The 71424-nt window shown below is 40.7% G+C and overlaps 3 protein-coding genes across 14 annotated transcripts; all 3 read right to left on the bottom strand.

The window, feature by feature from the left end:
* Nucleotides 1–859: 859 nt before the first annotated feature.
* On the bottom strand, nucleotides 860–14503 carry ZNF684 (zinc finger protein 684). Of its 8 annotated transcripts, none has more exons than XM_012439150.3 (5): nucleotides 14351–14503; nucleotides 13024–13062; nucleotides 7314–7488; nucleotides 6649–6744; nucleotides 860–2464 (listed from the first exon to the last, which is right to left on the bottom strand). In XM_012439150.3, exons 2-5 carry the CDS (start codon nucleotides 13036–13038, stop codon nucleotides 1566–1568), a joined length of 1185 nt encoding a protein of 394 aa, XP_012294573.2. In that variant the 5' UTR covers nucleotides 13039–13062; nucleotides 14351–14503; the 3' UTR covers nucleotides 860–1565. The 8 variants fall into 8 exon arrangements, with proteins under 8 accessions (XP_012294573.2, XP_012294576.1, XP_064228291.1 ...); XM_012439153.3 differs by having other exon boundaries at nucleotides 7314–7440; XM_064372221.1 differs by lacking the exon at nucleotides 7314–7488 and adding an exon at nucleotides 7130–7248.
* A 10377-nt stretch (nucleotides 14504–24880) lies between these two features.
* On the bottom strand, nucleotides 24881–31777 carry EXO5 (exonuclease 5). 3 transcript variants are annotated; one of them, XM_064372223.1, is made up of 3 exons: nucleotides 30940–31777; nucleotides 30778–30835; nucleotides 24881–27016 (listed from the first exon to the last, which is right to left on the bottom strand). In XM_064372223.1, exon 3 carries the CDS (start codon nucleotides 26412–26414, stop codon nucleotides 25257–25259), a length of 1158 nt encoding a protein of 385 aa, XP_064228293.1. In that variant the 5' UTR covers nucleotides 26415–27016; nucleotides 30778–30835; nucleotides 30940–31777; the 3' UTR covers nucleotides 24881–25256. The 3 variants fall into 3 exon arrangements, with proteins under 3 accessions (XP_064228293.1, XP_012294583.2, XP_012294580.2); XM_012439160.2 differs by having other exon boundaries at nucleotides 24881–26408; XM_012439157.3 differs by having other exon boundaries at nucleotides 30778–31777.
* Nucleotides 31778–43923: 12146 nt separating this feature from the next.
* Nucleotides 43924–62370, bottom strand: ZFP69 (ZFP69 zinc finger protein). 3 transcript variants are annotated; one of them, XM_012439170.3, is made up of 6 exons: nucleotides 62006–62370; nucleotides 60423–60893; nucleotides 58626–58711; nucleotides 51013–51139; nucleotides 50277–50375; nucleotides 43924–45216 (listed from the first exon to the last, which is right to left on the bottom strand). In XM_012439170.3, the coding sequence occupies exons 2-6, from the start codon at nucleotides 60547–60549 to the stop codon at nucleotides 44078–44080; spliced, it is 1578 nt and encodes a 525-aa protein (XP_012294593.1). In that variant the 5' UTR covers nucleotides 60550–60893; nucleotides 62006–62370; the 3' UTR covers nucleotides 43924–44077. The 3 variants fall into 3 exon arrangements, with proteins under 3 accessions (XP_012294593.1, XP_012294594.1, XP_064228289.1); XM_012439171.3 differs by having other exon boundaries at nucleotides 50277–50372; XM_064372219.1 differs by lacking the exons at nucleotides 60423–60893; nucleotides 62006–62370 and adding an exon at nucleotides 53061–53185 and having other exon boundaries at nucleotides 58626–58707.
* Between the last annotated feature and the right edge of the window lie 9054 nt (nucleotides 62371–71424).

Genomic DNA, 71424 nt, shown 5'->3' with positions numbered 1-71424 from the left:
GTCCCAGTATGCTTATTCAAAAAAGCACTATCATTCATTTATAGTTATTATCCAACACTACTCTTTCAAAAAATGGCTAATGAAAGGAAAACAATGGAACATAATTTTAACTGAGTTTAAACTTAGAAGGCTTGATTTCTGAATTTAGGTTCAAGACTAAGTTTTGTCACCACTCAAGAAAAGACATAAAAGTTTTTTGGCATTACCAAGGAATATTGTGAATAGTAAGAAAACTTTAAATAATGGCTAATTAATCCTTTGAAGGGAATATGTGGAACTTACAAAATGTCACAGTCCAAAGTTGCTAAGCAGAAAAACTTGCTCTTTTCTAACAAGTTTTCATCTTGATTAATGATGCCTATGCTGTTCATATGGAAAATTCCAGGTACCTTCGGAGCTAAATGCGTATTCACTTCTTAAAAAAAAAAAATTCCTATAATGCCAGCACTTTGGGAGGCTGAAGGGGAGAATGAGAGCCAGGAGGATTGCTTGAGTCCAGGCGTTCAAGACCAACCTGGGCAACATAGTGAGATGCCATTGCTACAAAAAAATAAAAAATTAGTCAGGTGTGGTGGCTTGCACCTGTAGTCTTAGTTACTTAAGAGGCTGAGGCAGGAGGAATGCTTAAACCCAGGAGTTCAAGGTTACAGTTAGCTATGATTGTACCACAGCGATAAAGCCTCAGGGACAGAATGAGACCTTGTCTCTATAAAACAACAAAATCCCCAAAACTATCTCCCCAAAAGTTGCAAAGTATCATGACACTCTATTAAAATCAAATACAGATGATACTCCAGTTAAATACCACTTAAGCTATGCTTACAGCTTATGTAGATATATCAATGAAAAAGAACAGAAATATTTGAAATGCAAATTATTTATTTACATATTTAAATAATTCTTTTCCCCAACTGAATACTTATTGTAATACAGAATACAAGTGCCTTTCTCTCCTCAATTAGTGTCTTGTTAAATTTTTTGTTCTGGTATTTACATACATAGGAACATATCTTTATGAATTTTAATAAGTCTTCAGTTGTGCAATTAAAGGAGACTCAGATTCAGTAACATTGTCATGCCCATTAAAAGTGCCAGCAAATGGATGAAAATATTACTGAAATTCATACTACATATTAAACAACATTTTCTCACTTGATTAATTATGCATGTTAACACTGGAAGGAAAAATGTGTTATTTACTGCAGAAACTTAATAGGTATAATTTAATACAACATATAAGCATATATTTTATACTCACTTGCATAATTATTTTATTATAAAACGTGAAAGTCAGGAATGGTAAATGTAGTTTTCACTGGTTCTTTGATTATTTAAGTTATGCTTACTTTCCAAGCTTTAAGCTCTATTATTTATAGTTGTTTTCTGTAATATTTTCTATAAAAAGTTTATTATCACTTCCAGAACATGATTGGCATTGTTTTTTAAGGGAATCTACTCTCACAAATTCATTTAAATTGTAGATGTCTCCTTACCATGAATTCTTTAGTATTTAATAAGATTTAGCAAATATTTCATAAGGCCTTCTCATGTTCATAAAGTGAATATTATGTATGAATTTTCTGATGTACAATAAGATTTGACTTCTGGGAAAATGCTTTCCCACATCTGTTACATTCATAGGGCTTCTCTCCTGTATGAGTTATCTGATGTCTGAGGAGATGAGACTTCTTGATGAAGGCTTTGCCACATTCAATACATCCATAAGGTTTCTCTCCTGTATGAATTCTTTGATGTGTAACAAGCACAGATGTGTTGCCAAAGGCTTTGCCACATATGATACATTGGTAGGGTTTCTCTCCTGTATGAAATCTGGAATGTTTGTAAAGGGATGAACTATACCTGAAGGTTTTCCCACATTCCTTACATTCAAATGAGTTCTCAAGTGTGTGAGATTTCACATGTTGATTAAATGAGGAGTTCCAAGTGAATGTTTTCCCACATTGACTGCACTCATAAGGCTTCTCTCCAGTGTGAAGTCTGTGGTGGACCACGAGTTGGGCTTTATGCGTAAATGCCTTCCCACAATCATTGCATACAAAGGGTCTCTCTCCATTATGAATTTTCTGATGAGTTGCAAGGTGTGCCTTCCTGCTGTAGGCTTTCCCACAGTCATTGCATTCAAAAGGTTTTTTCCTTGTATGATTTTTTTCATGTCTAATGAAATGAAACTTCTTTTTGAAGGCTTTCCCACATTCCCTGCATTCATAAATGTTTTCTCCAGTATAACTTCTATTATAATTAAGTAAGTCTAAATTAGGTGGCAAAAGCTTCTCATATGATTTATATGATTTTTTTCCCATTGGATTAAAACTTGTGCTCATATTATAATGGTGGATTCTCTCCGTAGTCAAAAGTTTATTGAACCTGAGCAAAACTGACTTCAAAAAATTGTCTTTGCTTTCCCAACGCTTCCCTGGTTCATCCACAAGAGGGCAGTCAGATTCTAAAAAGGAGTACAACAAAACATTCCTAGTTACTTTTTCCCACCAACATGTTATGGAGAAAACAGTCTATAGTTTCAAAGCTAGTATCTCATTCTGAAACAAATCTTATATTTGCCTCACTCCTCCTGAGCTTTAAGAATAAAACTGCTGAAGAGCAAATGGGAGCAGATGCCTTAGCTTGTGACCTGTGGAAAGACAGTAAAATAGGTACAAGGTAGAGTGAGGGTACAAAGAAGTCAAAAGGGTGCTCAACAAGGGTGCAGGGTTAGCTCATAAAATGAAGACGGCCCATTGTGGAGATCGGATTAATGGATAGGACAAATAGGAAAACAGGAGATAAAGGGGTTAAGGGAGAATATCAGAGTACAGACTAGGTTTGGAGGAGGTGGTAACAGACAGTTATATAAATCACTACATAATTAATTTCTAGATCACCTTTGTAGGATAATTCCCCATTTCTCTCACTTATGTCTTTTCCTCTTAATCACTCTGCACAATATCAGTTTCCTTTCTAAACATTCTCATATCTCCAGTCCTCTAACCCCAACTAAACCACAGCTGAAGCATGTCTGTAGTCATGGCTCCAGCTCTACTGAGAGCTAGAATTCATTTGTACCTGTACTTGTAAGCCCAGGGACACAAATGTCCAGCAAGTTATCCATGGGTAAGTCATCCTTAGCTTGGGATAATAATAGCAAATAGATTCTGTCTATTTGCTGTATTTTATTCTGGCTGAGTTTCTGTATATGACAACTATCTGTTATACTTCTACTTGGCAAATACTGTTTTTACATCCTCTTTCAATTTAACAAACTGGTCTTCAGAAAGCTGCTTTGCTCCTGAATTCACATTTTTTCACTATCCCCAAAACACTATAAATCTCAAATCTGTTCCCATTTAAAAAAAAAAATGGGGAGAGAGGGTCATGATTCCCCACTCTTAAGTTTCCCTCCATGGGGAGTGTTTGTGCAATACTCTGAGCCTGCTCCTCTATGCCTTATTCTCTGTGGAGCTAGACTGAGTAGTGGGCTACAGCCATTAGTACACATTGCTTTATAGAGTGTTTCTGACTCTAGGGATTTGGCTCCTTTCTTCTTACCACTCTTATTTCAACTGATGGTAAGCAGCATCCTGCATTACCTCTACCAACAATAATCCACTGAAATATTCAACATAATCAGCCTGGAAATAGAATTATGCAAGATATGAATTCACTCATGGGAAGCATGGGTTCCACTAGTCTTCAACAAATACCTTCTACTCCACGGATTCTAGACTCCTAACTTCAATCTTTTGCTCATGTTCGTTCTCTACCTTAATTTGCCCTCCCTTATCTCCTCTCATTTTATCTAGAACTCAGATATTCTTTAGGGAGGAACCACTGTTCCATGATCTCAAAAAAAGACTTCACCAACTTTTGCATACTTTAAACTTTAAGCTCCATTTTCTATTAATTTCTAAGATAGTCACTGCTGCTGTCTACCATTTATTTTGACAATTAATTAGAACACAATTGCAATGTTAATGTACATTGAAGAAATGTTTCATACTCACTTGTTGAATTTTAAAATACTTTATTTTTTGTTTATATATTGTTTTCCTAACCACTAGACCATCAGGGAAAATATTTTAATAGAAACACGTTTTGCTGTTCCAACTACCATTCATACACTTAGAAAACGGTAATGAGATTTTTGCTTTCTATGAACCTTTTCAAGAAACATTTTTAAAAGCCTTGTTGAATGGAAGAATAAAAAACATCCCCCACATTGCTATGACAGGGATACCGAAAAAAGAAAAAAAAAAGAAAAATAAGAAAAGAAACATCCCCCATAATGTCGGGCTCTATAACAATAAATTAATGAAATGTTCATTGAATGCCATTATGTGCTCAGTATAAAACAGATCATTCTCATCCAGGCGCAGTGGCTCATGCCTGTAATCCCAGCACTTTGGGAGGCCGAGGCGGGCAGATCATCTGAGGTCAGGAATTTAGAGACCAGTCTGGCCAACATAGTGAAACCCTGTCTCTACTAAAAATACAAAAATTAGCCAGGTGTGATGGCAGGCACCCATAATGCCAGCTACCCAGGAAGCTGAGGCAGGAGAATCGCTTGAACCTGGGAGGCGGAGGTTGCAGTGAGCCAAGACTGGGCCGCTGCACTCCAGCCTGGGTGACAGAGCGAGACTCCATCTCAGAAAAAACAAAACAAAAACAAACCAGATCATTCTCTTCAGGAACTATCATTTAAAAAACATGCCTTAAAAGCCACAAGGATTAGAAAAATATATCCAAGACAGTATACGTCAATTTTTTATGACAGAGTCATAGTAGAGTTGGCTTGGGAGTTCACAGAAGGTAAAGATTAGACTGGAGTTATAACGAGAAAGGAAAAGCTGAACTCAGACTTAGTAAAATGCTGGTTTTAATTAGGTGGAGCAGACCAGAATCAAAAGGATTGATGCAGAGAAGAAAACTGTATACAGTGGACATTAAAAAGCCCAATTTCCATGGAATAGGAAAAAGATGGATAATTCTGGATAAGCAAAATGGGACTACGTTATAGAGGACATTAAAAGTCATTTAAATATCACAACACAGATTATTAGGGGATAATATACATTTTTCAGGAGAGTGACAAGAGAAACAGAATAATTTGGATAAATCTTGGAGAAATATCTAATATAAACTAGAAAATAGAATGGAATTGGTAAAATAGTAACATAAACAGTCTAGATGCAGTATCAGTAATTAAAATTCAGCCGAGGACTGTGGCATGTGCCTGTGGTCCCAGCTGCTTGGGAGACTGAGGCAGGAGAACTGCTTGAGGCAAGGAGTTCAAGGATGCAGTTAGCTAAGATGGCATCACTGCACTCCAGCCTGGGTGATGGAGTAAGATCCTGTCTCTAAAAAAAAATTCATTTTGTCTATGTCAACAAAAGTTGGGATCCAGGGAATCTGAAATATATTTAATTGGTGTCAATCATTTGAAAGATATGTCAATCATTTGAATGAGTTATTTTATTAACTCTGCAGAAAGGGAAAATTTAATTTTATTTTGAGAGGAAATAAAATTAAACTAAATAAATAAAATTATTGCAAGGAAAAAAATCAAATTGCTTACTATAGTGATTTTGAGACTGCAAAGCAGGGACCCATTCATTATTATTTATCGTGATGTAAAGATAAGGGTGTCAATAATTAAAAACATTAGTTACCATGAAGGCCAGGTCAGGTAAAATTAGGGGAATGAAAAGTTGGTGAGGTAAAGATGCTAGAGTTGGCATAAAACAAGTAACTTTAGTCTTCAGAGTGATGAGGCTTCTGAGGGAGTTACTATAGAGAGAAGTTAAGAAGATGGAAGAGAAGACCTGAGCAGAAGGTGAATAAGCAGTAAGAAAGGGTGAGGACAGATTAGTAAGGCCACAAAAAGCTGGAGGGGAATTTCAAAAAGTTATGAATATTAGCAAGTGAAACAGAAAGATGGGCTACAAGACAGACATCCCAAATTATCAGGGAGACTAAATATGCAAGATGGGGTTTATGATGCAAGAAAAGGAGTAAGTTAAAAAAAAAAAAGGGAAAACAAAATAGAGCAAGATGTCCCTAAAAGTTTTGAAAAAAACAATTAGCATATACTGAATATTTACTATCTGCCAACTATTTGAAGTGTTTTGCATATATTACCTCATATAATCTTTATAGGAAACCTGAGGTAAGGATTAATATTCCTATTTTATAAACAAAGGAAACTGTGCTACAAAATAATCTGCTTAAGGTTAGACAGTGATTGGTAGAGTAAAACTTCAAATTCACATAATTTAACTTCATTGTAAGGACTAAGCATATAGAAAAAGATCTATGTTGAGAAAGGAAGAAGAATGACAGTTTTAGGAATTAAGAGAACAGAAACAAAGCAAGGACCTAGATGAAACAGGCAGCATGAGAAGCCAGAGGAGACAGGAAAGGAACCACCTTCCACACAACAGCTGAGCAAAGAGAAAGAGCACGTGTGGGGACAGTGAGGGTGAAGGTAGATTTTGGGGAACTAGCTGATGATGTTATGCCAAAGGTTTGCGGCTTTTAAGAGGTGCTTCTAAGAGTATTTCAGAGGTGCCTGTCCCTCAATGACCAACTGGGATCTCAACTCCACACACCCCCATCTGAGTTTCTCTCACTCACCTGGAGAGCTCTGGTGTGGGTTCACTCCCTCCACCATCCATGGCTCTTGTCCTTGCTCTGCCTTGAGGATCACTTTTGTTTTGGTAACTGGACATCCTGTTAGTAGGAAAACAACATAGAAGTGGGGCCAAGGTGCTACACAAACAACCAGCTCACAACTCGGGTTGCCTCCTTGAGTCTCAGGGTTTTTAAAGGATAATAAGCAGGCTTTAAAACAGAACAGACTCTTCCCTTCCATTTGGGAAGTAGAAGCATAAGCAGACTATCTGAACCTCAATTCAGAATCTTTGACAACTAAAATTTAGGGCCAAGCTGATTAATGCTTCAGAATGCTCACAGCTTTCATAAGTTTTCTTTTTTTTTTTTTGAGATAGGGTCTCACTCTGTCACCCAGGCTGGAATGCAGTGGTATGCCTGGGCTCAAGCGATCCTTCCACCTTAGCCTCCCAAGTAGCTGAAATAATAGGCAGTGCCACCACACCTGGCTAAATTTTGTTGAGACAGGGTCTCACAATGTTGCGCAGGCTGGTCTTGAAATCCTGGGCTCAAGCAATTCTTCTGCTTCCCAAAGTGCTGGGATCTTGGCCAGCTTTCACAAGTCTTAAAAGAAGGGCACATTGATATATTTTGAGTTACACTGAAAAGTTACCACTCATCGTCCTTACCCACTGAGATGAGGTTTTTATAGTTCTCCAACATCACATCCCAATACAGGGTTCTCTCAGCACAATCAAGCAGCTGCCACTCCTCTGGGGTGAAATCCACAGCCACATCCTGGAATGTCACTGATTCCTGTAACAGCACATTCACCTTCACACTAAAGTGTGCATCATTAGAGAACTTGCAAGAGAACAAAGGCAGCCCCTTAATATCATATCATGTTCATTGTTGAGTTTGCAGAAAATTACATATAATGATTACATGCTTGATTCAGAAATATACTTTGTGATAGTAACAAAAATCATATTAAACATAACCAACTATTGCCAGAACAGTTCAACAGGGAAAAGTCTTTTCAACAAATGGTACTGAGACCACTAGACATCCACATGCAAAAGTATGACACTGGATTCCCCCCATCTTACATCATATAAAAAAATGAAATAAAATGGATCAGAGAGCTAAAAGTAAGAAACAAACCTATCAAACAATTAGGAGAAAACAGAAAAAAAAAAAGCAGTGACCTTGGATTAGGCAGTGGTTTGTGAAATATGACAGAAAAAGTGGAAGTGACAAAATAAAAATAGGAATTCATTAAAATTAAAAACTTCTGTGCTACATAGGACACTGCCAAGAATGTGAAAGAAACCCCACAGAATGAAAGAAAATATTTGCAAATCATGTATCTGATAAGAGGCTTGTATCTAGAATATATAAATAACTTAAAATTCAACAATGAGGGAGGAGAGAAAAAAATCAACAATTAAAAAAACACAATTTTAAAATGGGCAAAGTATTTAAACACACATTTCTCCAAAGATATACATATACGGTGTATGTGCATGTGTCGGTGTGTGTATAGTAAATAAGCCCATGAAAAGATGCTCAACATCAGGGTCTGAAACCTAAGCAAGCAAGAAAAAAAAAATTAAAATTAAAAAGAGAAAAAAGATGCTCAACATCATTAATGATTAGTCATTAGTGAAATGCAAATCAAAACGATGATGAGACAGCACTTCACTTCTATGAAGACAGTTAAAATCAAAGGCAGACAATGACCTGTGTTGGCAAGGATGTGGAGAAACTGAAACTCTTGTACATTACTCAACTCTTGTACATTGGGATTGCAAAATGGTGCAGCAACTATGTTTTTTCTTTTCTTTTATTTGATATAGGGTCTTTCTCTGTTACCCAGGCTGGAGTGGAGCGGAGTGTGTGCAATCGGGGCTCATGCCAGCACCCAACTCCTGGACTCAAGCGATCCTCCTGCCTCAGCCCCCCGCCTCAGCCTCCCAAGTAGCTGGGACTACAGGCACGTGCCACCACACCCAAGCAATTAAAAAATATTTTTTTTGTAGAAATGGTGTCTCACTACGTTACCCAGACTGGTCTTGTACTCCTGGACTCAAGTGATCCTCCTGCCTCAGCCAAAGTGCTGAGTTTACAGGCATGAGCCACTTTACCCAAAGTGCTGAGTTTACAGGCATGAGCCACCATACCCAGCCTACATAGTAACTATGGAAAACAGTTTGGCAGTTCCTCTGAGTGTTTTTTGTTTTTGTTTTTGTATTTTTGAGATGGAGTATCACTCTGTCACCCAGGCTGGAGGGTAGTGGCACATTCTCAGCTTACTGCAACCTCTGCCTCCCAGGTTCAAGCGATTCTCCCACCTCAGCTGCCTGAGTAACTGGGATTATAGGCACTCACCACCAATTTTTTTTAGTAGAAACAGGGTTTCACCACATTGGCCAGGCTGCTTTCGAACTCCTAACCTCAAGTGATCCACCTGCTTTGGCCTCCCAACGTGCTGAAATTACAGGCTTGAGCCACTGCACCCAACCTCCTCCGAATGTTAAACAAAGAGTAACCATATAACCTAGCAATCCCTTCCTAGTATACACCCAGGAAAATTCAAAAAATTTGTCCACACAAAAACCCATAGACAAATGTTCATTATAGTTATTCATAGCCAAAAAAGTGGAATAATCTGGTGTCCATGAACTGACAAATGGATAAAGAAAATGTGGCATACCTATGTCCATATGATGGAATATTATCTGGCAATAAAAAAGGAACCAAACACTGGTACATCTACAACATGGATGAACCTTGAAAATACTGTATGGGGCCAGGTGCCATGGCTCCCACCTGTAATCCCAGCACTTTGGGAGGCTGAGGTGGGCAGATCACTTGAGCCCAGGAGTTTGAGACCAGCCTGGGCAACATTGCAAGACACAGTCTCTACAAAAATTTTTAAAAATTAGCTGGGTGTGATGGCACACACCTGTAGTCCCAGCTACTTGGGAGGCTGAGGTGGGAGAACTGTTTGAGGCTGGGAGGTTGAGGCTGCAACACAGTGAGACCCTGCCTCAATCAATCAATCAGTCAATAAGAAAATGAGGAAACTATCGTATTGGGTGAAAGAAGCCAGTCACAAAAGGTTACATATTTCATGGTTCCATTTGTATGAAATGTTCAGAAGAGAAAAGCCATAGAAACAGAAAGTAGAGCCAGGGAACAGGAGGAATGAGAAGTGACTGCTAATTAGAATATGGAGTTGCTTTTGGGGTGATGAAAATGTTCTGAAATTCAATAGTGGTGATGACTGTACAACTCTGTGAATACACTAAAAAATCACTGAATTGTATACAATTGATACATATTATTTTTGAGACAGAGTCTTGCTCTGTTGCCCAGACAGGAGGGCAGTGGTGCAATTCTGGCTCACTGCAGCCTCTGTCTCTCAGGTTCAAGCCATTCTCATGCCTCAGCCTCCTGAGTAGCTAGGGCTACAGGCATGCACCACCACAACTGGCTAATTTTTTTGTACTTTTAGTAGAGATGGGGTTTCACCATACATACACTAGAAGCACTCCCATTAAAATTAGGACAAAAAGACTTCTGGCTAGCAATTACAGTTAACCCTTGAACAACACAGGTTTGAACTGCCAGGGTCCACTTATACTCAGATTTTTTGCAATGAATGTAGTCGGCCCTCGGTTGACAGGTTCTGAATCTACAACCAAATGCAGATCAAAAATACAATACTCTTGCGATGCAAAACTCACGAATATGGATGGCCAGCTTTTCCTATCTTTGAGTTCCACAGGGCCAACTGTACTGTGGGACTTCAGTATGTTCAGATTTGGGTATCTGCGGGAGTTCTGGAACCAGTCTCCCATGGATACCAAGGGATGGCTGTTTATTCAAAATTGCAGTGATTAGAAGTCCTGGCCATTGCAATGAGATAAGGAAAATATGGGGGAAGGTATAAATATTGGGCAGGAAGAGATAAAACTCCATTTGTAATGTATATGATTGTCCACCTAAGAAACAGAAGAATCAACTAAAGAACTCTTAGATCTAACAAGAGTTCTGTACATTGGCTGGATATAAATTCAACATAGAGAAATCCATCTTTTCTTCAGAGACAGGGTGTTACTCATCACCCATGCTACAGTGCAGTGGTGTGATCATAGCTAGCTGCGGCCTTGAACTTCTAGGCTCAACGGATCTTCCTGCCCCAGCTTCCCTAATAGCTTCTCCCTTTTAGGCTGGCTGACTGTGCCATGGACTGCATGGTAACCTCTGTGACCTGCACGTACATCTTCAGATGAGTTCCTGGAAATAGAAAGTCTGAAGTAACTGGAAAACCACAAAAGGAGAAAAATGACCAACCCCTGCAGTGCCTAATTAACTCTGAGATATTCTTCTCTTGTTCCTTATTCCTGCCTCAACTGATAAGGCAACTGGACTTTGTAACCAACCTTGCTCAACTGATAGGTCAACCTTGTGACTCCAGACTCTACGACCCCCTCTCAGCTTGCAAAAACCACCCTGAACTGTAACTTCTGTAACTTTCTACTGCCTACCCCAAACCTATAAAACCAACTCCTATCCCACTGCCCTCTGCTGACTCTCTTTTTGGACTCATGCTGCCTATACCCAGGTGAATAAATAGCCATATTGCTCACACAAAGACTGTTTAGAGGGTCTCTTCATTCAGAATGCATGTAACAGCTGGAACTATAGGTGTGAGCCATCATGCCCTGCTGATTAAACTTTTTTTTTTTTAGAGATGGGGTCTTACTATATTGCCCAGGCTGGTCTTGAACTCCTGGCCTCAAGCAATCCTCCCACCTTAGCCTCCCAAAGTACTAGGAATATAGGCATGAGCTACCATGCTCAGCCAAGAGAAGACCATATTTTTCTATTTACCAAAACAGCCAATTAGAAGAGATAATGAAAAAAAAAAAGGCCTACTCCATTCTCAATAGCAACTAAAACCATATATAAGAATAAATATAAGAAATGTATAAGAATTACAATAAGAAACCTATAAAACCTATAAAATTATAATAAAAAGGCCAGGGACAGTGGCTCATACCTGTAATCCTAGCACTTTGGGAGGGTGAAGCGGGTGAATCGCCTGAGGTCAGGAGTTTGAGACCAGCCAGGCCAACATGGTGAAACCCTGTCTCTACCAAAAATATAAAAATTAGCTGGGCATGGTGGTGGGCACCTGTAATCCCAGCTACTAAGGAGGCTGAAGCAGAATCACTTGAACTCTGGAGACAGAGGTTGCAGTGAGCCGAGATCATGCCACTCCACTCCAGCCTAGGCAACAGAGTGAAACTCTGTCTCAAAAAGGGAAAAAAAATTGTAATAAAAGACCTATAAGAAAACCTGAATAAATAGGACTCATTGAAAAGTCATGAATTCAATTCTCTCCAAATTAACCTATTAAGTTTAATGCAATTGTAATAAGAATATCTGGCTGGGTGCGGCTTACAGGCTTACACCTGTAATCCCACCAGCACTTTGGGAGGCTGAGGCAGGTGGATCACTTGAAGTCAGGAGTTCAAGACCAGCCTGGTCAACAAGGTGAAACCCCATCTCTACTAAAAACACAAAAATTAGCTGAGTGTGGTGGTGAATGCCTGTAATCCAAGCTACATGGGAGGCTGAGGCAGGAAAATCACCTGAACCTGGGTGGTGGAGGCTGCAGTGAGCTGAGATCATGTCACTATACCCCAGCCTGGGCAACAGAACAAGACTCTGTCTCAGAAAAAAATAATACCTAACATACTGATTCATGGACCTTGACAATATTTGTTATTTCAATGACCTTAAAATTCACATTGAAGATTAAATGCTCAAGATAGCTACAGAATGGAAAAGGTATAAGATTTACTTATGGATCCAGGTATGCATTAAAAGTCTATATACCTAGACTAATAAATTGAGTTCATTTAGTGCTGCTGGCACTATGTTCTTACTCTAGGGAATACTCTAAGAAAGTAACAGGAAACCTGATGCTATATTTATCACAGGCTGCTGCTGTGAACGTTATTTCTAATGTTATCTATGTGAAAACTCATTAGAAAATATTTTCTTCAAAGAAATGTGTCAGGAAAAGCTTTACTTATAAGGAGAATAATTTTGCTTTATCTTCAAGGACAATGCCAATACTTTTTAACTGGCTGGTTATCCATTTACTACAATTTCCAGGAAGACTGAGTAAACATTTGCAGCTCAAATTTGTTCCAACTATCTGCAAACTCTATGACTTGGATATCAACTTACCAATCATCTATATTTCCTTTTAGACTTGATCTTTTATTCGGTGTACATTTTTCCTGACCAAATATTTCCTTTTGATCATATGGACTTTTGGGAGATTTAAACAACTGGATGAATAGATAGATGCCTTACCTGGAAGTTGATCATTTTCTGCAGCTCTTAGACAGAAATCTATGAAAGCAGAAATGGAAAAGAGAACAGAAAGACTTGAGATACCAGGATTGCATGCAAAGTAGAACCCTGCTCTAACAGACCATAAGTACCCACACTGCAGCCTCAGAAAGTGCCACCTAGTGGGGGAAAATGACATTTCTTGCAAGTCAGAAAAGTCCCTGTTCCATAAGCACAGATCTCTACTTGTGATTGTTAGGAATATATGGAGCTTAGATAAGGATGTTATGTTTCTGCCCTACTGATCTAACACCAAGTTGTTCCTCTTGAAACAGTTGTTTTTTTCTCTCCCAGAAATTTATCCTGAAGAAATAATGAAACGAATGGAAAGACTAACTTAAAAGCTTGGTCTCTGAAGTTCCCTAAGTCTAGAAATGATTCCTTTCTGTGATTCTCTGGTTTCTGCTCTGAAGCTGGGATAAGAGATTGCAAATTAGGTTGGGCTTTCTTGAGAAGGCTGGAGTCAGGGACCCAGGAATACTTTTTTTTTTTTTTTTTAAGCTGCATCCTTCTGTTTAAACTCCAAATGTTTCTCTCTCTAGGAACTCACCATCTCCTATGAGCTTAGACTGCTGGGGCTCTAGAAAGGGTAAAATGGGCAAACTGGGGACTCACATCTTCATTTACACAGTGTGCACTGGAAGATCTGTAGATACACCAAGTGACTACCACAAATCGAAATTTACTCAGCATTCATTGCTCAAATATTTCAGGAGAATAAACCCAATTCTGTTTTATGCAGGAATGCTATACTGTAAAAAAAAGAATGAAATCTGGAGAAAATGTATCTGAGTTTGAATCTCAGTTCTTCCACTTACTAAGCTGTCAGTCCAGGCAAGTAATTTCACCTTTCAGTTAATTCATATGCAAAATGATGATAACATTTACTTCAAATGATTGCTGGAGAATACCCTTCGAATGCACAGCAGTTTCTCAAGAATGCTTTCTTCCTGAATCCCTTGAAATGGCTTACAGTTTCCACTGGATCCCTTGAAATGGCTTAAAATTGCTCCGGTCGGGCCAACTATGCTCTTGGAACCAGGAAAGGTACAGTTAGATGAACAGACTCCTACACAGTGACCTTGACCTACAAGAGCAAGAATGCATCTACCCAGTGCCAGTCGGAGCCCAACTCTTGCTTTCTCTCAGCTACTCGAGTTGAATGGGACCCACATATCCAAACCTGAAGTCACCGCACCTGGCGACTGTAAAGTTTTATCTTCGGTAGGGTAGACAGAAGCCAGTCCCCGCCTTTCTCTTACTTCCTCCGAGTCCAGCAAAGCCATACCTGTAACCCTTTCACTGCCTCGCTCGCAGCTCCGGCTTCAAGCCTGGGATTAGTCACAGCATCGTCCAGAGACTGGGGGAGCAGACCCCGCCAGCACTTCTCGCAGAGCCGATTTGAAGATTTAATACCGCTTACCGCCCTACTGCGCGTGTGCGGAAGTAACTGTCCACCTAGAATTCCTGGGCTCCTCCCGGGTGTAGACTATCCGTAGGAGACCACATTTCCCATAAGGCCAGTGGAGCTTGTTTCCGGAAGGCATCAGACGCTGCTCTCTGTTGAGGGTGGTGCGGAGATTCCTGGGTTGGTATCTCTATTGCTAGCTTGAGAGCTGCGCTTTTTAAATCATTTTCATTTAAAAGGATAAACAAAATGTTTAAATATTGGAAAGTAAAAGCAATATGCTTTTTACATATACATATAGTGTCTATGTATAATGTATAATGTTCGGATCAGGGTAATTAACATATACATAATCTGAAATATTTATCATTTCTTTGTGTTGGGAATATTCAATACCCTCCTTCTAGCTATCAGCAACTATATTGTTAACTACAGTCATCCTACAGTGGTATACAGAACATGAAAACTTATTCCTGCTATCTAACTGTAATTTTCTATCCTTAACAAATATCTTCCTATCTCCTCCTTCCCCAAACTCTTCCTACCCTTTAGTATCCTATTTTCTACTTTTTACTTCTATAAGATCGACTTTTTAAAGCTTCTGGATATATGTGAGAACATGCATTGTTTAACCTTCTTTCCTTGACTTATTTCACGTAACATAATGTCTCCGTTACATATGTGCTGCTGCTAATGACAGGATTTTATTTTTTTATGGCTAAATAGTATTCCATTGTGCATATATGCCATATTTTCTTCATCCATTCATCTGTTGTTAGACACCTAGGTTGATTCCATATCTTGGCTATTGTGAATAGTGCTGCAATAAATATGGGGATGCAGATATCTCTTTGATATGCTGATTTCCTTTCCTTTGGATAAATGTCCCAGTGGGATTGCTGGATCATATAATTCTATTTGTAGTTTTTAAAGGAAACTCCATACTGTTCTCTGCAGTGTCTGTGCTAGCTTACATTCCCACCAACAGTGTAAGAGTTCCATTTTGTTCACATCCCCATGGGCATTTCTTATTTTTTCTCTTTTTGATAATAGCCATCCCAACTAAGGTGAAATGATATTTCATTGTGGTTTTGATTTGCATTTCCCTGATGATTAAGTAATGTTGAACATTTTTTTTTCTTTTTTTTTTGGCATCTGTATATCTTCTTTTGAGAAATGTCCAGATCATTTTCCCACTTTTAATTGGATTGCTCATTTTTTTTTTGCTGTTGAGACGTTTGAGTTCCTTGTATATTCTGCATATGAATTCCTTGTTGAAAGAATAGTTTGCAAATATTTTCTCCCATTCTGTAGGTTGCTTTTTCATTCTGTTGTTTCCTTTGCTGTGCAGAAGCTTTTTAGTTTGATATTTGTTGTCTGTGATTCTGAGGTCTTATTCATAAAACATTTCCCTAGACCAATATTCTGAAACATTTCCTTTATGTTTTCTTCTAGTAGTTTTATAGTTTCCGGTCTTATATTTAGGTCTTTAATCCATTTTGAGTTGATTGTTGTATAGGGTGAAAGATGGGAGTCTAGTTTCATTCTTCAACATATTGATATTGTTTTCTCAGCAGCGTTTGTTGAAGAGACTGTTCTGTCCCCAAAACGTGTTCTTGGCACGTTTGTCACAAATTAGTTATCTGTAGATATGTGATTAATTCCTGGTTTCTCTATTCTGTTGCATTGATTTATGTGTCTGTTTTCATGCTAGTATCAGGCTGTTTTGGTTACTACAGCTTTGTACTATATTGTGAAGTTAGGTAGTGTGATCCCTCCAGCTTTGTTCTTTCTGCTCAGAATTGCTTTGGCTATTTGGGGTCTTGTGTGGCTCTCTACAAATTTTAAGACTTTTTTTTATTTCTGTGAAGAATGTCATTGGTATTCTAATGGGGATTGCACTGACTCTGTAGATTGCCTTAGGTAGTATGGTCATTTTACAATATTAATTCTGATCCATGAGCATTGATGTCTTCCCATTTGTTGGAATCCTCTTCAACTTATTTCATCAGTATTTCACAGTTTTCCTCATGATGTCTTTCACCTCCTCAGTTAAATTTATTCCTAGGTATTTAAAATTTTTTGGTAGCAATTATAAATGGGATTTCCTTGACTTCCTTTTTGGCCAGCTTGTTGTTCATATATAGAAATGCTACTAATTGTTGTATTTCTAGTCCTACTTTGTTGACTGTTTTATTTATTATGGAAGGGTGCTAAATTTTGTCAAATGCTTTTCCTGTATCAACTGACATGATTGCATGCTTTCCTTCCTTCATTTGTTAATATGGTGTATTATATTAATTGATTTTCCAATACTGAACCACCCTTGCATTCCCAGGAATAAATTCCACTTTATCATGGTGTATATTCCTTTAATGTGCTGCTGAATTTGGTTTGCTAGTTGTTTGTTGAGGGTTTTTGCATCAATGTTCATAAGATATATTGGTCTGTTGTTTTTTCCTGTAGTGTTTTTGTCTGGCTTTGATGTTAGGTTAAGACTGGCCTCATAGGATGAGTTAGAAAGTGTTACCTTATCTTCAATTTTTTGGGAAAGTTTGAGAATTGGTATTGCTTCTTCTTTAAATGTTTAGTATAATTAACTAGTGAAGCCATCAGGTCCTGGGCTTTCATCAGAGATTTTTGATTTCTGACTCAATCTCATTACTAGTTAATAGTACAGGACAATTCTCTGGGTGGCCTTGGAGCAACCTAGTTCTCTCCTCTTTCTCACTCGTAGTTCTCAAGAATAAGCATAGAGGCCAGGCATGGTGGCTCACGCCTGTAATCTCAGCACTTCGGGAGGCCGAGGCAGGTGGATCACCTGAGGTCAGGAGTTCAAGACCAGCCTAGCCAACAAGATGAAATCCGTCTCTACAAAAATTAGCCAGGCATGATGGTGGGTTCCTATAATCCCAACTACTTGTGAGATGGAGGCAGGAGAATCCCTTGAACCTGGGAGGCAGAGGTTGCAGTGAGCCAAGATCACGCCATTGCACTCCAGCCTAGGTGACAGAGCAAGACTACGTCTCGAGAAAAAAAAGGGTAAGTGCAGAATTTGCTGGGAATGCAACATTCCAAGATAAAGGAGATGGCTGGAAGAGCCCAGGCTATCTTCCTGTCCCCCATAGAAACAGGATGCCCTTTAACATTTTAGCCCACTCTGTCATGTTGTCCTCATGATCCCTATGGTATAAAACCCAGATGGGCTAGGCACAGTGGCTCATGCCTGTAATCTCAGCACTTTGGGAGGCCGAGGTGGGCAGATCACTTGAAGTCAGGAGTTCAAGTCCAGCCTGACCAACATGATGGAGCCCTGTCTCTTCTAAAAATACAAAAATTAGCCAGGTGTCGTGGCAGGCACTTGTAATCCCAGCTGCTTAGGAGGCTGAGGCATGAGAATCACTTAAACCTAGGAGGCAGAGTTTGCAGCGAGCCGAGATCGTGGCACTGCACTCCAGCCTGTGAGACAGAGAGAGACCATGTCTCAAAAATAAGTTAATAAATAAATAAATCTCAGGGGTGGGCAGCTTTCTGGGGTCTTTCAGGTGCAGTGCACATGAGACATGACAGACAGGCCTCCATCAACCCTGGGTAGCTTTCCTCAGTCTTTCAGATGGCTTATCCTGAATTCTAAGCTTCAGTTATCCCTTGATGTCTAACTGTAAGTAACAAATCCACTGCATTTAACTTGCTTTGTGTGTGTTCCATCTAACCAGACTTGTGAAAGTAATCAATGTGCAATGAAATGGCTTTGACATATAGGTCTATCCAGATTTTACATTTCCTCATGATTTAGTCCTAGTCTTGGTATGTTTATGTTTCTAGTATTTTGTCCATTTCATTTAGCTTATCTAATTTGTTGGCATACACTGGGTTAAAGAACCAAATTTTTGTTTCATTGATTTTGTCTATTGTTTTCTATTCATTATTTTGTTTATATCTGCTCTCATCTTTATTATTTCCTTCCTTCTGATAACCTTGGGTTGAGTATTTATTTATTTGAGAGTTGGGGTCTCACTCTGTTCCTTAGGTAGAGTGCAGTGTCATGATCATAGCTCACTGCCTGCAACTCCTGGGCTCAAGTGATCCTCCTGCCTCAGCCACCCAAGTAGCTGGAACTACAGGCATATAGTACCATGCCTGGTTAATTTTCGAATTTTTTGCAGAGACAGGGTCTTGCTTGGTTGCCCAGGCTAGTTTTGAAATACTGGCTTCAAGTGATGCTCCTACCTTCACAAACTCAAAGTGGTACAATTACAGGCATGAGCCACTGCACCTGGCCTTGTTCTTTTTCTACTTCCTTAAGTAGTTGTAAAGTTAAGTTGTTGATTTATTTCTGCTTTCTTTTCTTTCTTTCCCTGGCCTTGTTCGTTTTCTAGTTCCTTGAGTTGTAAAGTTGCTCATCTATTTCTTCTTTCTTTTCTTTCTTTCCCTGGCCTCGTTCTTTTCCAGTTCCTTGAATTGTAGTTAAGTTCCTCTTTCTTTTCTTTCTTTTCTTTCTCTTTCTCTCTCTTCCTTCTCTTTCTTTTCTTCACTCTTGTTGTCCAGAAAGTTGTAAAGTTGTTTCTCTCTCTCTCTTTCCAGAGTTATAAAGTTGTTTCTTTCTCTCTCTCTCTCTGTCTCTCTCTCTCTTTCTTTCTAGACAGAGTTTTGCTCTTGTTGCCCAGGCTAGAGTGCAATGGTGGGATCTCAACTAACCACAACCTCTGCCTCCCAGGTTCAAGTGATTCTCTTGCCTCAGTCTCATGAGTAGCTGGGATTACAGGCACACACCTGGCTAATTTTTTTTTGTATTTTTAGTAGAGACAGGGTTTCTCCATGTTGGTCAGGCTGGTCTTGAACTCCCAACCTCAGCTGATCTGCCTGTCTCAGCCTTCCAAAATGCTGGTATTACAGGCTTGAGCCACCGTGCCCAGCCTTTTTTTTTTTTTAAGACAGGTCTCACTCTGTTGCCCAGGTGCTAGAGTGCAGTGGCATAATCGTCACTTACTACAGCCTCAAACTTCTGGGCTCAAGCAGTCCTCCCCTTCAGCCTCCCTAGTAGCTAGGACTAGAGGTGCCCACCACCACACCTATCTAATTTTTAAATTTTTGTACAGACATGGTCTCACTATGTTTCCTAGGCTAGTTGTAAACTACTGGCCTCAAGTGATCCTTCCACCTTGGCCTCCCAAAGTTCTGGCATTATAGGCGTGAGCCACTATGCTCCGCCTTGCAATTTCTTAAAATAAGGCAACAATGAAGATTACCCCATTAATTGACTCTTCCTTTCACAAAGACTTCTCAGGCCAGGGGCGATGGCTCACACCTGCAATCTCAGTACTTTGGGAGGCTGAGGCGGGTGGATCACCTGAGGTCAGGAGTTTGATACCACCCTGGCCAACATGGTGAAACACTCTATTAAAAATAGAAAATTAGCTGGGCATGGTGGCACATGCCTGTAATCTCAGCTACTAGGGAGGCTGAGGCAGGAGAATCGCTTGTACCCAGGAGGCGGAGGTTGCAAGTGAGCCAGGATGACACCACTGCACTCCAGCCTGGGCAACAAGAGCGAACCTCCATCTCAAAAAAAAAAATTTTTCTCTGTAGCATGCAATGCCATTTGATAACACTTTATCCCTGTAGAACTTTTTTCAAAATTGGAGTTGATCTTCTCAAACCTTGCCAGTGCTTTATCAACTCAGTTTATGCAATATTGTAAATCCTTTGTTGCCATTTCAACAATATTCACAGCGTCTTCACCAGGAGTAGGTTCCATCTCAAGAAACCATTTTCTTTGCTCATCCATAAGAAGCAACTTCTCATCTGTTCAAATTTTATCATGAGACTACAGCAATTCAGTCACATCTTCAGGCTCCACTTCTAATTCTAGTTGTCTTGGTTGCAGGTTAAAATATCAACATTTTTAATGGCATCTAAAATGGCAACTCCTTTTCAGAAGGTTTTCAATTTACTTTGCCCAAATCCATTAGGGGAATCTCCATCTATGGCAGCTACAGCCTTATGAAATATATTTCTTAAATAACAACCCTTGAGATTCAAAGTTACTCCTTGATCCATGGGCTGCAGAGTGGATGTTGTGCTAGAAGGCATGAAAAGAATAATCTCTTTGTATATCTTCATCAGAACTCTTGGATGAACGGTATATTATCAATGAGCAGTCAGTTTGAAAGGAATCTTTTTTTCTGAGCAGGTCTCAACAGTGGGCTTAAAATAGTCATCTATGCTATAAACAGATGTGCTGTCATTCAGTGTATTAGTCAGGGTTCTCTAGAGGGACAGAATAGGATAGATGTATATATGAAGGGGAGTTCATTAAGAAGTATTGACTCACATTATCCCAAGGTGAAGTCCCTAGATAGGCTGTCTGCAAGCTGAGGAGCAAGGAAGCCAGTCTAAGTCCCCAAACTTCAAAGCCACCATGCCCGGCTAATTTTTGTATTTTTAGTAGAGACATAGTTTTGCCACTTTGGCCAGGCTGGTCTTGAACTTCTGACCTCAAGCAATCCACCCACCTTGACCTCCAAAGTGGTGGGATTACAGGAGTGAGCCATCATGCCTGGCTGAAAACTAAACATTTTAATCTAATGTGGTAACTCTGGATATCAGATTTTCCCCATTCCTCAGGGTTTCCTTTTTTCATTTATTTCATTGTTTGGGCTGTGTCTGTCCCAAGAGTCAGCATGAGATATAAACTTTTATACTCAGGTCTTTTCTAATCCTTCGCCTCCTCTCAGGATACATGGTGATTGTCTAGTTTCCCTTATATATGCAGTTGCTTTTAAATGTCCTAGTCTTCAGTGTCTTGCTCCCAAAAGGGGTTAAAAGAGAAAAATGAAGGGGGGAAAAAAAATCAAGCTGTGTGCAAATTGCTCACAGAAACATGTGCACAGCTGCTGCCATAGGACTGAGGGGTGAGAAATGGGTAGTTACCCCGGTTCTAAGAGTTGAAATTAACCAAAACTACAATTTATCATCTTCCCCTGGAAGTTGCAAGATTTCAATAGACCCCAGATTCCAAAATAGTTACATCAGATAGATTCTGCCAATGCAGCTGCTGTCTAGGCTGGGAGACAGATTTCTGGTGCTTTTTACTCTGCCATTTTCTCCAAATTATCTCTCCATTCTCCCTTTTTTGCAGTCATAAATTTAGTTTTGGTCAGGGTATATGCTTGCTGAGAATAAAAACTACACATCCCAACCTCTTGCAGCTAGCTATGACCAGGTGGCCAAATTTTGGCCAATGGGCTGTAAGTGAAAGTAGAAACGTACATTTTAAAAGTGTCCTTAAAGGGGTGCTTTTCTGCTATTCCAACTTTATGCTGAATGTGTAATGGGTGACTGGATTTTGGGCAGCCATTTTGGACTATGAAGAAGATACATGTTTATGCTGAAGAAACAAGAGGGAAGGAATCTGGGCTCCTGACATCACAGGGTGCCACACCAGTTCTGGACTAACTATAGTTAGGCTTCTTTTAAGTGAGAAATATATTTCTAATTTGTTTAACCACTATTGTTTTGGTGATTTCTGTTATAAACAATTGATCCTAATCCCAATTAAGGTGTTCAACTCATTTCCTGGCCCAGAAAGCAATTTTTAAAAAATCAAGAAATAGTTTTGCTGTGTCCTCTTTTCTTTTACGCACTCACTAAACAAACATCCAACAGGGCTGTAATTTGGAGTTCAGACATGTTAGGCAGAATTCACAAAGGAGAGATGACATTATTAGATGTGAAGGCTCAATCAGGGAGGTATTTGTGATAGAAAACAACATCAGTGATTGTCTTAGTCATTTGAGCTTCTATAACAAAATACCACAAACTGAGTGGCTTATAAACAACAAATATGTATTTCTCATAGTTTTGGAGGCAACTTCACTGTGTCCTTACATGATGGAAAGACTGAAGAGCTCCACTGGAACTCTTTTATAAGGGCACCAATCCCATTCATGGGGGCTGCTCCTGCATTACCTCATCACCTCCCAAAGGCCCATCTCTTAATACTATCATCTAGAGGGTTTGGATTTCAACACACTAATTTGAGGGGGCACAAACACTCATAAGCTGTGATCCTGGGGTGATCCCAACTAAAGATGCCTCAACTTATGAGAAACCATAAAGTTATAACCAGATGTTAACTTAAAATAAAGATTTGAAGTCTCAAGGAATTACTAAATTCTCAATAATGTCAGTATCTGAAACAGATTTTTTTTTCCTGTTTTTCTTTTTGTTGTTTTTCGTTTGTGTGTGTGTGTGTGTGTGTGTGTGTTTTGTTTTTTAGAGACAGTTTCTCTGTCACTCAGGCTGGAGTGCAGTGGCATGATCTTGGCTCACTGTAACCTCCACCTTCCAGGTTCAAGCAATTCTCATGCCTCAGTCTCCCAAGTAGCTGGGATTACAGGCGTGTACCACCACACCTGGCTAATTTTTGTATTTTCAGTAGAGATGGGGTTTCATCAACATGTTGGCCAGGCTGTCTTGAACTTCTGACCTCAGGTGATCCACACACCTTGGCCTTCCAAAGTGCTGGGATTATAGGCATGAGCCACCGTCTTTTCCTGTTCTTAAAATTTCTAGTATAACTAAGATGATGCTATAGAAACTGAGCAAGTTTTTTTTCTTCAAGACTATTAGCTTAAAATTGTTTATCCCATAAGGTCCAGCTTACTATGCTCCCAATTTAACTCTAAACTTACTAAGGCCTATAACATACAGTCCAGGAGATTCAACAAGAAAACCTTTACAGCATAATGATTAAGAGCATAAGCACTGCAGTCAGTCATATCTAGGCTGGAGTCTACCACTTTCGAACAGTGGAACCCTGGGAACATTTTTTTTTGCAGTGGCATGATCACAGCTCACTGTAACCTTGAATTCTTGAGTTCAAGTGATCTTCCTGCCTCAGCCTGCCAAGTAGCTAGGACTACAGGCATGCACCACCATGCCTGGCTTTTTAAATTTTTTGAGATGGGGCCTTGCTATGTTGCCCAGGCTGGTCTTGAACTCCTGGCCTCAAGTGATCTTCCTACCTTGCCCTCCCAAAGTGCTAAAATGGCAAGTGTGAGCCACCACACCCAGGTGAGAAAATTATATAACCCTTCTAGGCCTCAGTTCCCTCACTGGAGATAATGGATACAGATTTAATTATAATTTGCTTAGCACAGTGCCTGGCACATAAGGGTCAATCGGTAAATGTGAAGAGTCATCCTAAGATTCCAGGGTCCACAAGACTCTGTGTAGTTAAGAAGGGCCTCCAGAGACAACCTACCTTATCTCCTACAGATGTCCAGGTTTTACCATCTTGTGTATAACATGGAATCATACTAACAACATTCACCACGTTCTGATGGCTCTTAAACGTTCCAGTTAATACAGAAACTCTATCCCTGCCAATTTCCCTCCCCATGCATCGACATATACAAATTCTCCAGTAGTGTCACCAAAAACAAATCCGTATCTTCCAGTGGACATCCATATTATTCCTTTCTCTAGCTTCTTTGCTGATGTTTGTAGCTAAGAGCTTCACTGCCTTCTAAGATGCACTGGGATTCCTCTCCACTACCTTTACATTTTCCTTTAAATGTTTTCATCTTACAAAAAGGGTATCATGCTGTATGTAATTTTTAGGACTTTTTTCACCTAATGTGCTGCTAATATTCATGCATATTGTTTTATATCACTGAAGCTCATTTGTTTTGGCTACTGTACAACATTATCCACTTTTCTGATGATGGGCACCTGGGTAGCTTCTAGGCTTTTGCTATTGTGAAAGGACTACAAAGTATATTTGTGTTCATATTTTCTATTGTACATGCACATTTCTCCCAGCATATACCCAGAAGTGGTACTGCTGGATTGTAATGTGTGAATGTTACATGTACTTCATGTATTTTTTTTTTTAAAGACAGTCTTGCTCTGTCGCCCAGGCTGGAGTGCAGTGGCATGATCTCAGCTCACTGTAACCTCCACCTTCTGAGTTCAAGCAACTCTCCTGTGTCAACCTCCCAAGTAGCTGGGACTATAGGCGCATGCCACCATGCCTAGCTATTTTTTTGTATTTTTAGTAGAGATGGGCTTTCACCATATTGGTCAGTCTGGTCTTCAACTCCTGACCTCAGATGATTCACCCCCCTCAGCCTCCTAAAGTGCTGGGGTTACAGGCATGTGTGACAGCACCCAGCTATGTATTATGTTTTCCATATCTAATATTTTCACTTCTTATGACTTCCTGTTTCTACTTCATCTTCCCTTGTCTCTTTGAGAATATTATTATGTTTATGTTTTGGTCTGCTCATTCTGATTCAAAAATATGTTTATGTATGTATTTAAAGGCTTGGAATAATATGTACACAATTACATATGGTGGTCATCTTTGAAGGATTGCTATCATGAAAAACCATCGTTCGACTGTCCTGGAAAACATTTCATTTTATTATGTAAAATGTACAAAGCCTTGATCAAAATAAAAATAGGGACGACTTATCAGAAACTGAAGAATTTTCTTAGGAAAGCAATGTTTACTAAAGGATACCTTCGTTCCAGCCATGATGAGCATTTGTCTTCTTAGACAATTCATGGCAAAGCTCCAGGGACAGTATAACCCCACATCTCTCCCACTTATCCCTGATCCTTGGTCCTGGACTGAATGTGGTTAGAGGTTGTGGAAATAAAGAAAGAACCAAAATAAGAACACTCTCCACAAAAGCCAAGCTCAGACGCTGGTCCTTTTTTGCTTAGGTATAGCAGGAGCAGGAAGGATCAACATTCTTGAAAGCATATCTTCTATTCATTTGGCTTTTTTGGCTTGGGGTGCCACTGTAGAGCTAAGCACTCCACTACTTTTTCTCCATTCACAAATGTCTGCATAGGTACATGTCCGGCACTTCCAAGCCTCCTCCACGTCAACTCCCTGAGGCTCTCGGTGGCCCATCCAGTAGGCCATATAATGCTGCACCTTGCCTCTCATCTCCTTCTCTTCAAAGGCTACAATCTCTGTACCCAGCACAGTGGCAGTCTCTTGGTGGATATACTCAATCTTCAAGATATCAATAATTGGGAGGTCTGACAGTGTTAGAGACAAGAAGACTAGTTCCATGAGGTCACCCAAAGACTTCACAGAGAAGCCTCCCTGCTGGGCATGCCTCCGCACTGATGGCCCCAGTGGCTTTTCCGGACACAACTTTGTGTGGTGGATTAGGCTAGCCGGGGTCACTTTTCCTTGTACCATGGCATCAAAGATATATTTGTACAGGCTGACTTGAAAACAGTCTTTCTTTTTCTGAGCTTCCAGAGGGAGCACAGGGTGCCTGCGTGTCTTGAGTTCAGCTAGTTCCAGCTCCCCCTTGGCTGTATAGTGCAGCTCATCAATCACTCCAACAAGAAGTACACCCTCCACTTCCCCAAACACTGGAAACTCTCTGATGTGCCCTTCTGACTGCAGGGTAGGAATCATCGAAAGTATGTTCAGAAACTTAATTGCCCAAGCATCTTCTTTAGTGGTGACTGGGACAGTCACAAGATCATGAAGTTCTAGTTCTCTAGCTAGGTGTATGCTGGCACCAGTGTCCAAAACAGCTGCCTTCTCAGGTGCCAAGAAACCAGGAAGTTCCTTCCCATATGCTGTTTGCAGTTCACACCAGTTCTGAGAAGCCAGGTCAGTGACATATAAATATTTAAGCTGGAATCTCTCCATGGGTGATAAGATATCCAATCCTCTTTTCCAGTTTTGTAAGCTTATGGGTTTGTCATCCTTCCCAAGGGATTCAGAAGATGGGCCAGGCATGTTAACTAAAGCATTTGATTCTTGGGCATCTTTTGGGTCCAGAAACTCTAGGAACTCTGAGTCACTCAAGTCTGAGAACCCTGAGGCTTCTGCTGACACTGTCTCCTCTTCTCTCAGGTCTGCCATGGCACAGCTCTGGATTGGGCTAGAAGGGCCCTGCATAACATGTTAAAGAAATGCACTATCCAAATAAAAACTTTCTCAAAAGCACTTTCAAATTTCAGCGAGATAAAAACAAAATCCTGACAAATTATTTATTTACATTCTTTAAAGACACCAGTTTATTTATGACCAATTAGTAATGTCATAGAGATGTAGTACAGGATGTATTGCAATAGGGTTTCTTACATAATCCAAATATATCTGCTTGGCAGAATATTTTAAGTGGAAAAATAGTTTTATTCCTGGATCTTCCACTAACATACTGTGTGTAACTTTAAGCAAATCACTTTTCTTGGCCTCAGTTTCTTCGTATTTAAAAGGAGATTTGAGGACAGGCACAGTGGCTCATGCCTATAATCCCAACACTTTGGGAGGTCGAGGCGGGCAGATCACTTGAGGTCAGGAGTTCAAGACCAGCCTGGCCAACATGGTGAAACCACATCTCTCCTAAAAATACAAAATTAGCTGAGTATGATGGCGCATGCCTGTAATGCCAGCTATTCGGGAGGCTGAGGCAAAAGAATTGCTTGAACAGGGAGGTAGAGGTTGCAGTGAGCTGAGACTACATCACTGCACTCCAGCCTGGATGACAGAGCAAGACTCTGAAGAAAAGAAAAAAACAAGGAGATTTGAGGTTTGCCTTTTCTGCTTCAAAATTCTATTGACTTGAAAGAGTATTTCATTATTTTAAGTGAAGATAGATCTTTGTAAATGTAGGAGCAATGTTTGACAAGTTTACCATGGGCCACCTTCTACAATTCCCTTGATACAAAGCCCTTGGCCAGGAAAATGAATCTCAATTACAGACTGTTCCTTGAGAAAAAGCAGCTATGCATTAACTTTTTTTTTTTTTAGATGGAGTCTTGCTCTGTCACCAGGTTGGAGTGCAGTGGTGCGATCTCGGATCACTGCAGCCTCCACCTCCCGGGTTCAAGTGATTCTCCTGCCTCAGCTTCCCGAGTAGCTGGGACTACAGGCATGTACCACCATGCCCAGCTAATTTTTGTATTTTTAGTAGAGACGGGGTTTCACCATGTTGGCCAGGATGGTCTTGATCTCTTGACCTTGTGATCCACCTGCCTTGGCCTCCCAAAGTGCTGGGATTACGGGCATGAGCCACCACGCCTGGCGCATTAACTGTTTTTAAATGCAGTTCAAGGAACCCAGTATGGCAAAATTCAAAGATCAACTATAGATAAATATAAATAAATACAGTCTAACACAAATTAATGCATAAAATAATAAGAGGATGTTACAGAGACACATGGAAATCAGTAGCTTGACTTCATAAATTATCCTCTTAATATTATAGAAACTGGTGTCTGTCACTAAACTGGTGTTTCCCATTAAGTTTATTTTCTCCCTCCACAAGAAACTAGCTTATAATGGAAAAAATCTGCCTATTAGAGCATTATTAAAAACCCAAAATGTACTGCTATAATAGAGAATATTTATTGTGCAGTTATTTATTGTATGCCAGACACTGAGCCAAGTGTTTTACAGCAAATATCTCACTACCCTACTGTGGGATGCGTACTGTACTCTTTTTTCTCTTTCAACTTTTCACTATAAAGATTTTCAAGGCCAGATACAGTGGCTCAAGCCTGTAAACCCAGCACTTTGGGAGGCTAAGGCAGGTGGATCACCTGAGGTTGTGAGTTCAAGACCAGCCTGGTCAATATGGTGAAACCTCGTCTCTACTAAAAATACAAAAAATTAGCTGGGTGTAGTGGCGGGTGCCTGTAATCCCAGCTACTTGGGAGGCTGAGGCAGGAAAACTGCTTGAACCTGGGAGGCAGAGGTTGTAGTGAGCTGAGATAGCGCCACTGCGCTCCCACCTGGGTGACAGAGTGAAGACTCCATCTCAAAAAAAAAAATTTTCCAACATACAGAGAAGTAGAAAGAACAAAACAATGAACACCAATGTCCACATCATGTAGATGAACAGCTGTTAACATTTTGCTGTATTTGTTTCTTGTATGTGTACTTTTTTTTTTTGGCTGAACTATTTTCAAGTAAATTATAGACATCATAACACTTCAAAATCTAAATGTTTCAGCATATACTTCCAAATGACATTCTCCTTCATAACCACAATACTGTCTTCCAAATGACATTCTCCTCATGACTACATTATCACATCTGACAAAATTAGTAATTCCTTAACGTTCCAGTTCATATTTGAATTTCCCCAACTGTCCTAAAAACATCCTAAATAGCTTTTCTTTAATCCAGGAAACAAAGACCATACATTATGTTTGATTGTTTTGTATTTCAAGTATTTTTAATCTTAAGAAACTAGGCAAACTATCTGAAGATACTTTTTTTCCCCTACCCGCCCTCTAAGATACTCTTTTTAAGCCTTCCTCCTAACCCCACATATCTAACCTGCATAAAGAGTAAACAAAACAAGATATTACTAGTCCACTAGTGTTTGACTTTGAGTGCCAGGAAAATAAATTTGACACAGAATTTAAGCTGACAGAAATAGCTATGAACCAAATGTCTTTTTCTTGCTATTCTAATAAGCAGTGAAATAAGGTGAATGCACCAACTTCTACGTCAAAAGTAAGAAGTGATGCCCTGAAAACATCATTAATATAGCTGTGGTTGTGTTTAACTGAGTTTTAAATAGTCTAAATATCAATAATGAAAGAAAACATAGATAGCTAGAAGAAAAGTTATCTGCAATGAATACAAATAATACAATAGTAAGACTTTTGCTTATAGAGTATCCTATATAGTTATTGCTTTATTGGATATTTCAACAGTAACAAAATACAGAAGCTATACATTTGCACAAGTGTTATAAACTAAATGTGCTTTAAATGATAATTTCAAGAAACTTTATTTGAACTATGAAGTCTCTGAAAATTGGAAAGAATCTCTACCCTTCACCAAGAAACTAAAATTAAAGGGCATTTATAACATATGCTATAAGGTTTTTGTGGAAGAGAGTGGGGACTCCAAGTCCAAATCAATTAACCTTAAAATAGTTTATTTCAGGCTGGGCACGGTGGCTCATGCTTGTAATCCCAGCACTTTGGGAGGCCGAGGGGGGCAGATCACCTGAGGTCAGATGTTTAAAACCAGCCTGACTAACATGGTGAAACCCCATTTCTACTAAAAATACAAAAAATTAGCCAGGTGTGGTGGCATACGCCTGTAATCTCATCTACTTGGGAGGCTGAGGCAGGAGAATCGCTTGAACCCGGGAAGTGGAGGTTGCAGTGAGCTGAGATCGTGCCATTGCACTCCAGCTTGGGCAACAAGAGTGAAACTCCGTCAAAAAAAAAATTTTACTTCAAATATCTAGACCTGGCTGTCCAATACGGTAGCCACTAGTCATATGTGGCTACTTAAATTTAAATTAATTAAAATAAAACTCATTCCTCAGTTGCACTAGCCATATATTAAGTGCTCAGCAGCTACATGTGGCTAGTGGACACAGATAAGGCACAGATAAAGAACATTTCCCTGATCACAGAAAGCAGAGTTAGACTATTTCCTGTGTACACATTAACTCCCCAAAGAGAGAGTAAGCTCCTGAAATGTATCGCGTTCCTACTTGTTTTACATACAACATTGATAACAGGTAGTCCTAAACAGGGAAGTGGAATGTCTTTTGGAGAAGATACAAAGCAGGGCATTCCCTCTGTGAAATTATTCATCTATAAGAATAAAACAATACACTAAGGATGGATAACTGACATTGAGATGTGTGGCTGGGACTTTCCTATGCAGAAAAGAATCCAGGAGAGAGCATAATATAGTGCATTGTGTCTCAAAATGTAGCTTGTGTCTCTGACACGAGATGATTTTACATACTGCATGGACCAACATTTTTAAATACACCTTAGAATAACTATAATATTATTGGAGCAGCCATCAAATGCCTAATTTCACAGATATTGTTTCTTAGGACAAGTTTGATTTTTTTTAAAAATGTTTAAGTTAAAAAAAATATGAGAACAATACAGATAGTACATAGGTCTGGCAAAATTGTTAGGTAGTAGGTGAATGGGATGTTGGGAAACACCAGCATAATGCCAAGAGTCTCGGAGTCCTACAGATCTGGATTCTGAACCTAATCCTGAGTAATTCGGTAGCATTTAGTAGGATGCTACTTGCCTTTTGAGTAAGCTTGGACAAAGTTTTAGTTTTCCTGAAGTTACTGACACATCTTTAAAATAAGGCTACATCTTCTAACCCTACTCAGTTATCCGACAATTGAGTGATATATAATACACATATTAGCACTCGATAAAGATAGATCTTCTTTTTCCCAAGGAAGAGATGAGAGTGTATCGACTTCCCCTGACAAAGGAAATTAAACTTTAGAAGAGAAATAACTCCTACTCACCTGTGACTTAGTTGATCTTCCTCCTCATAGGGAAGGCCAGAGGGCTGAAATGACAAGGCTAGGAAAGAGAAAGTTTTGAAAGACGAGATATGCATCAAAGAACCTAAATGAGCAACTTGGGTTCTTGCTATGGTAGAACCAGAACTTCTGGTCCTTTCTCACCTGACCATTCCCTCACGTTGGGTGTCTTCTCCTCTCAGATTCAAACTGCAGACTGTTAACCACCTCAGATCCTAGGTTACATAACGCTCACTCATGAGGCACACTCTCCATGATTTCTTCGTTTTCCCTGCATTTTGGATACAGTTACTTCATCCAATCCCTGCTCCCCGCAAGTAAAAGGGTCAAACATAACCAAGGTCCCCAAGGGGCTCCGAGATCAGTTCCCTCTTCCAGTTCCAGTCTCAACCCTACAGCTCAGGCAAGAGACCTTATGACAGCGGCTCTTCCTCTCTGATGGGTTCCAGCCGTCTGCGGAATTGCCAGTGGCAACATCCTAACTTGTTCAGTGTAGCCTGGATTTGTGCGCTCCGCGGGCATTTGCCTTCAGCGGTTACCTTTCTCTGGCCCTAAAGCACTGTCTCACCCTAAAGCATACTGCACACTTCCTACAGTCCTGGCAGAGCCAGCAATGAGAGCAGAGTCGTCCACCTCAGGAAGGAGTTCCAGCCGACCGCACGGCGTTCCGAGGGCGAAGGTCCAGAACGGAACCCGGCCTGCGAGGGGAGAGGAGACGAATCGCTTCCCGGGAGCCGCTCCCACCAAGGAAGGGGGACGCGGCGATTGCAGGGACCGAACCCTGGGCTCCGAAACCCTCCTACTCCATTCTCTGGCCTTCCCCTAACCTTGGATATTCCTCTGAACCTCGGATTCCACCTGGTTTCACCGCGGATTCGGAGCTGCTCCCGGACTCTCCCCACGAGGAAACTGAGGAAGCCCGGCAGAGCGCGCTGCCGAAGCTGACTAAAACGTCTGCCTGCCAGTCGCAATAAAAAACCGCCCAGAGTGCTGCGTCCCAGAGTGCTGCGTCCCAGAGTGCCCCGCGGCTGCCCACGTACCGCCTTCCCAGAGGCCTTCGCGACGCGGCCTATCTTGCGAGGAGGCTGCACGGGCGGAAATCAGTCTCTGCGGGTGGGGGGTCGGTGCTGCTTATGCGAGGGCCGGTTTGGGGAGCTCGCTAAAGCCTGGCAGTCCCTCCGTTTGCGCCGCTGTCTGCGGGTCGTTTAATTCCAGGCGCGGCTGACCTGTAAGCTCCTTCTCTGGTGGGGACAGTCCGACCAAGCTCCAGGCCCCTAGCTGCCCCGGGTGAAGTGCCGCGTCTGCTTCGCTTGGCCTCCGGTGGATTCAGCGTCCCCACCATAGCACCTCCCGCCGGCTTTTCCAGTAAGAGCAAAACCACGAACTCACTTTTCAGAGATGCTGGCACTCCTCTCATCCATATTCTTTTTTTGTGTGTTTCCGTGCTTTTAACCTTTTATTGATAAAGATAACACAATTTTATTATGAAATACAAAGCAAAGTGTAACTTTTATGAACAGATAAGTCATCATTAGAGCAAAGAAAAAATAGTGTCAGGCTCTTCGCAAATACACTTCCTGAGAAAACCACTAGCCCAACTTTTATGACACTTTGCTTTTCTAATTTTTTTCCCCCCCCCACCGAAAGCAGATACTTGATTCTTTGCTTTTCTTTACGGTTCTATCACTTGAAAACTGGATTTATGGCAAAGGTGGCATCGGCCAGCCATGGAGAAAAGATGGTCTGTTCAATGAAGTTTCCATGACAATAAGATATCCTTATGAAAAAAATATGAAACAGGACGTCTATCTCACTTCATTATAAAAATCAATTCCAGGTGTATTAAAGACCTAAATGTGAAATCTTAAACTATAAAGCTTTTAGAATATAATACAGGAAAGTATCTTTACACTTCAGAATAGGTAAATATTTTAAAACAAAAATAGAAAAGCATTAACTTGGCCAGGCATGGTGTCTCACGCCTGTAATCCCAGCACTTTAGGAGGCCCAGGTAGGTGGATCACTTGAGGTCTGGAGTTGAGACCAGCCTGGCCAACATAGTGAAACCTCGTCTTTACTAAAATACAAAAAATTAGCCAAGTGTGGTGGCAGGCACCTGTAATCTCAGCTACCTGGGAGGCTGAGGAAGGAGAATCACTTGAACCTGGAAGGCTGAGTTTGCAGTGAGCTGAGATCAGGCCATTGTACTCCAGCCTGGGTGACAGAATGAGACTCTGTCTCAAGAAACAAAGCAAAACAAAACAAAAACACACACACAAAAGAAAAACATTAAGACAACTATAGGCTGAGTGTGGTGGTTCACATCTGTAATCCTAGTACTTTGGGAGACTGAAGTGGGTGGATCCCTTGAGCTCAGTTTAGAAACCAGCTGGGGCAACATGGTGAAAGCTCGTCTCTACAAAAAATAGAAAAATTATTTGAGGTGGTTATGTGCCCCTGTAGTCCCAGCTACTCTGGTGTGTCAGTTCGGAAATTTTTGAAGTGACTTGTGTTTTAGATATTATCAATCAATTATAGATCTCCTGAGTGTCATAATGATTTTGTGGTTATGTAGGATAATGTTCTTTTTCTTAGAAATATGGAAGTTGGCCGGGCGCGGTGGCTCAAGCCTGTAATCCCAGCACTTTGGGAGGCCGAGGCGGGTGAATCACAAGGTCAAGAGATCGAGACCATCCTGGTCAACATGGTGAAACCCCGTCTCTACTAAAAATACAAAAAATTAGCTGGGCATGGTGGCGCGTGCCTGTAATCCCAGCTACTCAGGAGGCTGAGGCAGGAGAATTGCCTGAACCCAGGAGGCGGAGGTTGCGGTGAGCCGAGATCGCGCCATTGCACTCCAGCCTGGGTAACGAGAGCGAAACTCCGTCTCAAAAAAAAAAAAAAAAAAAAAAAAAAAAAAAAAAAAAAAAAAAAAAAAAAAAAAAAAAAAAAAAAAAAAAAAAAAAGAAATATGGAAGTTGAGTGTATTAGTTGGTTCTCATGCTGCTAATAAAGACATACCTGAGACTGGGTAATTTATAAAGGAAAGAGATTTAATTGACTCACAGCTCCACATGGCTGGGGAGGCCTCACAATCATGGCAGAAGGTGAAGGAGAAACAAAGTCACCTCTTACATGGTGGCAGGCAAGAGAGAGCATGTGCAGGGGAACAAACCTTTATAAAACCATCAGGTTGGCCAGGCATGGTGGCTCATGCTATAAGCCCAGCACTTTGGGAGGCCAAGGCTAGTGGATCACCTAAAGTTAGGAGTTTAAGACTAGCCTGGCCAACATAGTGAAACCCCATCTCTACTAAAAATACAAAATATTAGCCAGGCATGGTGGTGTATGCCTGTAATCTCAGCTACTCAGGAGGCTGAGGCAGGAGAATCGCTTGAACCAGGGAAGTGGAGGTTGCAGTGAACCAAGATCATGCCACTGCATTCCAGCTTGGGCAACAAGAGTGAAACTCTGTCTCAAAAACAAAAACAAAACAAAACCATCAGATCTTGTGAGACTTATTCACTATCACAAGAACAGCATGGGAAAGACCTGCCCCCATGATTCAATTACCTCCTACCAGGTCCCTCTCATGATACATGGGAATTATAGGAGCTACAATTCAAGGTGAGATTTGGGTAGGGACACAGCCAAACCATATCACTGAGGAAGTGCTTTTTACTCCATTGAGATATGAGAAGGCATTTCTGGATTGAGGCTAAAAAACTTTCTGCCTCTTCCCCAACATAACCTTTCTTACTTGAGATGTAAACTGAATACTAGGAAAACCCCTCCCCAACCCATTCACACATGGACCACTCTTCAAATGGAGTTTGAGGGGGCAATGCCACTGGGCAGAGTGAAGCAGAAGAGGTTTAGGAACAGTCATGGAATTTGTGGGGAAAATAAATATCCAAAACATAGTACCATATTCCCCAAAGCTTTCACCCTAAAGACTGTTGGTCTCAAAACTGAGAAAAGAATGCCCCTTTCCCCAAAAGCCTATCCTAGGAAGTCTGAGTCCTCAAGGTCCACCTGTATGCAAAAGTCATTGATTTGGTTCTTCCATCTCCAGGTCTATAACCATAAAAATACTGTCAGATGCAAATGGTCCATTTTCCTCTGTGTCCATTCTTCCCTTCTTGGTCTTTTGGAGCACAGGATTGTACCCCTAACATTGTACTGACTACAGTCTACCATGCATCAGAGTAAGCCTTTACATGATTACTCCTAGAGCTGCGCTGTCCAATATAGTAGCCACTGCTCACATGCGGCTCTTGAACACCTGAAATGTGGCTAGTCCAAAATGAAATGTGCTATAACTATAAAATATACAAACACTTTGAAGACTTAGTACAAAAAAAGAATGTAAAATAACTCCCTAATCATGTTTCATTGATTAAATGTTGAGATCATAATGTGTTGGATATACTGGTGATATGGTTTGGCTCTGTGTTCCCACCCAAATCTCACCTTGAGTTTTAATAATCCCCATGTGTCATGGGAGAGACCCTGTGGTAGGTAATTGAATCATGGGGGGTCAGTTCCATTACTGTGTAGGGAGTTCCCCTACACAAACTTCTTGCATGCTGCCATGTGAGATATGCCTTTGCTCTTCCTTTGCCTTCCACCATGATTATGAGGCCTTTCCAGCCATGTGCAATGGTGAGTCCATTAAACCTCTTTCCTTTATAAATTACCCAGTCTCAGGTATGTCTTTATTAGCAGCATGAGAACAGACTAATACAACTGAGTTAAATAAAACATTTTAAAATTAAGCTGGGTGTGGCGGCTCATGCCTGTAATCCCAGCACTTTGGGAGGCCAAGGTGGATGGATCACCTGAGATCAGGAGTCAAGACCAGCCTGGCCAATATGGCAAAACACTGTCTCTACTAAAAATACAAAAATTAGCTGGGCATGGTGACATATGCCTGTAGTCCCAGCTACTCAGGAGGCTGAGGCATGAGAATCACTTGAACCCAGGAGGCAGAGGTTGCAGTGAGCCAAGACTGTGTCACTTCACTCCAGCCTGGGTGACTGAGTAAGACTCTGTCTCAAAAAAAAATTAATTTTACTTGCTGTTTTTGTTGTATTAATGTAGTTGCTAGAAAATGTATAATTACATATATGTTTGCATTTGTGTTTGGCTTACATTGTATTTCTGTTGTGCATTGTCACTCCAGAATATCGGAGCCTTAAAGGAAGAGAATTTTTCTTGCTCAAATTGTGTTCCTCACAGGTGCAGAGCAGTAATTGGCATACTCTTTATACGCTCAAGAGAACTCCATTGACAATATTCTGTATTTGAGAATCTCCTCTTCTTTATATGACAGTCAGCCTCTCTCTTGAGACAAATTCCAATTTCTGGTAATTGAAAGGGGCATTTTTAGTCGGAGAAAGCAGGAGGAGGTAGCCCTAGACTAGAAAGTTGTGGGGAGTGAGAATGGGGTAAGGATCAAAGATTGGGGCATGCTTCTGCTAAAAGAAGGCAGCTTGGGATATGGTGCATTATGAACCCTTGAGTCAAGGGGTTTTCTCTTTCCATTTCTTGGATCTGTTTCCCCTATGTTTGCTCCATATCCAGGCAGCCTTCCTCCTCTTCCACTGCTAGCAGCTTCCAAGACTATGAAAACCTGCCAGATTTTTGTCTATTGAGGGGAAAAAAGGAAGTCTGTTTCCCTAATAGCTGAAATGTAAGTACAGAAATTGGTCCTGATTGGTAAACTAGGGTTAAACTGTATGCCTGTCTTAGCCAGAGTCTTCTAGAAAACAGAGCCTGAGGCAAGGATTAAGAGTAACTTTTTTTTTTTTTTTTTTAATTTGGAAGATGTTAAGCACATGGTGGCAAGGTAAGAAAAGAGGGACATGGAGCAAGTAACAATGTAAACAAATTGAAGTAAGTTACTGCACTTGGCTATTGCCTCATGTTGAGATGTGGTTCTTCCAAACTGATTTCATAGTAATTTTATAAAATTTAAACCCCACGCTGTCACTTTCTGGTTCCAAATCCTATAGGATAAGGCTTATCTCTTTATTTAGTCAATCCAGCCAAGAATTCAAGGGCTCATCCAAGACAGGTATAAATTTTGTGAGGTGTCACACATGTTATTTCCTTGTATGATGCAAACTAAATCTGGGAGGATAAGTGGGAGCTAACTAAAAAAAGAAGTTGGTCTGGGCAGTGTGGCTCAAGCCTGTAATCCCAGCACTTTGGGAGGCTAAGGAGGGCAGATCATCTGAGGTCAGGAGTTTGAGATCAGCCTGGCCTACATGGCAAAACCTGGTCTCTACTAAAAATACAAAAATTAGCCAGGCATGGTGGCCAGCACCTGTAATCCTAGCTACTTGGGAGGCTGAGGCAGTAGAATCACTTGCACCCAGGAGGCAGAGGTTTGCAGCGAGCCAAGATGGTGCCACTGTACTCCAGCCTGGGTGACAGAGTGAGACTCCATCTCAAAAGAGTTGGACAGAAGAGGAAACTGCACCACTGAGGACCAGAAACCACGAAATAGCATGAAATATTTAGGGAATCAGAAGATCTTTATAGCTGGAGCAAAATATGCTTGGGTGGAAATTTGGGAGCCACTGCTAGACAAATAGGAAATGCCCTATACTAAGTGGTCTGTACTAAGAAATTTACGTTTTTGTTTTTTTTTCTCTCTCTCTTAGACAGTCTTAACCTGTTGCCCAGGCTGGAGTGCAGTGGTGCAATCTTGGCTCACTGTAACCTCTGCCTCCTGGGCTCAAGCAGTCTTCCACCTCAGCCTCCCTAGTAGCTGGGACTACAGGCATGCACCACCACACCCAGCTAGTTTTTAAATTTTTGTCAAGAGAAGTTCTGACTATATTACTCAGGCTTACCTTTATCTTAAAGTTATGAGAAATCATTGAGGGATTTTAAGCAATGTGTTTTGATTAGACATATATTTTAGAATGATTAGTCTAGAAGCAGTGGGGAGGATAGAGAGATTAATCGAAATTATAAATAGAAAAAACATTTTGGATTTTTTTTTTTTTTTGAGATGGAGTCTTGGTCTGTTGCCAGGCTGGAGTGCAGTGGCACGATCTCGGCTCACTGCAACCTCCACCTCCCGGGTTTAAGCGATTTTCCTGCCTCAGCCTCCCAACTAGCCGGGACTACAGGCAAGTGCCACCATGCCCAGCTAATTTTTGTATTTTTAGTAGAGACGGGGTTTCACCAAGTTGACCAGGATGGTCTCGATCTCTCTCTCTTTTTTTTTGTCTTTTGAACAAAGCTCATTTTTTATTTAAGAGGTGCTATGCAGAACTCAAGGGACTCATGGGCAGTGACATAAGAGAGAACTGGGAATAAAATAAGTATTAACATGCTTTACACAGATGCTTACATAAACAAACCAATCTATTATTTTAAACTTGGAAATTCATTTTGTTAATTATTGATAAAAAATTACATGTATTTATTGTGTACAGCATGATGTTTTGAAATAGGTATACACTGTGGAATGGCTAAATTGAGCAAATTAATACATGCATTACCGCAAACACTTGTCATTTTTGTTGTGAGAACATTTAAAACCTACTCCTAATAATTTTCAACAATATATTGTTATTAAATGTAGTAATGTTGTACATTAGACCTCTTGAACCTAATCCTCCTAAGTGAAATTTAGTATCACTTTACCAGCATTTCCTCAACTACTCTCTCCCCAGGCTCTTCATGACCACAATTCCACTCTCTGTATCAATGAGTTCAACATTTTTAGATTCTAAGTGTGAGAACACATATTATTTGTTCTGTGCCTGGCTTACTGCACTTTACATAATGTCCTCCAGGTTCATCCACGTTGTTACAATGGACAGGATTTCTTTTTTAAAGCTAAATACTATTCCATTGTGTATATACACCATGTTTGCTTTATTTATTGATAGAACTTAGGTTGATTTCCTATCTGGCTGTTATGAGTAATGCTACAATGAACATGGGAGTGTAGCTCTATCTTTGGCATACTGATTTCATTTCCTTTGGATATATATCAAGTAGTGTGATTGGTGGATCATATGGTAGACCTACTTTTTAATTTTAAAGGGACCTCCACACAATTTTCCATAGTGGCTACACTATTTTTATTTCCATCATGTGTGGAGGTTTCCTCTCTACATCCTCACCTTTTTGATAACAGCCATCTTTCATCATTTTGATCATAGCCATTCTAATTGGTGTGAGATGGTATGCCATTGTTGTTTTAATTTGCATTTCTTACATGATTAGTGAGGTTGAGCATTTTTTCCATATACCTGTTAGCCTACTGTATGATTTAAGAAAAAGTCTGTTTAGATCCTTTGTCCATTTTTAAATCAGGTTATTTGTTTTCTTGCTATTGAGTTTCTTGCATTCCTTATGTATTTGGGATATTAATCCTTATGAGATGTATGATTTGCACATATTTTATCCCAGTCCAAAGGTTATTTTTACATTCTATTGTTCTCTTTACTATGCCTAAGATTTTTACTTTGAAACAATCCCATATGTGTATTTTTGACCTCGTATATATCTTGACCTCGTGATCAGCCCACCTCGGCCTCCCAAAGTGCTGGGATTACAGGCGTGAGCCACCATGCTCGGCCCGGTTTGGAATCTTTTAAGCAGTTAGAAAGTGCTAAGAAGCTGATTAACATGTTGGTGATGGGAATGGAGAGAAAAAGATAGACTGAGGAGAATATACTGGACTTGGTGACTGATTGGGGGAGGTAATGGATGAGAGGAAGAAGTTTGGGGAATTGGGTAGGTGGTGGTACCACTTCCTGGGTACGGAATACAGATTTTATTGAAAAGATTATGAGTTGAGTTTTGGACATGTTGACTTTGAAGTGACTATAGGATATCCAAGTGGAGATATCCAGTTGGACATTGAATACAATGATATGGAGCTCAGGAGAGATTTCTAAGATAGAGATAAAGGGTAAGAAGTGTTTGGGCTGGGTGCGATGGCTCATGCCTGTAATCCTAGTACTTTGGGAAACTGAGGTGGGAAATCACTTGAGGCCAGGAGTTTGAGACTAGCCTGGGCAACAAAGTGAGACCCCTAGCTCTACGTAAATTTTTAAAAATTAGCTGTGTGTGGTGGTGTGAGCCTGTAGTCTTAGCTACTTGGGAGGTTGAGGTGGGAGGATTGTTTGAGCCCAGTTCAAGGCTGCAGTGAGCTATGATTGAGCCACTGCACTCCAGTCTAGGTAACAGAGCAAGGCCCTGTCTCTAAAAAAATAAAAAATAAAAATAAAATTAGCTTTTAAAAAAGAAGTGTTGGGATGTCAATAAAATAAATCAAACAGGCTGGGTGTAGTGGCTCATGCCTATAATCCCAGCACTTTGGGAGGCTGAGGCAGGCAGATCACTTGAGGTCAGGAGTTTGAAACCAGCCTGGTCAACATGGTGAAACCTCATCTCTACTAAAAATACAAAAAAATTAGCCAGGCACGGTGTTGCACACCTGTAATCCCAGCTACTTGGGAGGCTGGGGCATGAAAATCGCTAGAACCCGGGAGGCAGAGATTGCAGTGAGCTGAGATTATGCTACTTTCCTCCAGTCTGGGTGACAGAGTGAGACTCTGTCTGAAAAAAAAAAAATCAGACAAAATGTCTATCTAGACAAGAGACTATGCCTACTTGACACAGCCCTAGGGAGGGACATTTCTGTGATCAGCAAAAGGAGGGAATAGTGCTTATGGGGTAAACAGAGTAACAAACAGGCACTAATAACAAGCTAAGCCAGTGGGTAGGCTCTGAAGCACAACATACGGCTTCCTGGAGCAGTAGTAAATCTAAGAAGTAAACTTCTTTAAAATGGCAAAGTGTGGCTATATTCAGCCAATTGAAAGCAGGTGTATGGAAAACTAGGATGACAAATTTGGAGTAAATGTACTCAAAATGTGACTCAGTTAAAGGATACGAGTAATTGAAGGTGGTTATTCTCCATTTGTGGGTTTAGATTAGGTGAGTTCCTAAACCGTTCTCAGTTCTAAAATCCTGATTCTATGAGATGGCATTGAAGAATGGGTAAGACTTGGAACTCTACAAACAGCAAGCCCTTCCTCTGGGAACTGCTCTCCTGCCCTTTCAGCCACCACTCCATCCGTATAGTTCTCACAAAAGCTGACATCTCTGCCTACAATTAAGAGTGGGCACCTGACCTAGCTGGGCAAATAAGAATCCTCACCCCAGGAATTTTACACTGGAAATGAGAAAGAGAAGACAGCTTTTGTCTGGGTGATGGAAACAGAATATATGTAAAATATGGAACTGACACCAACCATGATTTGCAATCAGGTGCTGAAAAAGGCAGGGCCAGAATGAAGATAGAAACAGAGGTGAGAGATGGAAAGAAAAAACGATTTGGGTTTTCCAAAGTCCTTCAAGACCTGGTCCCAGTCCATTGTTAGCATGTATCACAGCCCCTGAATTCCATGAGATACCCTGATATTCTTCTAATAATATCCTCCTTTTAGGCTTCAGGTAGCCCCAGTTGATTTCTAGCTATTTGCAACCTAAAGAGTTCTAACATAATGACTTTGGTCAGAGCCCATATGAGAAGGAGAAAAGTAAATGGAAGTTGAAGCTATAAGGTAGGACTAGATATAATGAGGATTTTAAGTGCCAGGCTTTGGATTGTAACTGGAGTAAGAGGCTGTGGGGAGGGACCTGATGGGAAATTCATTAACACAGAATCACTAAAACTTTCATAAAATGTTATCAGATTGAAAAATAAAACATGTTCAAAAATCACTGTGGTCCTGGCTTTGGTATTCAGCTTTCAACACATCGTAAGCAATTTTAACTAATTAATGCTTATTCATTAATTTTTATTAGAGAAGTTGTGTCTCCTACCATGTGTTAACTGTAATTCCTAACACAAGTATCCTGTAAAATGCTATGTATGTTCATGCTATCATTCATGGTAGACCCTGCCATCCTAAATACCTTGCCTCAATCATCAGTTCTCTTCCATTCCAAGCAGAAGGATCACAGTCAAGATTATATTCACTGCAATGAGTCCTTTTAAAGAGACCGATCCTTTTATCTTTATGTTTTATCTTTTATAATCTAAAAGGATTAGTTTCTTTAAAAGGACTGCCATCCATCCAACAGTTCCAGGCTCATAAGTCAAAGACTGGAGCAACTGGTGGAAAGGTGTCTCCTTCTCCAGCTGAGATATTGGTGGGCTTGGCTACCAATCAAGAAGATGCAGATTCCTCTCTGGCTCCAGGTATGGAAAATGTCGCTGTTTCTAGGGAGTGCATTTCAGCTGGTCCTTCTAGGCCATGTTATTGAAACAAGCTGATGCTCCTCAGATGGCAGACAGGCCTGTTGATCCAGGTCTAGAAGATGGTTCAGCACCAGATATGGTTCCTACAGTTCCATATCTTGCTGGTGGGAAAATATATAGGTCCAAACCTCTATGAAGGTTCATTTGCCAATATCAATAATAAAAACACATATACTCTCGACTGGGTGTAGCGCCTCACACTTGTAATTCCAGCACTTTGGGAGGCCAAGGCAGGCAGATTGTTTGAGGTCAGGAATTCAAGACCAGCCTGGCCAACATGGTGAAACCCCGTCTCTACTAAAATACAAAAATGAGCCAGGCATGGTGGTGCATGCCTGTAATCTCAGCTACTCAGGAGGCCTGAGTCAGGAGAACAATTTAGCCCAGGAGGCAGAGGTTGCAGTGAGCTGAGATTGTGGCACTGCACTCCAGCCTGGGAGATGGAGAGAAACTGTCTCAAAAAAACAAACAAAATCCCCCAAAAAACAAACAAACAAAAAACTCACACATACTCTGTAGCACAGAAATTCCAGTTCTAGGAATTTACCCTACATACTTACGTGTGTGAAATGAAAATGTATAAGACTATTCATTGAACGTTGTATAAACAAAAGACTGAAAATAACCAAAATCCATCCACAGTGAAGTGTTAGAGTACATTTATACCATGGAATACTATGCAGCTATAAAAAATAAGTAGGCACTTTATATAGTGAAGTGCAATGACATCTATGATATATTGTTTGGTTTTTATTTTTGAGACAGGGCCTCACTCTGTTGCCCAGGCTGGAGTGCAGTGGTATGATCATGGCTCACTGCAGCCTCAACCTCCCAGGCTCAATCCACCTCAGCCTCCAAAGTTGCTGGGACCACAGGTGAGTGCCACCACAACGCCCAGCTAATTTTTAATTTTTTTCTAAAGACAGCGTATCACTATGTTGCCCAGGCTGGTCTCGAACTCCTGGGTTCAGATCTTCTGCCCTGGCCTCCCAAATTGCTGGATTACAGGCATGAGCCACTGCAACTGGCCTATATTGTTATGTAATAAAAGTAACATGCAGATGTGTTTGTATAGGAGGTGGCCATTTCTGCTTAAAAAGACAAAGGAAACTGTGTATTTGTATTCTCTTGGATATAAATTAAAAAGCTGAATGGATGCACCAAAAATTATTAAAAATGGTTGCCTCTGTGCAAAATCAGTGGTTGGAAATGCAGGAAGGAGGCTTTTCACTGTATACAACTGTCTCCACTTTCTGGACTTTATCCCATGTGAAAGCTTTCCCCATTAAAAAACACATTTATTCTTTTTTGTAGAGACAGGGTCTCACTCTGTTGCCCACCTGAAGTACAGTGGTGTGATCACAGCTCACTGCAACCTTCAACTCCTGGGCTCAAGTGATCCTTCTGCTTCAGACTCCTGGGCAGCTAGGGCTACAGGCACATGCTACCATGCCTCGCTAATTTTTTAAAAACTTTTTTGTAGAGATAGGGTCTTGCTTTGTTGCCTAGGCTGGTCTTGACTTCTGGCAAGTGATCCTCCTTCTTTGACCTCCCAAAGTGCTGGGATTACAGGCATGAGCCATTATGCCTGGCCAAAAAAATAAAATTTTAATTTAAAAAATAGGGGTGGTGATATTTTAAGTTATAGCTCCCAAATGCTGGTTTGCAAATCACTGACTACCCATGAAGAATAATTTATTAATCCACCATGAAACCAGAAAAAAAAACTATGTTGTTAATTTTTCATAATGCTGAAGTAATTTAACTTGAAGGACCAGATTTTAATATTAAGTACTTTCTATGGAGGTATTAGTAGTCAGTAGTCAGCAGCTATTAATGTAATGTTTATTTACACAATGGGCAAAATTAAAAGTTGGCATAATTACACCAATTCCTCATATTTCAGTCCTAAAATCTTAAAGCATCCTAAATCACCAACTTAAACTTGGCTTTTGTTCTCATGTCAAATACCTGTTTTTACACATTATTTCGGAAGGCGTTCCTCCTGTGTATTTCATGGTGTCGACTAAGTGATGAGTTATAGCTGAAGGCTTTTCCACATTCATTACATTCATAAGGCTTTTCTCCAGTGTGATGTCTCTGGTGTTTTTTAAAGGATGAATCATGCCTATAGGCTTTTCCACAGCGGTTGCATTCATATGCTTTCACTCCTGTATGAACAGTTTTGTGGTTGCTAAGGTGTATCCTCTGCCTGAAGGCTTTCCCACATTCTTTACATTTGTACGGTCTCTCCCCAGTATGGATTCTCTGGTGATGTGTTAGATACGCTCTATGACTAAAGGTTTTACAACATGCAGTGCATGCATAGGGCTTCTCCCCAGTATGAATTCTTATATGTTCACTAAGGTGTCTAATCTGTCTAAAGGTTTTCCCACATTCATTGCAAGTAAAGGGTTTCTCTCCAGAATGAGTCCTCAAATGTTGAATCAAGCTAATGTTCTGGCTGAAAGCTTTCTGACATTTATCACATACATAGGGTTTCTCGCCAGTGTGAGTTCTATGATGCTGATTAAGTGATGAGCGATGTCTGAAGGCTTTCCCACATTCCTCACATTCAAAGGGTTTCTCACCAGTATGGATTCTCTGGTGTGTACTGAGGGATGCACTTTGACTAAAGGCCCTTCCGCATTCCTTACATCTGAAAGGTTTCTCACCAGTATGAATTCTCATATGTTCAGTAAGGTGAATTGGTTGTTTGAAGATTTTTTCACATATATTACATTCATAGGATTTTGTTCTTATGTAACCTGTTGGATGATTAATCAAATCTAATTTGTACTTGTTCCGCTTTGTAGGCATATCACACTTATGGTGCCTCTGTTCAATAATAACATTTGAACTCACTATGATATTTTCCCCAAATTTGTTAGTTTCTTGGACTCTCTTCTTATGGGTCAAGATGGCTTGTCTCACATCTCTCACACAAGTTTCCTGGTACCTTTCTAAGACATCATCATATGTGGAGACTTTTCTCAATGTGGAATAAATTATATCATCCCTCATGAACCTTTCCATCACAATGCCATGATATAACCGTTCCTGTGAAATGGTACTCTTTGCAGTTGACTCAGTGGTTTCTGTGTTACTCTTCAAGTCTGAAAGAAATGAAAAAACTGCAAATAATAATATTCTTTAAGCTTTGAAAAATCAATTACTGTCATGGTTATGGAACAGAGATTTAGACAACAATACGGTAAGTGCATGAGATTTTTACTATATTTAAATATAGTTATGCTTCTTGGAGAGGTAATGGGAAAGGAAATTTTGAGTCTTCTAGTCTAGCTCTTTCTAATAATGCTAAGTAATAAAATTTCAGAGCTATGTCTTAAGAATATAAGTATTTTTTTTTTTGAGGTGGAGTCTCGCTTTATTGCCCAGGTGGAGTGTAGTGGCACGATCTCAGCTTACTGCATCCTCCACCTCCCAAGTTCAAGCAATTCTCTTGCCTCAGCCTTCTGAGTAGCTGGGATTACAGGCATGTGCCACCACACTCAGCTAATTTTTGTATTTTTAGTAGAGACAGGGTTTCACCATGTTGGCCAGGCTGGTCTCGAACTCCTGACTTCAAGTGATCTGCCTGCCGTGGCCTCCCAAAGTGTTGGGATTACAGGCATGAGCCACCGTGCCCAGGCTTTTTTTTTTTTCCTTCTTCTTTTTTTTTAAGATGGAGTCTCATTCTGTTACCCAGGCTAGAGTGCAGTGGCACAATCTCAGCTCACTGCAACCTCCATCTCCTGGGTTCAAGTGATTCTCCTGCTTCAGCCTCCCGAGTAGCTGGGATTATAGGTGCGTGCCACCACACCCATCTAATTTTTTGTATTTTTAGTAGAGATGGGGTTTCATCATGTTGGCCAGGATGGTGTCAATCTCCTGACCTTGTGATCCGCCCACCTCGGCCTCCCAAAGTGCTGGGATTACAGGTGTGAGCCACCAAGCCTGGCCAGAATATAAATATTTTTAATTGACAACTACCTTTGGAAAACAATCTCAGAAAGATAAAAAGATGTTTCCCTCCCCACTCTGGCAGCAGCATGAGATATTAGTTCAAAAAATACAGTTTGAACTAAGAATATACACAAGGACATTATGCTGTCTTTTATTGAAACGTGTGTGTGTGTGTGTGTGTGTGTGTATTTCTCTTTCTATAGTTATTAATATATCCATGAAAGTATTACTTATACAAAGGAGACTTGTAAGAAACCCAGACTGCTATGCTGTTACTGCTGCTAGGTTCTAGGAAAATATCCTTCAACCTTTAAGATTTTTACTTGATAAATCTGTTGCACTATTACTAATATTTCAACTGACAGGTCTGTATGTATTCCTGAAAGGTATAATTTCTTCTAAGATTTTTTTAGCCAACACAGATGGATCATTAGTAATTCAAAATGTCAAATTCTAAATGAAGACAGGCAATAATAACATCTAATAGTATCTATGCTCTGCAGTTCTCTGATTCTGGTCTTGAATAGGGAAGGAGGAAGAAAAGATGATGGGGGAAAAGAAAAGCCATTTATGCATCCCTCCCTAATTCAGTATCCAAGCATGAGGGAATCTCAAGCTAGAGGAGAAGAAGAGAGGATTTAACTTCGAATGAAGTTGGGAGCTGTTATTATTGCACTGAATTAAAAAGGCATTTTATTAAAGTCAAGAGTGTTCTTGTTATTTAAAGAGACTGGATCATCCATGGAACTCTTCAAGATTTCATCTAGAGGCAGGGAAAGAACATTCATGGTAGTTTTAATTATTATTTTCATTATTAAAATTTGAAGAAAAGAAAACCCAGGAAAATATACAAACAATCATTGGAATTAACAATAGAGTAAAACAAGGTGGCTGCATAAAAGGTCAATATTCAAAATAAATTTTGTTATTTCACACCAGCAACATAATTTTTTTTTTTTTTTGAGACAGAGTTTCACTCTTGTTGCCCAGGCTAGAGTGCAATGGTGTGATCTTGGCTCACTGCAAACTCTGCCTCCCGGGTTCAAGTGATTATCCTGCCTCAGCCTCCCAGGTAGTTGGGATTACAGGCATGTGCCACCACAACCAGCTAAACTCCCAAGTAGCTGGGATTACAGGTGCACGCCACCATGCTCAGCTAATTTTTATATTTTTAGTAAAGATGGGTTTTTGCCATGCTGGTCAGCCTGGTCTCGAACTCCTGACCTCAGGTGATCTGCCTGCCTTGGCATCCCAAAGTGCTGGGATTACAGGCATGAGCACTGTGCCCAGCCACCAACATAATTTTTAAAAATATACCTGTTCATGACTAAGGCTAGGGGAAAAGAAAAGGAAAAAAAACTACCATCTACAATAGCAACAAAATATAAGATTTTCAGAATGAATCTAACAAAAACCGTGCAATGTGTACAAGAGAAAATCCTGAAATGTTACTAAAAAAATTAGGAAATATCAATAAATGGAGAACTATATCATATTCCTGGATAGCAGGATTCAACAGCATAACAACGTTAACTCTCCCCAAAATTGATCGAGAAATTCAATTCTATTTCAATCAAAATCACAGCAGAATATTTTTGTGTGTAATTTGATGCCTTGATTATATAAATCAAATAGAACAAGGAGCCAAGAATAACCAGAACAATTTTAAAGAACAAGGTGAGTGAACTACCTCTACCACATATGAAGTCTCATTATTAAATATAGTAATTAAGACAGACTAGCATTAGAGTAAGGACAGAAAAACAAAATAATAAAACAACATAAAGAGAGAAACATGATAGAAAAAGAATATGCAAAACAGAAATAGACCCAAACATATAAAGAAACATGACAGGTAACAGAGCAACATTAACTATTCCTAGACGGATTAACCATGTGGAAAAAGTTAATCAGATTTCCATCTCATACATACAAATTTATTTATATAAAATAAATTCCAGATGAATTAAACCTAAATGTGAAAAGCAAAGCTTTGAAAATATAGGAATACATAGAAATATATATGATACATATATATGATAAAATGGAAGATAGCAGGGCAGTCCCACCTACTAAGAAGGCTGAGGCAGAAGAATCACTTGAGCCCAAGAGTTGGAGACCAGCTTGGGCAGCAGAGCAAGACCCAAGTCTCTAAAAACAATTTTTTAAAAAAGTTTACAAAAAAGGAGAATGGTAAGGCATAAAAGCGTTTCTTAAACAAAAAGCACAAATCATAAAGAAAAATCCTAATAAATTCAGTAACATTGAATTTAGAAACTCGCATCTATCAAAAGACACTAATTTTGAAATTAAAAGATGGCCCACTGACCTAGAGTAAAACATAAAGCTATCAAGGATTATTATCTAGAATGAATACACACACACAGTTTTTTTCCTACAAATCAGAAAAAAGATAATAGAAAAATTGAACAAGAAAAATAAGAAAAAAGATAATACAAAAATTGGCAAGCAATATAAACAGGTAATTTACAGACGAGGAATCCTGGATGGATGGTCAATGAACATGAGAAATATATTTCCTTTCACTGGTAATCAGGAAAATGAAAGAAACAAGATACCATAACCCAGTGAATTTACAAAAATCTTAAAGTTTGACAATAACAAATGTTGACAAACATGCTGAGTTCTGGAAACTCTCAAACCCTGTTAATGGGAGAATAAATTGGTGTAACTGCTTTGAAGAGCAAATTGGTAATACCTAACAAAATGAAAGTGCACATATTCTCCAACCCAACAATTTTGCTTCTACTAACTATCTTAGCGAAACACTTGCATTATATATACAAGAAGTTATGCACACAAAAATTTGCTGCAGCATCTTTGTAACCCCAAAATTTGGAAACAATGTAAATGTCTATAAACAGGAAAATGAAAAATAAATTGTGGTTTATTAACTCAATGGAAATGAATGAACTAGAAGAACATAGAGGAATATCACTAGTGTTGAATGAGCAAAGCAAAAGAAGTCTATATACCATTTATTTAAAGAAAAAGAACATGCAAAACAATGCTATATATTGTTTAGTATGTATACACTAATATATATAGACTGCTTTTACATTATATATGTAATAAAAGCATGAAGACATGGAAATGATAATATTTCAACATAGAGTGGTTATTTCAAAAGGTGTAATGGGGACATTGGGGCTTCAACTCTGTTTCATTTCTTAATCTAGGTGGAAGCTACACAGAAATGTGTTAAAATGTTTTCTATGCCTTTCTGAAATATTTCACAATAAAAAGCAAAGTTGGAGGAGGTTGTTAGAGACCACTAGATTTGTTGTGAAGGAATCCTTTGGTAATTTCTATTACAGGAGTTTTCATGAAGTAGCTGTTACAAAATATTAAGATATATAAGTTAAAAAGAGAACGATAATCAAAGCTGGAATTGTAAAATGAACATTGGCAAAAAGTAAAAATGGAGTGCAGGAAAATTAAAGATTTGTAGAACACAATGAGAGTCTTGAAAAGAGACTGGATTTTGTGAAAATACTATATACATCTGACTGCTTAGAGAAAGCTTTAAATTGGCAGCCCTTAGGATACTGGAGAAAGGGAAAATCAAGCTCAATCTTAATGAGGACAAGACTGCTCTTCCCTCCAACTCCAGAGGGACTTATGCAAGGGCTCAGTGAAGGAAAGGGGTAAGGAAGGCAGGGATGATATTAGTTTAGTGCAGGCTCTATCCAGTGGTCTGAGCCCTCCCCACAGCGAGGCTTTGAGGACTCTGACCAACTCATTAAAAGGTATCATCTGCCTTGGTGATATGGTTTGAGTATTTTCCCCCTCCAAATCTCATGTTGAAATGTGATCCCCAATGTTGGAGGTGGGGACTGGAGGGAAGTGTTGGGTCATGGGGGTGGATCACTAATGAATTAGTGTTCTCCCCATGGTAATGAGTGAGTTCTTGCTCTGAGTACACATGAGATCTGGTTGTTTAAAGAGGCTGGCACCTACTCCTTCACTCTCAATCTCCAGCTCCCACCATGTGACATACTGGCTCCCACTCATCTTTCACCACAATTGGAAGCTTCCTGAGGCCCTCACCAGGAGCAGATGCCAGTGCCATGCTTCCTGTACAGCCTGCAGAACTATTAGCCTGTTAAACTTCTTTTATTTATAAATTACGGAGTCTCAGGTACTCCTCTACAGCAACACAAAAACAGACTAACACACTTGGTCTCACCTGAACTGGGATCTCCTGGGCCTTCTTTCTCTGTCATCCAGGGTTCTTCTCCTTTCTCTAGCTGGGATATCACACTAGGTTTGGAAAGTTGATATCCTGCTTACATAGTTTAAAAAAAGAGTGTGAATGTTTATGCCGATGTCTAAGAACAATCCCCAGAATTTTACTCTAGTCTTCTGGTATTCAGGGTCTCTGCAAGTGGAAAGGGGTGGGTCTTTCTTTCTTTTTTTTTTTTTTTTTTTTTGAGACAGAGGCTTGCTCTGTCACCCAGGCTGGGGTGCAATGGCTTGATTTTGGTTCACTGCAATCTCTGCCTCCCAGGTTCAAGTGATTCTCTTGTCTCAGCCTCCTGAGTAGCTGGGACTACAGGCACATGCCACCATACCTGGCTAATTTTTTCATTTTTAGGAGAGATGGGGTTTCACCATGTTGGTCAGGCTGATCTCGAACTCCTGACCCTGTGATCTACCTGCCTTGGCCTCCCAAAGTGCTGGGATTACAGGCATGAGCCACCACGCCCAGCCAGGGGTGGGTCTTTCTATTCTAGCTCTGTGTAGTAAAGTTGTTCCCCAAGGAAGGCAAATTGGATATGCCCTCACTTGGTTTTCAAAGGGAGTAAGACATCTTTAATACAGAACCCAAAATCAAGCCTCAAGGAATCCATACATAAACAATGTAAAATCATGACTCTCCTGTAATGGATGGGTTTCTGGATGCATGGATAGCCAAGTCTTACCCACTGACACCAAGTTGCTGTAGTTCTCCAGCATCACCTCTCGGTACAGACTCTGGTGAGCGGGAGTCAGCTGCCCCCATTCTTCCTGGGTGAAGTCAATAGATATGTCCTTGAAAGTCAACAATTCCTAGAACATCAAACACATTCCTTTTTAGCCAGAGACCACTTCTGTTAAGTTCCAAAGAGTTCTGACACTATTCTAAGTTCTAAGAGATTCTAAACTTACTTTTATCAGGAGGCTTCTCTGGATCTGTTTGGAGATCCTCTTATCTCCAAATCTAATCAACAAAACTGTCTGGAACTGTAGTATGTCTGGATCTCTAATCTGGAGATTACAGTAATGTAATATATAGAAAGACAGATGGTGATACATGCCTTAGAAAAAAATTAAGCAGGGTAAGAGGCATAGGGAGAACCACAGTGAGGGTAGAATAATCTTTTATGTAAAGTGGTTGGGGAAGGCTCTCTAAAAGGGTGATATTTGATAGTCTGTTTTTGTGTTGCTATTAAAAAAAACAACAGACATAGAGACAGAGACATAAATTCAGTAAAGAAGAGAACCATGTGGAAGTCTGAGAGAAGAACATCCAAAAAGCAGGTGCAAAGGACCTAAGGTGAGAGCATCCTTGGCTTGAGGAATAGGAAGGTGAACAGCATGGCTAGAAGTAGCCTGGTTAATGGGAGAGTGGAAAGAGATGAAATCAGAGAGGTGGTGATGAGGAACAGGGTGGGATGGGGATGGAGGTTCCCCCACCACCTAGGGCACTTACTATCACAGAGACCTAGCATTCTTGCTAAGCTTGAATTATGTGGCACTGCTGGAGTTTAATGCAAAAATGAACAAAACTGTCTGGAACTGTAGTCTAATCCCTTCCTAAGCTCAAATGATAAAAAGATGAAAAGCCCTCGGCAGTGGTGGCATGGGCTAATTAGAAGTATACTCAATCAAATTAAAGCTGCATGACTGCCAGAGCTCAGCCACAGCTCTAGCAGGAGCCCCACACCTTTAACCACCAGAGAGACGAAAGGGCTTGAAATGGAACAAACCAAAACAAACGAACAAACTATACATGTATGTGTGTATTTATACATACACTCCTGCCTTGACCCCTCAAAGTGTTGGGATTACAGGCATGAGACATTGTGCCCGGCTGAGAGGTCACATTTTACTGTGATATGCAATTTACCGGCGAGATGAAGAGCTAATGCAGAGATGCTTAGCATCACACTGCATTTAAGTAGATACTTGAAACACCTGAGCTCACTACAATGGTCACAGGAGATAGTCAAACAAATTATCACAGTAATATAATATGTGTACTACAGTTTATTTTATGCAATAGTGATCTAATACTGCATCTTTACATTTGTTTACATTTCTCTCAACTTTGAATGGCACCATGAGTGGTCTGTGCACATAAGCTTTGACAATTTTTAACTTTTTATAATAGATATGTAATATCCATTATGGTAGTAAATGATAAAATAGACTAGTATCTACATATACTTTATGTATTCATAACATACCTAACTTTCTCTTAATTTTTTTTGATATTCCTAGGCTACACGGTTCTTCTGCAAGTTTTTCAAACTGTCACAAATGTTTCCATATATTTATTGAAAAAAATCCATACAGAAGTGGACCTGTACAGTTCAAACCTGCACTGCTCAAGAATCAACTGTAAATGAAAATTCTACAAGTGAAAAATACAATATCTACAAAATTCAATGGATGGGCTTAAAGCAGATTAGACCCTAATGAAGACAAGATCAGTGAAACTTAAGATGGATCAATAAATATCCAAATTAGAATACCAAGAGAAAAAAAATCTGTGGGATAATATCAAGTGGTCAAATAAACACGTAATTAGAATCTGAGGGCTAGGTGGGGTGGCTCATGCCTGTAATCCCAGCACTTTAGAAAGCCAAGGCAGGAGGACTGCTTGAGCTTAGGAGTTGAGACCAGCCTAGGCAATATAGGAAGACCCAATTTCTAAAAAAAAAAAAAAAAAAAAATACAAAAATTAGCCAGGTGTGGTGGTGCATACCTGTAGCCCCAGCTACTCAGGAGCTCAGGAGGCTGAGACAGGAGGATCGCTTAAGCCTGAGAGGTAGAGGCTGCAGTGAACTATGATCTCTCCACTGCACTCCAGTCTGGGTGACAGAGCAACACCTGGTTAAAAAAAAAAAGACAGGAAGAAGGAAGGAAGAGAGAGAAGGAGAAAGGGAGGGAGGAAGAGAGGGAAGGAGAAAGGAAGGCAGAAAAAAGGGAGGGAAGAAGGGAGAAAGGGAGGAGGGGAGAAAGGGAGAAAGCGAGTGAGGGAGGGAGACAGGGAGGGTTGGAGGGAAGAAGGAAGGAAGGAGAGAGAGAAAGTGAAAAGAAAGAAGGAAGGAGAGAGAGAGTAAAATGAAGGAAGGAAGGAGAGAGAGAAAGCAAAAGGAAGGAAGGAAGAAGGGAGGGAGGGAGGGAGGATGGATCTCAGAAGAGAGAATAGGTAGAAAAAAAATTTGAAAAATAATGAATGAAGATTTTCCAAACTGATGGGAAAAAAAATCAACCCATAGATCCAAGAAGCTCAGAAAACTCCATAAAGGATAAACTCAAAAAAAATCAACCCATAGATCCAAGAAGCTCAGCAAACTCCATAAAGGATAAACTCAAAGAAAATCACAGCAAGGCACAGTGGCTCATGTCTGTCATCCCAGCACTTTGGGAGGCCATGGTGGCAGATCACTTGAGGTCAGGAGTTCTAGACCAGCCTGGACAACATGGTGAGAAAACCCATCTCTACTAAAAATACAAAAAAAGAAAAAGAAAATTAGCTGGATGCGGTAGTGCACAGCTATAATCCTAGCTACTTGAGAGGCTGACATGGGAGGATTGCTTGAACCTGGGAGATGGAGGTTGCAGTGAGCCAAGATCACCTCAAAAAAAAAAAAGACACATATACACATCAAATAAAAGTTGATATAAAACAGATACATCACATAAAAAGAGTAACAGCTGCCTTCTCATCCAGACAATACAACTAAAAGATAATGGAACTTTTTTTTTTTTTTGAGATGGAGTCTCTCTTGCTCTGTAGCCCAGGCTGGAGTGCAGCGCCATGATCTCGGCTCACTGCAACCTCTGCCTTCTGGATCCTGGTTCAAGCAATTCTTCTACCTCAGTTTCCCAAGCAGCTGGGATTACAGGCACAAGCCACCAATGCCCCATTAATTTTTGTATTTTTTAGTAGATACGGGGTTTCACCTTGTTGGCCAGTCTGGTCTTGAACTTCTGACCTCGTGATCCACCTGCCTCGGCCTCTCAAAGTGCTGGGATTATAGGCATGAGCCACCGCGCCTGGTCGATAATGAAACTTTTTTTTTTTTTTTTTGAGACGGAGTCTCACTCTTGTTGCCCGGGCTGGAGTGCAATGGCGTGATCTCGGCTCACCACAAACTCCGCCTCCCGGGTTCAAGTGAGTCTCCTGCCTCAGCCTCCCGAGTAGCTGTGATTACAGGTGCTCGCTACCACGTCCAGCTAATTTTTTTGTATTTTTAGTAGAGATGGGGTTTCACTATGTTGGTCAGGCTAGCAGCTCCTGACCTCAGGCGATCCACTCGGCTCCCAAAGTGTTGGGACTACAGGCATGAGCCACCACGCCCTGCCGATAATGGAACATTTTTAAAGTGCTTAAAGAAAAAGCAGTCAACCTAGAATTCTTTATCCAATAAAAGACTCTCAAATAGTAAGATAATATAAAGAAATGTTTAGATCAAGAAAAGTTGTGAGAATTTGTCACCGGAACACCTACATTATAAGAAATGCTAGACAAAGTTCTTTAAACTGAAGGGAAATGATGTCAGATAGAGAAACCTGGAATGAAAGGAAACAAGAGTGCCTAAATGGATAAATATGTGGGCAAATATGAAAGACATGTTTTCTTCATTTTCCTAATTTTTTATAAGACAGTTTACTATTAAAAGCAAAATTAACAATGTATTGTTGTGTTTTTACATGTAAAACAAAATGTATATTGACAATAACAGAGTAGAAAGGAGTATATGAAAATATAATGTAAGTCTTTCATATTACATGTGAAGCATACAATATTAATTCAAAGTAACTGTGGAATGTTTCTTTTGTAACATGTAATGTTAAATACAAAATTTTTTTTGAGACAGAGTTGCCCAGGCTGGAGAGCAGTGGTGCAATCTTGGCTCACTTCAACCTCTGCCTCCCGGGTTTAGGCAATTCTCTTGCCTCAGCCTCCTGGATAGCTGGGACTACAGGTACACACCACCACACCCGGCTAATTTTTTTGTATTTTTAGTAGAGACAGGGTTTCACAGTGTTAGCCAGGGTGTTCTCTATATCCTGACCTTGTGATCCATCCGCCTTGGCCTCCCAAAGTGCTAGGATTACAGGGGTGAGCCACCGTGCCCGGCCTTGTTAAATACAATTTTTCACATTCCACAGTTACTCTAAATTAATACTACATGGCTTCACATATAATATGATTGTTTTTAGTGGTTGTTAGAGCAACCACTAAAAAAAAAAAAAAAAAAAAATCAAAGAAATGGCCAGGCTCAATAGCTCATGCTTGTAATCTCAGCACTTTGGGAGGCTGAGGTGTGTGGATCACCTGAGGTCAGGAGTTCAAGACCAGCCTGGCCACCATGGCGAAACCCCATCTCTACTAAAAATACAAAAATCAGCTGGGTGTGGTGGCAGAAGCCTGTAATCCCAGCTACTCAGGAGGCTGAGGCAGAAGAAACGCTTGAACCTGGGAGGCAGAGGTTGCAGTGAGCTGAGATCATGCCATTGCACTCCAGCCTGGGAAACAAGAGCGAAACTCTGTCTCAAAAAAAAAAAAAAAAAAAAAAAAACTGAAGAACTATAGCTTAAAAGTCATTAGAGGACACAAAATAGAGTACTGGAAAAATGATTCAATCCAAAAGAAGGCAGAAAAAGGCCAGCCACAGTGGCTCATGCCTGAAATCCTAGCATTTTCAGAGGCTCAGGTGAGCAGGTCACTTGAGGTCAGGAGTTTGAGACCAGCCTGGCCAACATGGTGAAACCCCATCTATATTAAAAATACAAAATTAGCCAGGCATGGTGGAGGGCCCTTTTAATCCGAGATACTTGGAAGGCTGAGGCAGAATTGCTTGAATGCAGGAGGCAGAGGTTACAGTAAGCTGAGATCGCATCACTGCACTCCAGCCTGGGTGACAGAGTGAGATTCTGTCTTCAAAAAACAAAAACAAACAAACAAAAAAAGAAGGCAGGATAAGAGAAACAAACAAAGGTTAGATAGGACAAATAGCAAACAAAAACATAAATATAATCCCATCCCACCCCATCCCATCCCATTCATCTTTGAGATGGAGTTTCGCTCTTACTGCCCAGGCTGGAGTACAGTGGTGCACTTGCTGCAACCTCCACCTCCCAGCAACCACCGCCTCTCAGGTTCAATCAAATCCCCTGCCTCAGCCTCCGGAATAGCTGGGATTACAGGCATCCACTACCACGCCTGGCGAATTATTTGTATTTTTAGTAGAAATGGGGCTTCACCATGTTGACCAGGGTGGTCTCAAACTCCTGACCTCAGGTGATCCATCCGCCTCAGCCTCCCAGAGTGCTGGGATTACAGGCGTGAGCTATCGCACCAGGCCCATATTGATTACTTTAACTGTAAATGGACTCAATAGGCAAGACTCAGCTATATTTAAGAAGGTCACAATTTAACTATAATGACACAGATAGGTTTAAAGTAAAAAGATGAAAAAAGCTATACCATACAAACAATAATTAAAAGAACTTTGGAGGCATATATTCTGTCACACTAGGACTTCTGGAAAAGAAGTATTAGTAGAGAAAAAGAGGGACATTTCATAATGATAAGAGGGTCAACAATTCTAAGTGTTTATACATGTGATGACAGAACTTCAAAATAAAGCAGAATTGACAGAACTAAAGAGAGATATAGTCAAAATCACAATAATTAGAAACTTTAACACTCCTCTCTCAGTAATTGATATAACCAGTAGACAAAAACTCATTAAGGCTACAGAAGATTTGAACAACACAATCAACCAATTTAACCTAATTAACACTTATGGAACACTATGCCTAACAACTACAGAACCTATATTCTTTTTAAAAATAGACATCTCATACACTCTCTACGGGGTGAGGAGTGGAATACTGATTTAAAAGGGGCATGGAGAACTTTCTGAGATGGTAGAAATGTTCTCTATCTTGATTTGATTACATGTTATATGTATCAAAATCAGACAATACACAATTTCCATTTTTTTTTGAGACTGAGTCTCACTCTGTGGCTCAGGCCGTAGACCAGTGGTGCAATCATAGCTCACTGCAACCTCAAACTCCTGGGCTCAAGAATTTCTCTTCCCTAAGCCTCCCAAGTAGTTAGGACTAGAGGAACATGCCACCACACTCTGCTAATTAAAAAATGACAAAAAGATAGGGTCTCAACTATCTTGCCAACTGGTCGCTAACTCTTGAGCTCAAGCAATCCCCCCGCCTCAGCCTCCCAAACTGCTGGGATTACAGACATGAGCCACTGCACCCAGCCCAAACTATATACTTTCTTAGTGTATTTTCCCGTATGTAAATTGTATTTTAATTAAAAAAAGTTTAATTCTTTCCCAATGCTAAGAAGCCCATCAGTTTATGATAAATGTAGGAAGTGAAAAATTCCAGATAAGTAGAATGTAGCAATAACTTTTTAGACTATTATCGTTACTTTTTCCATATTACTATAAATAAAGCTGCAACATATTTCAATCCTAGATGGCAGATATTAGCATCTGAACTTCTTACTTGAGGAAAATGAGACTGTAAAAAGCTCAAGTAATTGCCCCAGATGACTGAGCAAGTAAAGACAAATGTTGTACCATCTAATTTCAGAACTCCAGTTCATTTCACTTAAAACTCTTCTGTCCTCCAATAAGATCTCCTCTTTAATTTCACATTTATTCTACAGTTTTTCCTCCATTTCATGTTTCCAGCAGGCAGTACAGACTATCCCATTTCCGACGCCCTGTTGTAGCTGCTCCCAGCGGCTGCTCTTGCTTTTCTGCCCAGCCTGTCTGATGTGTGCACTGTGTGGCCTATTTCTTCTCTACTCACTTTTCCTTTGGCTCTGGTTTGACCTCTGTTCTCAATATTACACTAAGGGTCACCTGTCGAAGTTCACAGTAATACGTGTACATCACTAAGAAAGTCAGAACCTTCTTACACATTTTGATTTTGAGTATTTTATCGAGATTTCTCTTAGATCTCAAGTGGTATCAGTTGGTTTTTATGGCTAGAATTGTATCACTCATTTCACTTTCTTTATAGAAAGCAGCATAATACTAGATTCAGATGTTAGTGAGAAACAAGAGTGACATGGAGGGAGACCCCTATGAGTAGGGAAACTGCCACCACTGAAGCCTAATTTTCTGTAAAAGAGCAACTTGCATTGAGCTCCCCAGGTTGAATTTGTTAGTCTTAATACCCTACCTCACCAACACTCTCACCTCTACAAAAGAGACAGGTTATATACCCTACAAAACCAAGAAGCAATGTCAAGAAAATGAGATGAGTCACTACTCACCTGGGATTCTGCTGTTGGGAGTCCAGGGTTCACTTCATTCTCTAAACTTTCTTCCTGGGTCTCATCAGTATCCTGAGATAGCAGAGCTGGGGAAGGAAAACAGCCATGAGGTTTGCATCTTCCCAAATCACCCAAACAGAGAAACTGCCTGCAGACCCACTCAGTGTGGCTCCTCCCCGAAAATGTTCACAAAAAGGGACACTGAGAGCAACTCAAGAGCAGCCTGAAGCCCCTTAATGAGGAGGACCTGCTGCAAGTTGCTGTGGGAATTAATGTTTCCCAATGATCAAAAACCATGTATGAGAGAACAAAGTATTTAAATGGAGAATTCTTTAAATCCCACTCCCCGCTCCAAAAGACTCTACCAATGGTCAATACTGGTCCAAAAGCACAGCTCTAACAGGCCACTCCTTTGTCCAAAACCCCTCAAAGATTCCCCACTGACAAAGAAAAATCCAAACACTTCACCATGGACTTCAAGGCACTTTACAATCTGCCCAAAGCATATTTTCTCAACAATGGGTACCTCTAAAGTACCATCCTTTATACATGGGACATACCCATTCACCATATTCTTAACTCTCAGTCAGAGTAAAGACTCCTCATTTTCTTCAAGGCATCCACTTTTGCATCCTTTCCCCAAATCTACACAAAAAAACCTAAGATGTTCTTCAAGGTCCAAATCAATGCTACCCATTCTGTGAAAATTTCTTAAGTACATACAACCAGAACAAAGTTTCCTGTCTCTTGTGTTCCAAAATAACTTTTCTTAGGCTACTTTCTATTATTTTGATTGAGGTGTATGCCCATCTGCGTCCACTTGTAATCAGAATTAGAGATAATTATTCATTTTTCCATCTGTTAAGTTGCTCAGCCAAAGTCCTTGCCTGACACAGCTAGAACAATAAATACTGGCTGAATGTAAAGCATTAAAGGTATGAATTAAAACGCCACATAAGACACATGACTTCCTCCATCCTTCTATTTCCTCCTAACCAGACCACTAAATAAGGTGTGATCTTTGGGCATCTCTCCCACAGTTCAAGATAACATGGGATTAATCTGGCATGTCATTCCTGCCTCTCAGTAGATGAAAAGAAAAAGCTGATACTTGTGATAAATATTGGTTTGAGGCTAAAATGACTGGAACTTGTGCAAGAAAACCCTTAGAGGACTTAAGGAGGGCAGAAATCTTAGACCCCTGTCTGTGAATCACATTCCCACATTCAGACACTGCTGGCAGAGAACACCTTGTATTCTGTCTTCCTGCCACATGTAGGATTTGAAGATGGGAGGTCGGGCATGGTGGCTCACGCCTGTAATCCCAGCACTTTGGGAGGCCAAGGTGAGTTGATCACAAGATCAGGAGTTCGAGACCAGCCTGGGCAAGATGGTGAAACCCATCTCTACTAAAAATACAAAAATTAGCTGAGCACAGTGGCAGGCACCTGTAATCCCAGCTACTCAGGAAGCTGAGGAAGGAGAATCACTTGAACCTGATGGGGCAGAGGTTGCAGTGAGCCAAGATCATGTCACTGCACTCCAGCCTGGGCAACAGAGTGAGATTCTGTCTCAAAAAACAAAAAGGAAGATGGAGATGAGAGCAGCTGAAAGCACATGTCACAAGGAGCCCATGTTAGAGCCCATTATTTTCTCTCACAGCTGTCCCCTTCCCAAAAACCACAAGAATGAACCCCCAAAGACCTTCTCTCCCTCTTTCTACTTCAATGAAGTGTGTACCCATCTTTTCACACACAAATGAGATCCCCTTCTCCCCCTCCATCAATCTATTCTCACCTTCTCCTTCAAACATTTTAGTCACGTCCTCCCACAGGGGCGCCCCCTCCGTGGCCTTCTTTGGATGTTGCAACTTCACCCAGGTGCTGGCTTCAGTAGGCAGAGTGATCAGGAGCTGCTGTGGCATGACGATGCCTGCCTGACTGGACCTGTCCCTTTCCGGTGAGGAAACTGCCAGAAGCTCTGATGAGAGGCTTCACAGTTGTGGGGTGTTCCTCAGATTCCAATCACCTGCCCTCTGGACTTCGGTGTGTCCCTGCAGCACCAGGACCTACGGTTTCCTAGAGCCTGATGTGACTGTAACAACTCTAGGAAACAAACTCTCCTTTAAATCAAGCACTTTCTTTGGGAGGCAGCCAGTTAGGTTTGAGTTCATGTCGCCATACTCTTGAGAGGAGTAAAAGGGAAGAGAAGAAGGATCCAGAAGCACCTGTCTCCAGAGCTCCAGAAACTGCAGAAATATATTTAAAACTGCAAAATACCCAAAACAAAAATATGTTATCCATGCAGTAATAAATATAATACATGTTCTTGGATGTGGGTCTATCTCCAGTTCCACACATACATACACAAACATGCAAAGATGTACAAACATGCACAGACCCTGCCTCATCTTCCCGCCTTATAAGCTGCATGCATCTTTTGCTTGGATATCGACAGGGTTTAAGAGGCCAGGCTTTGAAATCAGACAGCCTGGCTTAGAACCCTGACACTTGCACTTAAAATCTCTAAGACACTTCAGCTCTCTGAGCTTCAGTTTCTTAATCTATAAAATGGAGATAATAATTATATTCCATAGAGTTGTAATGTTGGTTGAGACAATGCTAGGCATACAGTAAACACGTTATAAACCTGTTATCATATTGCTGAAACAAAGCATTAGTTTTAAAAGTTATTTTTTGAAACAATTAAATCTGAATTTAAAGCTCAAAATATCTCAAGTGACAGAATAATGACATAGCTGCATTTTGGCATGAGCAAGCAGTGACAGCCACGTCACCACCCACACAGATGCCCAGCAGCTGGCAAGTTCCTTTGAACCACACTGGGAAGATGCATCTTGGATTCAGAAATGTTAAAATTGGGGTAGATGGTATGTCTTCAAATGGTGTAAATATAGTATAATGAGGACTATTGAAGAATGGTAACAGGCAAATTTGGAAACAACTCAAATCCATCATCTTAACCAAGCCCTAGAATCAGAGCAAGTGCTTTCACAGTGACCAGGTCCAGAGTATAAGGCACTCCAAGAACAGGCCGAGCTACATGGGAAGGGAGCTGGCCCAACTTTTTGAAGTTTGTTGGAGAAAGATGGGTATGTGACTTACGGGGGTGTGTGTGTGTGTGTCTGTGTGACTATATGCAGAGACAGGAGCTGCGTGTGTTCTAGAAATTGGAGCTTGTGAAAAATGTCCTACCCCTGAATACATAAAAAGTCTTGTTACCAAAGTACAGGAATTTTCGAATCTTACTTGGGAAACAGTTAATGGCTGAGAAGCTTTATATCAAAGACGCCCCACCCTCACAGTGCTCCCAGACACGCCACCCTTGGACTTAAAGACTGCACACACACTCCTACTCACCACATGGGCCTTGGACGCAGGTAGGACCGGAGAAGGGGGCGTGGGAGCGCTCGCTCTTGAGTGTCTCTTTAGAGACGGACTGAGTGGTAACAGATACTGTTCTCTCCCAGCGTTTTATAGACAGACCACATCTCCACTCAACGCAGTCAATCTCCAAAAAGCGTTCAGCGTTGAGTTCGGCTTCCTTCGGAAGCCCGGAGGACCCCCGGCCTCCGAACTGGACGAGGTTCTGCTCCAAATTCCCATCAGGGGCCCGCCCAGGCGGGTGGGCTTTGCCAGCCGCACCCCCAGGAGCGAGGTTTTAAGGGCCGGAATGGAAGGGGTGCCCCGAGCCGGCGTCCTGCAGACCCGGGCAAGGATACACCTCCCAGGCTGCCGCTTTACTGCAGTGCCGGCGGCTGCCGCCAAGCCCACCCAGCTCGGCCTCTTAGGCCGCAGCCGGGCGTCTCGCCTGGCCTCTGCCCTCCGGTCGCCCCTCCCGGCCGCTCGCACCGCCGGCCGCTCTCGCTCCAGGCCTGGCGACCCCGGGGCCCACCCCACGCGGTCCCGCTGCAGCCGCGGCCACAACCCGCGCGTCTTCCGGCGGGTTCTGAGCCCCGGCCGTCGGCTCCGCCCACGGGGGGCGGCCACGGAGCCCGCCCTCTCCCGGGAAGCAGCGCGCGCCCGCGAACCCGGAAACTGGAAGCCGCCCGAGCGCGCCCCCGCGGGTTCCCCTACCGTGGGTAGCGGCCGCCCAGCCACATTGCCCCACATTTCCTTACAGCGGTCCCTGGGAGACCGACCTCCTTCAGCCTTTACAGTGAAGCGCCTTCTCTGTCATTCATTCCTTCATTCAGTCATCTATTCTGAGCGTGTAAGATCTACCCCCACATTCTTATAGGTCCTAAGTATACAGCAGTTAACAAAACGCAGTTCCTGATTCTTGGAACTTAATTACAGTGAAATTAATTAATTAATAGAAAAATAAACAGATAATACCCTAGGCAATGGTGAGGACTATGAAGAAAAGGAAAGCAGGGTGGGAAGATGGTGGGCTAGGATATTTGTATTAACCCACTGTAGAAAACAATAAGATTTAAAAATAAAATTCTAGAATACGTGTGTGTGTATAATTATTTTTGAGAGAGTCTCACTCTGTCGCCCAGGCTGGAGTGTAGTGGCACGATCTCGGCTCAGTGCAACATCTTCCACCTTCCGGGTTCAAGCAGTTCTCCCTGCCTCTGCCTCCTGAGTAGCTGAGATTACAGGCGCCTGCCACCTCCTCTGGCTAATTTTTGTATTTTTAGTAGAGACGGGGTTTCACCATGTTGGCTAGACTGGTCTCGAACTCCTGGCTTCAAGTGATCCACCCACCTCGGCCTTCCAAAGTGCTGGGATTACAGGCGTGAGCCACTGCGCTCGGCAGGAATATATATTTTTAATGTTCTTAAAAGCATGTATTGGCCGGGCGCGGTGGCTCACGCCTGTAATCCCAGCATTTTGGGAGGCCGAGGCGGGCGGATTACGAGGTCAAGAGATCGAGATCAGCCTGGCCAACATAGAGAAACCCCGTCTCTACTAAAAAATACAAATATTAGCTGGGCGTGGTGGCACACGCCTGTAGTCTCAGCTGCTTGGGAAGCTGAGGCAGGAGAATTGCTTGAACCCGGGAGACAGAGGTTGCAGTGAGCGGAGATCGCGCCACTGCACTCCAGCCTGGCGCCTGGCAGCAGAGCGAGACTCTGTCTCAAAAAAAAAAAAAGCATGTATTAGTTTGCTAGGGCTGCCATTAAAGAAATCACAGATTAGCTTAGACAACAGAAATTTCTCCCAGTTCTGGAGGCTAGAAATCCAGGATAAAGTGTGGGCAGGTTTGGTTTGTCCTAAGGTCTATCCGCTTGGCTTGCAGATAGTCACCTTCTTTGTCTTCAAGTGGGTTTGAGGTAGGAGAGCTGCAGGACTTATTTCCCTGGTATCTAAAAGATGAAGTGTAAAAACCAGCAAGAACCAGCAGGTGGTGAGGAGAGAGATTCCTAGCCACCCTCATTGCTCTTCAGCATAGAATATTCCCACCAGTGCCAAGACAGTTTACGAGTGCCATGGCAGTGACCTGGAAATTACCGTCAGTTTCTGTGGCAGTGACCTGGAAACTATTGCCCTTTTCCTAGAGAGTTCTAAACAGCCTACTTCTTAATTTGCATGTAATTGGAAGTGGTGATACGTAAATATAAATACAGTTGCCAAAAGCCCACACATTGACAACTATGGGTGGACGGCCTATGAGTTATCCCTGCTCCAGAAGGAACAGTACAGTTCGATAAAATATTACTAACACCACCAACTCACCCTTGAATTATTTCCCAGGCAAAGGTAAGAACTCTCCTAGGCTAAGCCCGGATTTTGGCTTACCTCTCTTGCATCAATTTAGTGTGTGTGTGTGTGTGTGTGTGTGTGTGTGTGTGTGTGCGCGCGCGCGCGCGCCCCTGGTGTTCTCTGTGTCCAAATTTCCTCTTTTTTATAAGGATACCAGTCAGATCAGCTTATAGCATACCCTAATGCTTCATTTTAATTTAATCACTCTGTAAAGGCCCCATTTCTAAACACAGTCATATTGGTTAGGGTCTTGTGAATGGGAGGGGGTACAGTTGAGCCCATAACAAGGCATCTAAGATATGACAAGATAGTAGGAGGTCCATCACAGTGGCTCACACCTGTAAGCCTAACTACTTGGGAGGCTGACATGGGAGGATCACTTGAGCCCAGGAGTTGGAGGCTGCAGTGAGCTATGATTGTGCCACTGCACTCCAGCCTGGGTGACAGAGCAAGACCCTGTCTCAAAAGAAAAAAAATAAAAAGCCAGAATCCAGGTAAGTAATACAACTTGGAAGCTGCTTTCGTCCTGATGGCATTTACCTAGCAGGAAAATGATAACCATTCTTTCTAACTTCAAAGAGGAAAAAAATGAAACACAGTGAGTGGGGAGTAAAATAGAAGACCTGCCTTACAATAGCGGGATCCCAAACGGCAATGGCCTCAGGGTGAGGACAAACTGAAAAACTGAAAATGGATCAGCTTTAAAGGAATTTACAGGCTGGCTCAAATTGCCTGTCTCAGACGTGATCTTGGTTTAAGACTGTGTCTGACTATAGTGTCAACAGATGCATGGCAAAAGCAAATATGAATCATTTTTGGAGGAAAGCCTTAAAATTGTAGGGCCCAATTTTTTCCTACACATAAGTTTTCATAGACAATGTCAAATACAGAATTAAAGATAACCAGGTACACAAAGAAACTAGAATCTTAGTGAGAACCAGCAGAAACACAAATGTTGGAAATAAACAACTGCTTTTGGAATTATTTGATGCAAACTATAAAATAATATTTTCTTGGGCAGGACACAGTGGCTCACGCCTATAATCTCAGCACTTTGGAAGGCCAAGGCAGGTGGATCACTTGAACTCAGAAGTTCAAAACCAGCCTGGGCAACATGGCAAAACCTTGTCTCTACAAAATATCTAAAATTAGCCGGGGATGGTGGCACAGACCTGAAGTCCCAGCTCCTCAAGAGGCAGAGGTGGGAGGATCACTTGAGCCCAGTAGGTTGATGCTGCAGTGAGCCATGATCATACCATTGCACTTCAGCCTGGGTGACAGAGCAAGACCCTGGCTTAAAATATATATGTATTTTCTTGCTTGCTTATTAGAGTTTTTAGGAAAAAAAGTAAAATAATATTTTCCTTGCTCAAAGAAATAAAAAAGATAACTTGGACAATTTTGGAAGGTATCTAAAAACTATACAAAGTGATAAAGTAGATTTAAAAAAGAAGTAAATAGACTTCTATAACTGAGAAATACGGTAACTAAATTAAGAACTCAGTTAATAGCAGATTAGACATTGCTGAATGGAGAATAAATTGAAAGGAAGGTAGGTCACAAGAAATTATCTAGAATAAAGCACTGAGAAACAAAAAATGTACTCTACAGAAGACAGAGTAAGAAAGAGAGAATACAGTAAGAGGATCAAACTAAGTTTAACAGGAGATAAAGCTGGGGCAGAGACAGTATTTGAAGAGATAAGAGCTGAATATTTTTAGTACCCATGAAAGCAACCAGATCACAGATATAAGACGTCATATAACTCTCTCGTGGGATAAATAAAAGAAACCCTTTTATTTAGTCAAAGAAATCCACACGTAGTAGAAGAAATTCAAGCATTATAGTAAAACTACAAATTGTTATAGAACCAAACTGGGATCCACTTGCCTGGTGCAATAAAAGATATCCACACTGAGGCTGCAGTGTAGAAAGGAAGGCATTTATTTGCAGGGCACCAAGCAAGAAGGACCAAGCAGCTAATGATCAAATTCTGACCTCCTCCATGGCTGGCAGGTAAGGGTTTTTAAAGGCAGGGGTAAATTTCAGGAACGCAGAAGCTGCAGGCAAAACTGTAAATCAATACATGGAGATTACACGTTAGTTTTGGCCTCAAAGGGTGGGATATCTTGAAGGGGGGTGGCACATGGGGTGGGATGGCTCATAGGTAATAGGTAGATTTGGAGATTTTCTGATTTGCAATTGGTTAAGGAAGAGAGACTTTGTCTTAAAATTTGGGATCAGCAGAGAAAAATGTTAACTGATTCGGGGCTGTCACTCCCTCCAGGACCCTCCGGAATAAATTAAGAGCAAAAAACTTTGGTTGGAGTTCAGTTTTCTCCCTATGTGAGGTCCTCTTGCCAGCAGATCTGTTCAGTGAGGGATCCTCAGTGGTAGGGTCTGGGTTTCTGAAAAACAACTCAGAGACATATGTTAGGATGTCATCTTTGGTTTCTATAGGGAAACAAAACATCTTTGGACTCTAACTTCCTTGGCTATGGTTTTAGACTACTATTACCTTATTGTTTAACAAGTTACTTATTTACTTTTCAGGGATAGCTAGGTGCCTGGAATTTCCTTTGAAGAAATTAAATATTTTCCTTTATTTCCATGCTTGGGGGTCTCCCAGGCCTCTGAGAAGGAGTCCCTGCTCAGTCTCAAAAACACTAAAGGCAAAGAGAAAATGGTAAGTGTGGCTGTGGTGGTTTGTAAATATGCCCATTCTTCCTTTCAATAGGTGGAGACTCTCTCAAATGTGAGGCAGACGTACTTCTACAGAACAGAATGGACTGGGTATGGTGGCTCACGCCTGTAATCCTGGCACTTTGGGAGGCCAAGGTGGATGGATCATGAGGTCAGGAGTTCAAGACCAGCCTGGCCAAGATGGTGAAACTCTGTCTCTACTAAAAATACAAAAATTAGCTTGACATGGTGACATGCACCTGTAGTCCTAGCTGCTCAGGAAGCTGAGGCAGGAGAATCACTTGAACTGGGGAGGCAGAGGTTGCAATGAGCCAAGATCGCACCACTGCACTCCAACCTGGTGACAGAGTGAGACTGTCTCAAAAAACAAAACAAAACACAACAAACAACCAAAAAAAGAAAAAAGAAAAAGAATAGAATGCGATGGAAGTGATGGTGTATGATTTCCAAAGCTAAGTCATAAAAGACATTGCTATTTCTGCCCTGCACACTCTTGATTGCTTGCTCTGAAGAAAACCATCTGAGTAACCAGAATGAACTTACCAGCCATGTGAGTGAGCCATCTTGGAAGCATATCCTGTTTCTTCAGGTAGCGTTCAGATGATTTCAACCTCAGCCAGCATCTTGATTGCAATTAATCTTGACTACATCCTTTGCCCAGAACTCCTCATCTAAGCAGCTTCTGAATTTTTGATCCATGAAAAAGTTCTAGTAAAAGAAATCTACACATTGTAGTAAAACTACAAATTGTTTTAGTGAGATTAAAAAAATATTTGTTTTATTAAGCCATTAAGTTTTGGGATTGTTATGCAGCAATCCATAACTAATACAATGAATGGCACCACAATTGATAACTAACTCAGGTGACATTGTGGCAGCTAACATCATCATTATTAATGGAATCCAGAAGATAGTGGGATGAAATCTTCAAAGTGTTGTGAGGAAATAACCAACAATCCAGAATTCAATGCACAGTAAAAAAAAAAAAAAAAAAAAAAAAAAATCCTTCAAAAAAAAAAGATGGCTTGGCACATTGGCTCACACCTATAATCCCAACATTTTGGAGGCTGAGGAGGGTGGATCACTTGAGCTCAGAAATTTGAGACTAGCACTGGCAACATAGTGAGATCCCATCTCTACAATAAATTTAAAAATTAGCTGGACGTGGTGACACATGTCTGTAGTCCCATCTACTTGGTTGGGTGAGGTGAGAGGATCACTTGAGCCTGGAAAGTTGAGGTTGCAGTGAGCCATGATTTTGCCACTGCACTCTAGTCTAAGCAACAGAGTAAGACACTGTCTCAAAAAGAAAAAGAATAAAGATGAAATGAAAACATTTTCAGACAAACAAAAACAGAGAGTTTATTTACTACCAGGAGGCTATATTAAAGGAAATTCTCAAGTTTGAACTTTGGGCAAAAAGAAAATGATTCCACGCTGGGCACAGTGGCTCATGCCTGCAATCCCAACAATTTGGGGGGCTGAGGCAGGAGGATCACTTGAGACCAGGAGTTAGAGAGAAGCCTGGCCAACATGCTGAAACCCCTTCTCTACTAAAAACACAAAAATTAGCTAGGTGTGGTGGTGCATGCCTGTAATCCCAGCTACTCTGAAGGCTGAGGCATGAGAATTGCTTGAACCTGGGAGGCAGAGGTTACATTGAGCCAAGATCACACCACCACACTTCAGCCTGGACAATAGAGTAAGACTCTGAAAAAAAAAAAGAAAAAAAAGAAAAAAAGAAAAAAGAAAGGAAGGAAGGAAGAAAGAAAGAGAGAGAAAGAAAATGATTCCAGATGCAAAGATGCCAAGACAGCTGGGAATGGTGGCTCATAACCTGTAATCCTAGCACTTTGGGAGACTGAGGAGGGAGGATCACTTGAAGCCAGGAGTTCAAGACCAACTTGAACAACAAAACAATACCCTATCTCTACCAAAGAAAAATTAATTAAAAAATAAAACATTTTTTAAATACAAATAGGAAAAAAGAACAAAATTAAAAACATATAACTAAATCTAAATGAACATAAATAATAGACTAAAAATTTCAATAATCCATGAGGTTTAAAAAATAGATATAACACATTAAGCATATGTTTTTAAAAAAAGAATTAAAATATCCAAGAATGATAGCGTATAGATTAGGAAAGGGATGATTGGAGTTAGTGTTCTAAGGACTATCTTGAATGAGGATAGAGGTATTTATTTATTTTTTGAGACACAGTTTTGCTCTTGTTGTCCAGGCTGGAGTGCAATGATGCGATCTTGGCTCAACCTCTGCCTCCTGTGTTCAAGCCATTCTCCTGCCTCAGCCTCCCGAGTAGCTGGGATTACAGGCGTGCACCACCATGCCTGGCTAATTTTGTATTTTTAGTAGAGGCAGGGTTCTCCATGTTGGTCAGGCTGGTCTCAAACTCCAGACCTCAGGTGATCCACCCACCTCAGCCTCCCAAAGAGCTGGGATTACAGGCATGAGCCACCACGCCCAGCCAGTATTTATTAACATTAAATTTCAATAAGTAAGAAAATGTATGTGTGTGTGTGTGTGTGTGTGTGTGTGTGTGTGTGTATTTTTATTTTATTTTTTGAGACAGAGTCTCTCTCTGTTGCCCAGGCTGGAGTGTAGTGGTGCCATCTTGGTTCACTGCAATCTCCGCCTCCTGTGTTCAAGCAATTCTCATGCCTCATGAGTAGCTGAGATTACAGACGTGCAACACCATGCCCAGCTAATTTTTGTGTTTTTAGTGGAGACAGGTTTTGTCATGTTGGCCGGGCTGGTCTTGGACTCCTGGCCTCAAGTGATCTGCCTGCTTTGGTCTCACAAAGTGCCCAGATTACAGGCATGAGCCACTGTGCCCAGCCATTTCTTGGGCTGGCATTTTTATGTATTTTTAGCTGGAAGGCATATCGCTGAATATGAAGACTTATTGTAAAATTATAGTAACCAAGACAATGAGGTAGCTATTGGTGTAAGAACAGATCAACAGACACACACATAGACCACCACCTTAAGTATGTTAGGGTTGGGGAAAGGAAGGTATTTTTAATAAATTGGTGCTGGGTCAATTGGATATTCATATTAACTTTTGGTTTACAACATATACAAAAATAATTCCAAAGGGATTGGAGATCTAAATAAAATAATAAAACTTTATAGAAGAAAATCAAAGAATATTTTTACAACCCTAATATAGGCACAGATTTATTATAGAAAGTACTAAACATAAAGAAAGAGTACTAGGCATAAAGAAAAAGTGATACATTAACATAGATTAAAATTAAGGACTAGATTTTTCAGATACTGCTGGTGAGTATACATTGGTGCAACTATTTTGGGAAAGTATTTGGCAGTATCTACTGAAGCTGAATATTGTGACCCAGCAATCTTGCCCCTGGGTATATACTCAACAGATATGCATAAATGTGTTCTCTAAAAGACATATACTAGAATGTTCATAGCAGCCCATCAACAGTAGAATGGGTAAATAAATATTGGTATAGTCACACAATCAAGTATACACAGCAATGAAAATAATCAACAATATTGATGAAGCTCACATAGTTTTGAGAAAAAGAAGCCAGACACAAAAGAATACACAGTGTGATTCCACTATTTAAAAGTACAAAAACAGGTGAAATTAATCTATGGTATTAGAAGTAACCCTTTGAAGGATAGTGACTGCAAGTGGGGGAGCTCCCGTGGCTTCTAGAATGCTATAATATCTGTTCTTAATCCATGAGCTGGTTACACAGGTATATTTAATTTTGAGAATTCATCAAGATAGTTCTCTCTCTACATATGTAATTTTCTGTATGAATATTATAATTTAATAAAGTTTTTTAAAAAATGCATGTTGTATCTTTCAGAACTAAAAGAACAGAAGCAGAGCATGCAACTTCAGATTAGCAAAGAGGGGGAAAGGAATAATAAAATACAATCAATCCAAAAGAGAATATAGGAAGTGGGGAGCTGTTTTATAGAAAGTAATCAAGGAACATCCCTCTGATAAGATGCAATTTGAACAGAGACCTAAAAGAAGTAAGGAAATGGACCCTATGGATACCTGGAGAAAGCAAGCATCTTAGCAGAAGAAAAAGACCCCAAGGTGAAAGCATGTGTGGGCATATGCATGGACTATCAAGAAATTTAGGATCGCTTGAGGCAAACCATGGTACGAATGTTGGATCTATTCTGAGAGAAATGGGAAGACTTTGAAGATTTTAGAACTGAGAAACAGCATAATCTGATTTATATTTTAATACAGTCATTTGGCTGCTATCTGGAGGATGATAAATTGTGGGGCAGGGCACGAGTGTTCAGGAAGCCAAGTGAGAGAATAGTGAATTGGACTAGGTGGTAGCAG

The sequence above is a fragment of the Aotus nancymaae genome, unplaced genomic scaffold, assembly GCF_030222135.1.
Source record: "Aotus nancymaae isolate 86718 unplaced genomic scaffold, 86718_ANA_hifiasm-v0.15.2.pri h1tg000007l, whole genome shotgun sequence".
Taxonomy (NCBI): domain Eukaryota; kingdom Metazoa; phylum Chordata; class Mammalia; order Primates; family Aotidae; genus Aotus; species Aotus nancymaae.
The sequence above is the reverse complement of the archived record's forward strand: the minus strand, read 5'-3'. Positions and strand labels throughout refer to the sequence as shown.

Bases quoted from the DNA above. Each gene is read 5' to 3' on its own strand.
- ZNF684 (XM_012439150.3), bottom strand. The intron at 6,745-7,313 runs GTAAGGACGATG...TCCTACTAACAG, and splicing joins TAAAAACCTCATCTCAGTGG to GATGTCCAGTTACCAAAACA. The intron at 2,465-6,648 runs GTGAGTGAGAGA...ACTCCTTTTTAG, and splicing joins CCCACACCAGAGCTCTCCAG to AATCTGACTGCCCTCTTGTG.
- ZFP69 (XM_012439170.3), bottom strand. From the start codon at position 60,549: ATGCCACAGCAGCTCCTGATCACTCTGCCTACTGAAGCCAGCACCTGG. The intron at 50,376-51,012 runs GTAAGACTTGGC...AAACTATGTAAG, and splicing joins CAGCAACTTGGTGTCAGTGG to CAGGATATCAACTTTCCAAA. The intron at 45,217-50,276 runs GTGAGACCAAGT...CATTTCTTTCAG, and splicing joins CCCAGGAGATCCCAGTTCAG to ACTTGAAGAGTAACACAGAA.
- EXO5 (XM_012439157.3), bottom strand. From the start codon at position 26,414: ATGCAGGGCCCTTCTAGCCCAATCCAGAGCTGTGCCATGGCAGACCTG.